At 55.4% G+C, this 70365-nt stretch overlaps 2 long non-coding RNA genes across 3 annotated transcripts; one reads left to right on the top strand and one right to left on the bottom strand.

The window, feature by feature from the left end:
* The first annotated feature begins 15425 nt into the window (after positions 1 to 15425).
* On the top strand, positions 15426 to 35030 carry LOC149128180 (uncharacterized). The gene is made up of 2 exons (XR_016230542.1): positions 15426 to 15697; positions 34521 to 35030. It is a non-coding gene; the product is annotated as an uncharacterized LOC149128180 (long non-coding RNA).
* Positions 35031 to 36481: 1451 nt separating this feature from the next.
* Positions 36482 to 42558, bottom strand: LOC149128179 (uncharacterized). 2 transcript variants are annotated; one of them, XR_016230541.1, is made up of 3 exons: positions 41202 to 42558; positions 38223 to 38443; positions 36482 to 38080 (listed from the first exon to the last, which is right to left on the bottom strand). It is a non-coding gene; the product is annotated as an uncharacterized LOC149128179 (long non-coding RNA). The 2 variants fall into 2 exon arrangements; XR_016230540.1 differs by having other exon boundaries at positions 38223 to 42558.
* Positions 42559 to 70365: the final 27807 nt, after the last annotated feature.

Below are 70365 nucleotides of genomic sequence, written 5' to 3'. Positions count from 1 at the left end.
CTTGACCACTTCTCTAAGGGAGGCATCTGCATAGCTAAATTGCACGTCAATTGAACTCTCCCCCAGCCCATCTGCTTTCCATAGTCAGAGCAACTCCAGGCGCCTGTTTCATGTTGTCTAAGTACGGAGTTGCCTTCCTAGAATCAATTAGAAATGAGTGGAAAGAAAACAGAGCGAACTGCTGCACTGGGAAACAGAGGAGCAGGGTATTTTGCCAGGAGCTTGTGGGGCGGCCACGAGCAGAATCTGTATCTAGGTCCCTTACTGCCCTTCGTGAAACGCAAGAAAGGAACGAGGTGTGCGGCTGAGGCCGGGATGTCCCCTGCAGACAGAGGACAAAGGCGGCTGCATTTTTTCGGGGCAGAGACAGAGTCTGGAACTGCTCTCCTGACATGATCCCCACGTCCTCTGCTTCCTAAACTAATTATCTGTAGTAATGAGTTGATTCTTCTGTGGGGGAAGGACCCAAACTCCAAATGCCTGGGAGCGAGGGGCAGTTTTTAATGTCGCCAGCTCCCCGGGAGGGTGGAGGACAGACTGCTGTCCTAGAAGCTGTGGGCCTGGGTTGTTTCCAGTTCCACCCTCAACTCAGCCCTTCCCCTGCTACTGCCTCAGTTTCCTCATCTGTGCAGTGAGAGGTTGACCTGGGGAAGCCCCTGGGTGCCTGCCGGGTCTGGGGTTTGTGGTCTCCCTCCTTCCTCATCCTCTCACTCTGCTGAGTGCTTTCCTCATTCCTACTGACAGGAGATCTTGATCTCTTTCCTAGCTGGTCAGGGATATTTTGCTGAGCTGGGCCACAGATTTCTCGGCACTGGGAGAGTTTGACTAGCACAATCTAAGGACCTGGCTCTGGTGCTCTGGCCCATCTGGAAGTCTGTGGTGCAAAGTCCCACATAGTATGCAGCCAGATGATGCTGGTACCATGGGCCAGGACCCTGTCCTTGGCCCAGGACAAGGGACTGGTCCCTTGGGGTCCCCAGCTGCTGCCTCAACTACAGATCCACCAGACTTGTGGCTTAGGCTGAGGCCCACAGGCATAATCTGTTGTGATGGCTTTTCTGTGAGTCAACTTGATGGAGTCCTAGTCTCCATTTATTTAATCAGGCTCTAGGCATTGCTGTGAAACTAATTTCTAGACATGATTAAAGTCCATCATTGGTTGACTTTAAGTAAGACAGTTTGTTCAAGGTAAGCTGGGTGGCCTGATCCAATTGAGACAGCATGGAAATAGGACCCACTACGCCAAGCCCCCCCTCCACACCAGCTCACTGTGTTCACCTTCAGCTCCAAACCTATCCGGAGCAAGGAGCGTCCAGACCCTAACCACAAAAGCCCCTCACTGTCCTGGTAGGGACCTCCCCAACCTGCACATGTGCCCAGAACAGCCCAGTAGGACTGATAAACGACCTCCCCGGAGTGGCAGTAGTGAACCCCACTGTCATTTTGAGCAAGTTGTGTGCAAAAACAGCAACAAAGCTTGGGCTGAGCACTAAGCTGGGAGCAAACCAGTGTCACGTGCTGAGGGGCCTAAGCCAGAGACAGCGAGGGGGCAGCCATGCCTGCCTCTCCAACCCACTAGAATCCCTGTTCAGTTCCTGTTAGGAAGCCACCGTGGAACCTCCTCCCACCATGCTGTCACCCTGTGTTTAAGCATTAGCCTCCAACAAATCTTGTCATTGATGCACATTGGCTTCCTGTCAGTTTCCATTGCAGGGGAATCAAAAACCGGGGGTGGGTACTGGAAGCCTGGTGACTCTGGTGGGACCAGCCCAAGGGGCTGTTTCCCATCAGGGAAGACAAGACAGGCAGTATGGCCAGATGGAGAAGGCAACAGAAGTTTGTAACTCCCTCTTCAAGGACATGCACCCTCATTTTGGAATTCCCAAATCCCTGCAGAGTGGTAACAGGACTTCCTCTGTAGCAAATGCTTCCAGACCTCTCCACCTCACCAGGAATACACTGTCAGTTCCACGCCCCAGTCCTCTGGAAAGGTTGAAAAAATGAGTCACACCCTTAAGAAAACCAGAGCTAAGTTCTGCCGAGAAACCCAGGAACCACAGACCAAAATGCTCCCCATAGCACCCTTCAGGATCTGCACTGTCCCAGGGGGAAGCCTGGAGCTCAGCCCCTTCGAACTGATCTGTGCAGACCCTTCCTTACCCCTGACTGCTGCACAGATGAGGAAATGAACCAGACCTTAATCCACGTGATCAACCTGAGACGGGTCCAGGAGCTATTCTGGAATACAGAAGCCACGTTTTGCCAGCACTGAATAAAGAGACATTTTCCCATACCCGATTTCCATCAGGGGACCAGGTTCTGCTTAAAACCTGGAAAGGGGGTCCCCCGAAGATCAGTTACTATAAAAATGGAAAGAACCAGACTGGCAGTGTGGCACAGCAGGTTAAGTCACCGCCGGTGGTTGTGGCATCCCATCTGCATCTGCTCCACTTGCGATCCAGCTCCCCGCTGATGAGCCTGGGAAAGCAGCAGGTGATGGCTCAAGTACTTGGGCCTCTGCCACCCATGTGGGAGATGGGGATTCAGTTCAAAGCTCATGGCTTTGGCCTGGCCCCGCCCTGGCATTTGCAGACATTTGGGGAAAGAGCAGGTGGAATATCTATTTCTCTCTCTGTCTCTCCCTGTTTATCTGTATTGTATCTTTCAAATAAATCTTTTTTTAAAAAATGCAAAGGACCCTTCTGAGGTGATCTGAGTCACCTCCACTACAATTGAACTCAAAGGGGTCCCAGCCGGGTCCACCTCGCTGCAACTAACACAAGTTGCTTCTAAAGCCCCCGGGTCCCTCCCGGAGACCCCACCTGCTCGGGCCAACCAGCGGAGGAGCTGAGAAAGCTCTTGAATAAAAGGCTTGCGGACAGGCCTCCTGGTTTCTTCCTGGTCGTCACTCTGGCCTCCTGCTGCTGCCTTTTTAAACCAGCTTCTGAATGCCTGGGAGGCGTCTCTTCTGCCCTTGCTGGGTCCAAGTGGTCCTAACTCTGGCACACTTGTTAAACCCTCTGGCCCCTGCCGTGGGAACCCCCAGGGACAGTTACTCCCTTGCCGATCCTTCTGGCATGATCGCCGAGAGAAACGGCCTGACCGCGGGGTATGTAGTAGCCATCCTCAACCAAGACCTCAGAGCCATTTTATTTCCCGGCTCCTAGAGCCTCACCCACAGACTTAGCAGTGTTCACTGGGGCCCCAGAAGCCTTTGACCCCAATTTTCTCACTGCTGTTGAACTTGGACCCATCATACTTCCTTCTCATGATTAGGCCTCACTTCCTCTTACAAAAAGACCTCTCTCCTAGGGGTCCTGCACCTCAGTCGCACATCTGCTGCCCCTTGTGTCCCATGTGGCAGTGGTGCAGGTACCAATAAAACTGCACATCCTCTCCAGCTAGATGCCTCGCCTGATAGCCCAGTATCCAGACTCCTTGGTGACCCAAAGAAGAATAACCAGATCTGAAGCCTTGGATGAGCCAATGTAAGATGTGGTCTGGAATAAACAAATCAGAGCGGTCTGGGGAAGTTATGGACAGAGCACCTAAACTTGCCGGGAGAGCCGGAAGAAGGCCTTGTCAGCGTGGGGGTCCACTGTCACCCTCCTGTCACCATAGCCAGGAGGCCAGCTCAGGGCACTGGAGAACTCGCTCAAGCCAGGCCCTAAGCTCCTCCTCTTCCACACGAGTGCATACTGCCTGGAATAGTGTTTGTGGGGCCCCTCATAACAAGTTCCCGATTACAAAAAGCCTCAGCCCTCAGCCTTCCCCACTCTTAGCAACTACCCATTGATGCCTTGACAACTGTCAACATACAGAATTTACTGCAGGAAAATGATGGGGCCTGGGGGCTCTCCATTCAAAGCCCATCTACTGCAACACTGCAAGCTTCAAGCAGAAAGACTAAGAGGGCATTGGCCTAGCTCTGGCTGCAAATGGGCTGGCAACAGGGTTAGCAGTCTTCGGGGGCTTCCCTTACCAAGAAGGGACCACCTGAAATTTACCCAAGTCTTTGGAGATTGTACATCTGATGCTAGTCAGGCTCACAAACAGTTGGAAGTACCGGTCAACTCTGGGCTAACAGTTTAGAAAACTGCCTAGCCCTGGGCTATCTGGTTTTTGAAATGTAGACTCTGCGCAGTGACTAACATGTTTTGTTGTACCTGGATAAATACCACGGGGAAGTCAAGATAACATGAAAGACATCTACATACAGGCTGGATGGCTTCATGAATTTGGACATCAAAACAAAGTGGCCTCCTCTGTTCGGGAAACTGTTCAAGAGATCATCCTCAGCTTCACTTGGATTTTACCTCTCCTAGGACCCCTGGTTGCTATCCTGCCCCTGTCCTTTCAACACTTCAGTAACATTTGTATCTTCTAGGGTCCAACAGCTCCAAGTCAGGCCAGCGCTGGCCTGTGGCTTCCACCTCATCCCTCCATCACAAGAGCCAAGTCCCACAGGCCACTGGAACAGACAGCAAGAGATTGTCATGCCCCTAGGATTCAGGGCTCAACTGTCTCTTCCCAACAGGAAGCAGACATGGAAGACAAAACCTTCAGCTCCCTCTTCTTAGGGCAGAATCTCTCAGGGGGCAGTGAGACAGGCCAGAAACAGGACTCACTGAGTGAAGCCCCTCCTGACCTGACCTGTTCACATGCAGCTCCAAACCCATCAGGAGCAAGGCACAGCCAGACCCCAACCACGAAAGGCCTAGGTCCCTGTTAGGGACTCCCCCCACCCCTGCATCCAGAATGAATGCCTGGAACAGCCTATTGTGTCTGATACTTGGCCTTCCTGGGGAGGTGGTGGCCAGCAACACCGTCATTTTGAGTGGCAGGTGCAAAAATAAATAAATAAATAAATAAGCGACCACAAGTTACAGAACACTGGCCAGGTGCAAACCCTAGTTAGTGCCTTGTGCCCAGGGGATGAGCCAGAGACACAATCATGTCTTCCCAAGAGGTTCCCAGTTGCTGGAACCTCATCCCACCATGCATCTTCCCTTGTGTTCACACATAATCCACCACCCCCCCCCCCGCCCCAAATAAACCTTGTCTGCGTTGCGCACTGGTCTTTCGTTAACTTCCATTGCAAGGAGATCAGAGAACCTGGTATCAGTATCAAAATCACTGGAAAGGCGTGGAGGTGGAGGTTTTTTGTGACTGAGAATCTCTGCTGTGGACTGCAGCTTTCACTTGGGTCCCAGAGCTCCACCTGCCTGCGGACTTCAGACACAGCAACCCGCCCTCACAGTGGTCAACCCACCCTTTGCCATCACTCCACACCTGCCTCCTGCTGGCTCTGTTTCTCAGGTTGAACCGCAACCAATACACTGTTCTGTTAGACATAGTGGGCAGGGACCACCCCTGATCTGCAGTCACGATTATTTCTGAAAAATGTGACATGTGGCCCCAGCTTCCCTAGTCCGGTCTCGTGACAATGGCAATGAATGTCCAGCTTCCCCAACTGGACAGAAGCAGCTTGCCACTACTGCCTGCCACATTCTGGACAAGGCAAAAAAAGAACTTCCTGAACTCTTTTGCCTTTGGTGGTTTTTTTAAAAATGCCTCACAAGTGAGAGAGGTGGCAGAGAGGGGTTACAGCTAGGCAGACAGAAAGGGTACTGGCCCCTACTTTTCAGAAAGATAAGCAGGTTGTAAGGGCAACTCCCCTGGCAGTCCCCTCCCGGTTAGCAGGAGCTCAGTGGCAGGAACTCAGCTTCCTCTAGCATGCCGAGAGCCTCGTGCTCTCTTTGGTCAGTAAAATCACCTTTCGCTTTACCCACCCTCCTCGTCCTTGTCCTTCATTCATCGTTGGCATGGAACAAGAACCCAATCTGGTACCGACCCCAGAATTCCCATGTCGGAAGTCCTTGATCCTGGGAGTCTCTGGATGTTTAGTTTACCCTGTGTTACTTTTAATGATAGGATCTTCTGAACAAACTGTTCCACCCCCCTCACCATTCAGTTTAATAGCTATTGCTGAATATCCAAAAACAAGACAGATGGCCAAGTGCAAACCAAGGAATGCTGTGAGCTCCAGCAAGTCTGCATGGTAAGGGAGTGTCGGGGATCCTGAGATGAAAAGAGGGTCATGGGCAAGTCAAACAAGGACCCAGAGTGCGCGGCCTTTGTGTTTTCAAAACTCCAGCTTTTGAGCATCTCTCTCATCACCCTACAAATAAGAACTTGTCAGATAGTTGGACTATACTTTTTTAAAAATAATAAATCATGCAAACTCCATGAATGTTTGTCCCTCCTGGGTGAGCAGGCGATGAGTGGGCTTGTTATCTTCCTTGTGTATTTCATGAAACAGAGGCTGTTGTCCTCTGATGACTAAGAAATGCATGACCTGCCCCTCCTGCAGGTGTGAGGGGCCAGGAGTGGTGGGTGGGAGGAATGGGGGGGGTCCCATGCTCCAAGAACAACGGATGTCAGTGAAAACTACATAGAAGGCAGCCAAGTGTGCCTGGGTCTCTGCTCCTGGACTTGGGGTTCAGGGCTTGCTAAACTGCGAGGGGCACAAGACTTTGAACAAGGCCAGGCCCTCTCTGCTTTGCAGTTGTAAAGCAGGCCTGGGCCAGCCAATGGTAGAGAATGCCAGGGGTCAGCTCCCTTGGGATGTCACCAAACAGCCAGCCTCAAGCGGGAGCTGCTCAGAGAAAAGCTTCATTTACTGGTCACAAGAACACAGTGGGGAGGTAGAGCTCCTTAAGAAACTGTTTCCCAAAGAAGCAGTTTTCCAGGGCTTTTCCAGCAAAAGTTAGGATAAGCAAAGGGGCAGGGGAGGGGCCATTCCCACTGGAGCAACACTCCCATGCCCCCCCTCCCACTTTGCCTAAATCCTACACTCTTTGCTACACTAGTATTGGACAACTAACCCTAACCCTACTCTGCAGGGGGAAGCGCTCTCTCTCTCTCTCTCTCTCTCTCTCTCTCCTCAGTGCTACAATTTGCTTCTGGCCTCTGACTTGTGCTGACAATAAGAGGGACTGGCTGCTTCCGAAAGGGGCTTTCTGGGGCTCATCCTAGCACCCGGCCCATACCTGGTGTGGCTGCTGGAAACTTTCTGGACCCGGCTGGTTGGTACGTGCTCAGGCTGCCTCTCAGCTGCCACCTTGCTGGGCCCTGTGGTCCTTACCTCGTCCTCCACAGTGTGGGTCTGTCGCAGGGTGGCTGGGTCCAGGAAGGAACTCAAGGATGAGATGTAGATAAAGGTCAGCAGAGAAGCAGGACTTCCTTACATGCAAACCAGGGTGCACACTCAGGAAGGAGTGCAGGCATGCTCGAGAGGGAAAGTCACATGCACGAGGTTTGGGGCCACCTCTTGATAAGACCTGGAGGCCAAGGGGGTGGTGTCTGGAGCGGGGATTAACTGAATATCCAAAAAGAGCAGAGTTTGGGGCTGCACATCTCCTTACCCTTTTTTGGAAAGCAAGGACGTGCCATGGCATCAAGCTCATGGTGACAGCAGGAGTGTCAAGCATGGTACATTTTTATAATGGCGTTACAGTGAGCTAAGGTCATCATGGTGATACGGGGGGACCCTGGTTGGAGTTTCCAGAGGGCCTGGGTGCCCGGCTGAGTGACCAGGAGCACTTGCAGCTTGATGGCTGTCCACTGTCCTGCAGCTGCAAGCCTCTCACCTGACCATTGCTGATTGGTTTCTGCTTTTCACCAGGCCCAGCCTACCATGAACCTGTTTGAGCACACCCCTAACTTCCCTGTGTAACATGAGCTCCATGTTAGGCCACTGCTGATTGGTTCCTGGCCAAACCAAGTTCACTGAGCATGCCTCATTAGCATATACCTCAACCAATCAGGTAAACTTCCTCCTCTAGAAACATAAAAAATCCCAAGCCAGGCAGTCCTGGCTGGCAACCCTTTGAGGACCTTTCTTGGCCATCAGGAGCTTTGTGTGCTTCTTTCAATAAACTGTTTGCTTTGCCCATTCTTCCTTGTCTGTGGACCTCATTCTTTGTGGTCACAAGACAAAGAGCCAGGCACAGAAGAGAAGCTGAAACCCAGAAGATTGCAACACTCCTCCATGAACCCGGCAGAGACGCACCGAGCTGCAGCACACAGAGCTGCAACACAAGCCAGAGAGCTGGAACACAGGAGCTGCACTGCTTCTAAAGAATCCTGCAAAAAGAAGAATCTGCCACATTTCTTGGGGATGAGACACAGACCTGAGCTATTGGAGCTGCAGACTCCAATAGCTGTGACTACTCTTAAGCAGCAATGGGGAGGCAGCCAACAGCCATGTTGGAAATTTTTAGCTGTTGCAGGTTCTAAGGAATGAAACCAGGGCAATGTGGTTTTACACTGCACAGGAGGGGAGTTGGGCAGTGCAGGGGTGGGGTGAAATACAGGTGAGGCTACAGGGAGGTTCCAGCAACCTCAGAGCTTCCTTGCTAGCCACCTCCCTGCCTGCACTGTCTTTTCCTCATGCATAGATTTTCACCCCTCAGTCTGTGGGAGATCAAGGGAAGACTACCCATATTCTGTAACTTCTTCATGCGGGGTCAGGGCATTGTCCCTGCCTAGCCCAGGAAGGAAAATCCCTTGCTCACTGGTCTAGAAGTTCCTTTAGAGGAGTTAGAGTTGCCACCAGTCATTGGTAATGGTGCAATCCCTGCATGACCATCACTTTTGCATAAATCTGTTGAATACTAGAAGAGCTTAATTTGACAATGAGGTAGAGTATACATGGACCAAAAACGAACAAGAGAAAAACCATGCTAGGGAAGGGAGAACACTTTTTATTGCTTTCCAGATGATGAAAACTGAGGGACTTTCCTTACCAAAAGTATGAAACTACTTGGCTTGATTGTAAATTCTTTTGATGTATTTTTCCATGAGCCTTCTGCAGTTATTGCAAGCACCAGCAGGTTTTTTCCCTCTCTGCACATGCTCTGCCTTGTTCTGCTAGTACACATCCTAGGGCTAATCAGTTGTCCGTGACCACTTTAACTAGAGAATTTGAAGAATCTCCTAGCTGCTCTAGGTCCTGGCCAGCCATCTCAGCTAAGTTGTCCAAGGCAGCAGTTTTCTTTCTTTTTTTTTTTTACTTATTTGAAAGACAGAGTTACAGAGAGAGAAAAAGAGAGAATCTTCCATCCGCTGGTTCACTCCCTAAATGGCTGCCACACTGGAGCTGGCCAGATCTGAAGCTAGGAGCCAGGAGCTTCTTCCTGATCTCCCATGTGGGTGCGGGGCCCCAAGCACTTGGGTCATCCTCTGCTGCTTTCCCAGGCACATTAGCAGGGAGCTGGATTGGAAGTGGAGCAGCCAGGACTTGAACTGGCACCCACAGGGGATGCAGGTGTAGTGACTTTACCCACTAAGCAACAGCACCCATCCCAGCAGACAGGAATAACTTCATGGTATCTAGAAAAACAGCTCCTTATGTCATGGTAGTGGGAAAGTTTACCAGGGGGGTTTCCACCAACATCAGTTTCCCAAGAGAGGAAAAATAGTTGGAAAAAAAGCTTGTCAGCTGGGAAGTACAACAGCCTTAATCTCCCCCCACCCTCTTTATTGCAAAAGCAGAAGTTTTACTGATCTTTTAAAGATAAATTTTGGGTTCTCAGTTGTTTCAAAAGAGTAAGCGGAACTATCCTTCAGGTGTGCCTGTGAAGATTCAAGGCATATAGGTTTAATTCTTGATGGATTTACCCATTTAGAAACTCCCTATAATTTAACTGCAGCAGGAGTGCTAAGTAGCACCTTCAAGGGTCCTTTCCATTTAGGTTTCAGTTGGTCAGAGGGGGCCCTTCTATCCAAGTTTATAACAAAACTAAATCTCCTGTGATGATTGGTTGTTCATGATTTTTGGAATCTTCTCCAGGGGGAACCTTGTTGCCATAGTCTGTCAGAGTCTTCTGCACCTGTCCTAAATTAATAATGTGCATTATTTGATCTTATCTAAATAAAAGAGGATATCGAGGGGCCAGCACTCTGGCACAGCAGGTTAATGCCCTGGTCTGAAGCACCGGAGTCCCATATGGGCACCAATTCTAGTCTCAGATGCTCCACTTCCCATCCAGGTCTCTGCTATGGCCTGGGAAGGCAGTAGAAGAGGACTCAAGTCCTTGGGCCCCTGTACCCATGTCGGAGATTCAGAAGAAGCTCCTGGCTCCTGGCTTCGGATCCGCACAGTTCTGGCCGTTGAGGCCATTTGGGGAGTGAACCATTGGATGGAAGACTCTCTCTCTCTCTCTCTCTCTCTCTCTCTGCCTCTCCTTCCTCTGTGTAACTCTGACTTTCAAATAAATAAATAAATCTTTTTTAAAAAAAAAGAGGATATTGAGGTCAGGATGGACCTCTCATAAAACATCTCAAAAGGGCCAACTGTAAAGTTGCCCATCCCTTATGGGATGCCAGCACTGCAGGCCGGGGCTTTACCCACTATGCCACAGTGCTGGTCCTCATGTAGCAGTATTTACCCTATCCAGATATGCCCTGATCCCAGACCTGAGTATTTACTCTGTTGTGGATTCAATAAGGAGATCATCCAAGTTGGGTCTTGTCTCAGTATTCATTAGCATCATAAAGAAAGATGGAGATTTAGAGAAGTTCCCAGGAGGATAGCAGACCCCTGCTTGTAAAGGAGTTGACCATCCTGGCATCTCCAGAGACTGGTGGAGGCCAGGACATCATCTTCCATCTGGCAAACCAGAGGCAAAGCAAATCGTTGGGAGTGGCACTTGCCATTAACTCCCATAATGATATAAATCTCTGAGGATAGGCGTCCTGCATGGGAATTCAGAACAGAGTGTGTGGCTCCCATATCAATTAGAAAGCACTATTACTGTCTGTGGTGTCCAGGGTCACCCAGGCTTCAGGGGTGTAATGGTTATTTTTTTAAAAAGATTTTATTTATTTATTTATTTGAGAGGTAGAGTTACAGACAGTGAGAGGGAGAGACAGACAGAAAGGTCTTCCATCTGCTGCTTCACTCCCCAAAATAGCCACAACAGCTGGAGCTATGCCAGTCCAAAGCCAGGAGCCAGGAGCTTCTTCCAGGTCTCTCATGCAGGTGCAGAGGCCCAAGAACTTGGGCCATCTTCTACTGCTTTCCCAGGCCATAGCAGAGAGCTGGATCAGAAGTGGAGCAGCGGGAACTAGAACCGGCTCCCATATGGGATGCCGGTGCCGCAGATGGAGGATTAACCCACTGAGCCACAGTGTCGGCCCCATGTGATGGTCATTTGAGCAGTGGTCCTGAGTTCCTGGAGCCCACCAGTCCTTGGACAAGAACATGAGTGAACTGGGAGTCCACCCCTCCCTGTGGAGCAGAAGGCAATCCTGTTTCTAGTGCCCACCTCATTTACACCTGTGGCAGGGGCCACATGGGCTTTTCAGGTGGGACATTCCTTGTGCCCATGTCCCAGCTTCCTGTAGCTGCGACACCACACCTGTAATGGAACACCTCTGGCTCAGCTGTAAGGGTGCAGGGCACTGGTTACAATGACCGCTATCCTGTGAGCCTGTTGTTTGGATTGCTATTTCCCACTTTGGGGCCCTGTTCTTCTTCAGCCTTGTCTCTATTGTTAAATACCCCGAATGCTACAGCTAGCATCTGGCTTATGGAAATTTGGGGTCCCACAGTCAGTTTCTGGATTTCCCTCCAAATATGCGGGGCTCACTGACTGATGAAATGGGTACCGAGTAATACGTTCCTGAGGGGTCTGAGGGTCTATGTTAGTACATCTCTTTAAGGCTCTACAAGCCATCCTTGGAACAAGCCTGGATTCCCTTCCTTACGCTGGGTCACTTCCCTGACGTTGTCGTAATCTGTGGGCTTGATACTGCACTTTTTTATTCCAGCTACTAGACAAGTAACCATGTGGTCTTGGCACCCCACATCCTCGCGACCTCCTTGATAGTTGCAAGTAGGGTCTGCTGGTGGAACTGTGTGGCCCCCACTGCACACTGGTTGGGCTGCTGAGCTGCCAGGGAGTCAGCATGGGCTTGGGCCTCAGCCCAGATCCTCTCTTTCTCCTCTGGGGTGGAAAAAGTGGACAGGACCATATGTGGGTCACCCCAGCTCAAGCCAAAGGCCAGATGTGGGGCACAAATCCCTCAGTACACTTGGCAAGAGCTTCTAAAAACCTCCCTAGCTTCGTTTACCTTGATTTGAGCCAGTGATAGAAAGACATGTACTGTAATTGTCCCCGCTTCGTTTAATCTATTTACTGGTTGATGCAATTTGTAGGTTCCAGTTTGTGTGGATGACAAATGAAGCTGCTGTGAGCATCTGTGTACAAGTCTTTGTGTGGACACATGTTTTCATTCCTTTTGAGGAAATACCTAAGAATGGAACGGCTGAGTCACTTCTAGGTGTACTTTTATCTTTCCAAGAAACTGCTGGGGCCGGCATTGTGGCATAGCTGGTAAAGCTGCTGCCTACAGCACTGGCGTCCTATATGGTACCAGTTCTAGTCCCAGCTGCTCCACTTCCTATCCAGCTCCCTGCTAATGAGCCTGGGAAAGCAGCAGAGGATGAACCAAGTCCTTGGACCCCTGCACCCACGTGGGAAATCTGGAAGAAGCTCCTGTCTTCTGGCTTCAGACTAGCCCAGCCCTGGTCATTGCAGCCATTTGGGGAGTGAACCACCGAATAGAAGACCTCTCTCTGTAACTCTGACTTTCAAGTAAATAAATCTTAAAAAAAAAAAAAAAGAAATTGCCAAACAAAGCAGTTATACCATCTCAGAGTAAACGAGTTCCAGTTGCTCCAAGTCTTTACCAAAATTTACTATGTCCAATATTTATTATTTTAGCAAGTCTAGTGGGTATATAGGGATACTTCATTATCATTGTAATTTTCACTTTCTCAAAGATGAATGGCATTCAAAATAAGATTAAAATAAGATAACCCAAGCTAGCCCCGCCTTTGCCTGCAGAGAGGGTTTCCTAAATTGCTTTCTCCTGGAACAAATATCATAGCCATTAGAACATTGGCTTCATGTGTTCTTAATGACATATATGCAAGGATGTTCATTGCAGCATTGTTTGTAACAGCAGAAAAATTTGAAAAACCCAAGTGTCCATTGATGGGGGCCTGGACAAGTAGAATATGGTATCGTAGTAGCCAGGGTTCTCCTGAGAAGCAGACCCTTCAGGTGTGTGTGTGTGTGTGTGTGTGTGTGCGTGTGTATTCAGTCTCATAAATATATGGAAAGAATATATATATGACATACACACATGTATACATACAGAGTACAAACACAAAGACTTATACAGGAAGATTATACGCAGTATGCAGTTGAAGGAATTGTCTCAGACTAGGGAGGCTTGGTGAACCCAACATTTGATGGGAGCTGGGAGGCCGGGGATGCAGGGCAGTGTCACAGCGGGGGTCCTAAGGCCACTGGGCTGGAGGTGCACGAGGGAGCCCACACAGCAGTGCGCCTGTGAGTGTCTGCTGGCAGGACTCCCTGCTGCTCGCAGAAGCCTTTTGTTCTAGGCAGGCCGTCAGTGACGGGACGAGGCCACCCACATGATGGAGGGCAACCTGCTTCTTCAACGTTTACCAATTTAAAGGTAAAAAGCACTTTCACAGAAGCGTCGGGATAATACTGGACTGAATATCCACCATCCAACTGAATATCCACCATCACAAGTATGAGTGGACTGTTGGGCAGTCGTTAAAAGGGAAAGGCAGCTCTGAGACGAATGTATCTCCAAGATGTATTATTAAATGAAGAAAAGCCACGTACGGAACAGTATGTAAAATATGCCACCACTATACAAGAGGGGGCGGGGAGGCTGGCGACAGGGAAGGAAGGAGGCCAGCCTCTCATTTCATTCCATACCTTTCTGTACGTATGTCGTATGGCGTGTGTAGAAGCAGCTGTGACTTCACACCGCAACTCCACCTGTTAGAGACGAGCCCAGCCTTGCTCTGTTCTGGATCAGAGGCAGTGGTGAGTGCGGATGGGTGGGATGACCAGCAGAGGAGGGCTCCAGACTGGTGTGGATGGGTTCCGGGAGTGCAGCGTACCCCTTTCTTGTGGGGCAGATGGCCTAGACAGGGGAAGACAGAGCAGGGGCTCATAGTTGGGGGAATGGCCGCAGGAGCCAGGGTGAGGCTGAGCCCGTCACGGGGCATGGTGCTCACCACACAGCCTCTGCTTTGCAGTCAAGTCTGGGCTGCTCATTTCTTGGCCGGAAGATGGAGAAGATGACATAGGTCCCCAGGCCTTGAACTTCACCCCACAAAACCTCTTACTGACTATAGGCTACACCCACCCCTGACCTTTTGTGTTCACAAACCAGTAAGGAAACCCCCTCCTCCCAGGGGGCCTGCAGAGGAAATTCTCGCAAAGGAGGCAGAGGGGAGGGGTGAACCCTCTGCTCTCCCAGTTCTGGAATATTCTGACTGCACAATAAGGCTTTGCTTAAAAAAAAAAAAAAAAAAAAAAAAAACTTAAAAGGCCAGCATGTGTTGGCAATTTGGACTGAGCATATGGTAGTAGTTAACGGCATGCTGACATCCATCGTGCGGTTCCAAGTTCCTGCAACCCTGCGTCCCCTTTCCCAGGCTGCGGAGGCCTCTGCCCCACTCCCACATCCCCAGTGCTCCCCAGGCTCTCGGCGGACTCCAGCCCCTGCTTCCCCGTCTCCCGGCGGCCACCTGCCTGCCCCCTTCACGGCTGTTTTCAAAGCAGTGAGCAGAAAGAATCGGAGACTTCAGCCTCTCGCTCACTCAGCCCAGGGCTCGATTTAAAGGAGGACTTGGCGTTTCTGTTTGTTTCTTGGAGCTTGTTGTTTGACGTGTGTGTGTGTGTGTGTGTGTGTGTGTGGCTGGGGGAATTCCTTAATAAATAAAATTTTTCCCCTTTGCCTTCTTTCCAGAAAACCAGCATTTCCATGGCTCAGGACCCAGGGAAGAATCAACTACTGCCTTGCAACAGGATGGAAGGGAGAAGTTAATAAAGGAATCTGTCCCATGGGTGTAGCTCTAGAAAAGCTAGCAGGCATATTTTTTTAAATATAAACTGAAATGAAAATCTTGTTTATTTCCTGAACCCTCTTCGGAGGCGTCAGGGCGTTTCTGCACAGTCTTGAGAAAAGGACAGCTTGTACCTGCAGGATCGTGGGTCGTGGTGTCGGGCACCACGTTCCCTGAGGCTGGTGTCACCAGGGCCCCTGAGAGCCTCTGAGACAGAGAGGCACCTCTGCTGCATCACATGACCAACAGTCCCCAGAGGGAGCGCCCTGCTCTGCGGCCCTGGCAGTGCTTCCCACGAGAGGCAGAATACAGTGTTCCCTGTGCATCTCACGTCTGGTCTCCCCTCCGGACAGACCTTATCTACACCAGAGTCTCCACCTAAAGGGCGTGCCCTCTGCCCCTGCTCCGCCCTCTCCCTGAGCATGTACTGAGTCCAAGTTACATTTTACAGGCATCCCTTCGCTGCCTCTCCACTGCCCTGGCTCTGGGCCAAGCCACCATTTCTGTCCCCCGGGAGTAGGCAATGGCTTCCCAATCTCTCTGCTTCTGCGTGCGGCGGGATGTTTCACTGAGGAGTTACATCTCCCTGTTTCCCCTTTTTAGTTTCCCTGCCCCCACCCACGCCTCATTTTTCCGGCAGGTGCACAGGGTTTAGAATCCGTATTTCTGGAATCCTGGAAAGTCTGCAAAGCAGCCTGACAACATCCCGGCGTCTGCAGCCATCAGAATGTGAGCTGAAATCTTGCCTGGTGCCTTGGAGGGAGTGGGGAGAGAGGGGATTGCGTGTCTGGTTGCAGCTGCAGGGCTGCAGAGGGGATTTTCCCAGGCTGGGAAGGGAGTGTGCTGTGGCTCCTGACAACAGTGAGGTTTCCAGCCCAGGTGCCCAGATCAGAGAGTGTGGCAGCCTGGAGTGACAACGAGACTTTCCCGGCAGCCTAGGCAGAGTCACCGCAGGGACCATGCCAGGCGTGAGCAGTCAGGGTGTTGCAGCCACACCAGCTAGAGGACCTTGCCCCATTCCCTGAATGCCAAGTAAGGCTGTCCCTGTAGTCCTGAAGGGAAAGTGCTTCAGTGATGACCTTCCGGGGCAGGGTGCTTTGGGCCAGAATCAGACCTGGCTTCTGGGAACAGTGCCATTTCTCGAAGACGGAAATGAGGACCTATATTTGTGCCTGCCATGCACTTAGGGTGACCAGTTGTCCCAGCTTGCTCAGGGATGAAGAATTTCCCACAATGCTAGGTCTTGTTAAAGCTCTAGGGAGATGGAGGTGAGCTGTTCATCTTACTTGAAATTGTTTCCTACAAAATGGTAAATTGAAAAAAGAGAAAAAGATAGCGATACTCCCCTTTTTCCAAGTGGCAGTCTCCAAACCCCGTGCGACCCGGCTCCGGCCTCACCTCACTCTGCTCTTCCACTGCTCAGCCTGGCTCCTTGCCCCATGCTGTCCTGCCTTCCATCTCCAGCTGTGTCCCTAGGTTTCAATCTCTGGGACTCGTGGTCTTTCCCAAGGTCACCTCCCCCCTTCCAGCACCCTCACCCTGGTCCCAGTGTGTCTCCACGGCGGTCCTTTTTAATCTGCTGTGGAAATCAGCTCCACTGTGCACTTGCACAGAAGTCCCGGGCTGGACTCTGGCTAGGAGTTCACACAGAGTGGGAGCTCTGTAAATGGGTGCTGCCCAGCTGACTACAAAGCCTCCATCTGCAGCGCCGCATCCCGTATGGGCACAGGTTCAAGTCCCGGCTGCTCCACTTCCAATCCAGCTCCCTGCTAATGCGCCTGGGAAAGCAGTGGAAGATAACCCAAAGGCTTGGGCCCTGGCACCCACATGGGAGACCCAGAGGAAACTCCTGGCTCCTGGTTTGGGTGGGTCTGGCCCAGCTCCAGCTGTTGTGGCCATTCAAGGGGTGAACCAGTGGTCGGAAAACTTTCTTGCTCTCTCTCTTTCTCTCTCTCTCTCTCTGTCTCTAACTCTGCCTTTCAAATAAAATAGATAAATCTTTTAAAAATGGTTTCTCTTTTTCTTTTCCTAGAGAATAGCAGTAGACGGGAGGGTTTAATTGTTTGGAAACTTGGCCTCCTTTTGGTGGATTAATGAAAGCCAGTCATTTGGCCCACTGACTGGGGTTCATTAGCATCACATTGTTTTCTTCCTCTTGAACATTACAGTCTATTTGCTTTAATGCAATCCTTTTGGATTTTTTCTTGTAGTCACTCTAACGTGAGAGTATGTAGAGACCCTGTCACAAGTACAACTGGGGAGAATAAGAAGAAAAACTGAACCAGGAGGCAGGAATCTGAAAGTGAGGAGGTTAAAAGCAAGTCTAAATGGGTCAGCTTTAATACTGTGTATTAAGCACTGTAACCTTAATTTCTCTTAGGTTTCCTATTAAAAGATTGAGATTACCTGCTCTGATAAAAAAAAATCTATGTGCTGCTCCCAATGTGTGTGCTGTTTATACTGCGTACTCCTAGAATTTAGACATATGAAAAGGTAGGAAATCAAAGAATAGGAAAATAGAGACCAGGCAAACAGTAATGTAAAGAAAGTTCACGTTAGACAAGATGGATATTTTTAAAGATTTTTTTATTTGTAATTGACGATTATAATAGCAATTATATGTGAAAACAAAACAGATATTTTAAGACAAAAATGATACTAGGAATAAAGAGGAATACACCATACTGGGAAGATGTAACCGTTCTAAACCTGTATGGCAACTTTTAAGTAGCCTTAAAGCACATAAAGCAAAAGTGGGAGAAGTTAATAAATTCCCCAGCTCTCATCCCACCTCCCTCTCTCCCTCTCCCATCTCCTTCTTCATTATGGTTCATTTTTAGTTTGACTTTATATACAGAGAACCAACTCCATGCTAAGCACAGACTTCAACAATTTGCACCCAGGCACACACACAACATATAGAGTACAGCTTGGGAACAAAATTTGCAGTCGATTCTCATAGTATAACTCATTAGGGACAGAGGTCCTACATGGGGAGCAAGTGCACAGGCAGGCATTTGGGAAATGAAGTAGTGTAGGGAATCTCTCTCTCTTGTTCTTCCCTTCAAATAAATAAATAAAACTTTTTAAAAGTCAGAGCTTTTGGGCTGGCGGCATGGCTCACTTGGCTAATCCTCCACCTGCAGCGCCGGCATCCCATATGGGCTCCAGGTTCTAGTCCCGGTTGCTCCTCTTCCAGTCCAGCTCTCTGCTGTGGCCCGGGAAGGCAGTGGAGGATGGCCCAAGTGCTTGGGCACCTGCATCCGTGTGGGAGACCAGGAGGAAGCACCTGGCTCCTGGCTTCGGATCAGTGTAGCTCCGGCAGTAACGGCCATTTGGGGGGTGAACCAATGGAAGGAAGACCTTTCTCTCTGTCTCTCTCTCTCTCACTGTCTGTAACTCTACCTGTCAAATAAATAAATAAAAATTAAAAAAAAAAAGTCAGAGCTTCCTAGGCCTTGGGTTCCTCAGCTGTGAAACTAACCCCCTGCATGGCCATCATCTACTTGGGCCTCTCCCCATGTCCTTCATGGGACTTAAGGGGCAAAGGGAACCGGCACAGCCATGAAGTGCATGTTACCTGCTGCTCTGTGGGTACAGTCCTTTGTCTCTGACCCAGGAGACTCCTGTCTTCTTCCAGCACCGATAACACTGTAGCAGGCTAGGTTACTGGACTGCAAGTACAACAAAATATCAGATCCTTCGCATAGCTAGACAGTGGACAGTACACCATCTGCTCGAGCCACACATGGAGGATACACAAGTCACCTGGCACAGTGCCTGCCACTTGAAAGAGATTGTGTAACTGTAAGTTCTCACTTCTCTCCAGCAATCTCAGCAATCTCAGCAATCTCAGGGAAGGAGTGAATCACATGAGCTGAAGCAGGTGACTAGCATTAAAACCATCTGTTGATCATTCTGCCCATCCCTTGCACACAATGGGAACACAGGGAGCCACAGGAACAGAGAACATCCCCTTCTGTGTTAGCCCACCGACCCACACTGAGTGACGTCATTACTGGCTTTGGAGCAAGACCCATCACAGGATAACAAATTCTGCACATTTATATTCAAGAGTCAGGACACTTCCCAGAGGTCGTGTGAAATTAAATATGCACTATCAAACATTTTTTATGCTCAGATTAGCAATAACCTGCCTTATTAAACAATGAGGAAGGTGTATTTGAGGATCCTTGAGACTGACATTTCTTTATTTTCCCCACTCCTAGAGCTATGAAAGCTTAATTCATCTTTTATTAGTTCTTTAACTTTTTTGAAACAGGCTTCTTTAACAAAATTTCTTTTATTTGAAAGGCAGAGTTAAAGAAAGAGGGGGAGAGAGAGAGAGAGAGAGAGAGAGAGATCCATCTTCCATCCCCTGGTTCACTCCCCAAATGGCCACAACAGCCAGGGCTTGGCCAGGCTGAAGGCAGGAATCTGGGTCTCCCGCATGGGTAGCAGGGCTCAGGGACTTTGACCATCCTCTGCTGCCTTCCCAGGTGCTGAATTGGAAGTGGACCAGTCAGGACTCAAACCAGCACTCTGATAGGGGATGTTAGCATAGCAAATGGCAGCTTCGCCCTCTGTGCCACAGCAGCAGCCCCTGAAACTGCTTCTTTTCTTTCTGTAGCAACTTTCCCCCAACCAGCCAAGCACCCAGAGAAGGGGGAAACATGTGTGTTAGCTCCCAGTCCTACCCTGGAAGTTCAAGCGACTGAAGCAGAGTTGGCTGGTGTACAAAAGTCCAGGTGTCTACAAAAAAGCTTTAGACCCAACCTCTACTCCTGTCGCCACACTCCAGGGAGCAAGGGGTGTCTAATGACTGAGATTTCGGATGCATGGAAGAAGAGCTACCCAAACCCCACTGCCTGATATACCCATTTCCAAATCAGCACCCTATTGTGGAGCCTAATTGTACGTGTTAACCTGACTGGGCCATTGGACGCCCAGGTGGCAGGTTACACTTTATGCCTGTGAGGATGTCTTGGGGAGGGATTAGCATTCACACTGGTGGACGCTAAAGCATCTTGCTCTCCACACTGGGTGGACAGTGGTCACTCTGTTGAAGCCTGATGAGGACAAAAGGCAGAGAAAGGTGGGCTTTGCTCTCTGCCAATGGCATGGGCTGGGACTGTGATCGCCTCCCGCCCTGCCCTCTGCTGGTTCTCAGCCCTTTAGACTCAGACTGGAACCTTCATAGTGGACTCTGGCTCTCGGGACTTTGAACTACATCACCAGCTTCCCTGGGTCTGCGGCTCGTAGGCGTGGGTCACGGTGGATCCTGACCACAGTTATTCTCCAGTCCAGCAAGTGCAAACTTCACTCACTCGTTCCCCCCCTCATCCTCTCACCCCAGCAATACTGAGCAGTGACTGAGACCTGGTCTCCGCCCTCGGGCTCCTGGTCTTGCTGGAGTCCAGGCAGTGGGGTGACAGGTAAAACATTAAGGCACACGACGTGATACAGCCTGAAGGGAGCTTGATCCGTAATCGATCATGGAGGGAAGGAGCAGGCAGAGAAGAGCTGACACCCGAGAACTGAGCCGGCTGCAGTCTGACTTTATCATGTGGGAAATGAGCAAATTCTCCGCATCCGGGTTGCAGGTGCCCAAGGCCTGAGGGGACATTCAACATCCGGGTTAGTATCCAAAACACAGCACTGGCCGGACCCCATGCACTTCTGGGCTTTGCTGGGCCTTTCTTCCTTTGCCACAGGGCCCCTGCTGATCCCTGCTCTCCCTAACAAGCACGTACGCCTCGAGCAGAGAGCAAAGCGAAATGCCTCCAGTCTGTCCCCAGCACTCCATCCTGGGTGTCAAAGTATCCCTGCAGACCGTGCACTGGCTCTCGAGTGCTCAGCCCCTGACAGGGTCAGCCAGGCTGACCTCCCGGCTTTCAGCCCTCCCCCTGCCTCCGGGAGATAGCATCCAGGCTGTGGGGTGGTCTGTGGCTCATGTCCTCACAGCAGAGAGGTGGCGGGCCTTTGGGTCTGCAGGCGGCTCTGCGCCTCCCTGTCTCCATGGCTCCCTGTCTCCATGGCCCGGCCTGGCTCCAAGCCTCTGACCTGAGCGAGCTGGGACACAGCAGCCCTGGAGGTCTGAGGCCAGGAAGGCTCCGGCCTTTGTGTGGCCAAGGTGTGGCTCACTGTGTTTATTCTGCAAAGCCCACATGAAGCTTGTGCTGGGTGGTTTGTGACGGAGACCACACCCAGTCTGCACCAAAGCAGGGGGCAGCCGGTGCCAGCAGCAGGGCCCTTGTCGCTGAGAGGGTGGGGGTGTCTGAGTGCAATTCTGGACTTCCTAAATGAGGCTCTTCACCACACCCCTTCTACAAGCCCCCTTAAAGCCCCTGGGCTTCCAGCCAGGGCATCCCAGAGCTGACGAATGGTCCTCCGTCCAGACTGCTCCGGCCTGGAGGAGAGGCGCTGGCACCATTGAGGTACCAGAGGGCAGCGGGCAGTACCAGGTACCACCTGCAGGGGACTGCTGTCCCAGCCCACCACCCAGCGCTGGCTTCGCAGGGGAGCATAAGGCTTACACTGCGCAGCTGCTGTCTCCGCTCACAAGACGGCTGGGGAGGAGGTGGCTGGGAGCGGAAGCTCATTCGCAAGGGGCCGGCGCTAGGGCTCTAGGTGTTAAGCTGCAGCCTGCAACACTGGCATCCTATTAGAGTGCTGGTTCAAGTCCTGGCTTCTGATCCAGCCTCCTGCTAACGCAGAGCAGTGAAAGGGGCCCCGGGTGCTTGCATACCTGCCACTCATGTGCGAGACCCAGATGGAGTTCCAGGCTCCTGTCTTTGGCCTGGCCCAGCCCTGGCTTTTGCAGTCATCTGGGAAGTGAATTAGCAGACAGAAAATTCTCCTCTCTCTCTGTCTCTGTTATGCTGCCTTTCAAACAAATCAAATGAACCAATCAATTTTTATTTTATTTTTTATTTTTTTAAAGAATTATTATTTTTTTTTTTTTGACAGGCAGAGTGGACAGTGAGAGAGAGAGACAGGTGAGAAAGGTCTTCCTTTGCCGTTGGTTCACCCTCCAATGGCCGCCGCGGCCGGCGCGCTGCGGCCGGCGCACCACGCTGATCCAAAGGCAGGAGCCAGGAGCCAGGTGCTTTTTCCTGGTCTCCCATGGGGTGCAGGGCCCAAGCACCTGGGCCATCCTCCACTGCACTCCCTGGCCACAGCAGAGGGCTGGCCTGGAAGAGGGGCAACCGGGACAGAATCCGGCGCCCCGACCGGGACTAGAACCCGGTGTGCCGGCGCCGCTAGGCGGAGGATTAGCCTAGTGAGCCGCGGCGCCGGCCTTAAAGAATTATTTTATCTATTTGAAAGACAGAGTTACAGAGAGAGGTAGAGCCAGAGAGAGAGAGAGGGCTTCCATTTTGCTGGTTCAGTCCCCCAAATGACTGCAATGGCCAGAGCTGAGCTGATCCGAAGCCAGGCGCCAGGAGCTTCTTCCAGGTCTCGCACGTGGATGGAGGGGCCCAAGGACTTGGGCCATCTTCTACTGCTTTCCCAAGCCAAAGCAGAGAACTGGATTGGAAGTGGAGCAGCCTGGAGTAGAACCAGAGCCCATACGGGATGCCGGCGCTGCAGGCTGGGGCTTTAACCCACTGCGCCACAGCGCCGGCCCCAAACCAATCAATTTTTAAACAAAAAGCTCAACTCGAAATGCAGTGACTGCACCTGCTCTGATGATGCCGTGACCTTTGTCACATGGTCAACCCAGGTCAGCTCACACGCCCTGGACATTTTGGAACATAGACCTCGGCCAGCCTCTGGGCCAGATGCTAAGAAGACCAAAGTGGGACAGACACGGGTGCTTGAGGGACCCAGCTTCGAGGGGAGACAGACATACATGAGGGTACTTCAAAAAGTTCATGAAAAAATGAAATCAAAAGATAAGTTTATTTTGGTACAAGAAATTAAAATCTTTGCGTAGTTTTTTCCACAATATGTTTTTTCCATGAACTTTCTGAAGACCCTGTATGTGTGGATTTTAAAGTTTTTCTTCACCAAAATGAACTTATCTTTTAATTCTATTTTCCACAAACTTTTATGCTAATTAATTAATTACAAAGGTAGACATAGAGAGAGCCCCCAGCTGCTGCCTCACTTCCCAAATACCCACAATGGCTGGGGCTGGGCTGGTCAAAGCCAGGAGCTGGGAACTAACCCAGGGCTGTGATGTGAATGGCGGAAACCCAAATACTTGAACCGTCACCACTGCCTCCCAGGTCTGCTGGCTTCGAGGCTAAGGCTGCCTCGAGGTGGAGCCTGGGCGGTCACACTTCCAGCTCTCTGGCTTTGTGTGTCCCCAGGGTCTCCACAATTCGGAGTCTGTGGGAGAGGCTGAGGCAGGCTTAGCCGGGTTCTCCATCCAACAGGCACCCTGGCCTGTGCAGAGAAGCAGAGCTTCTCTCATCACACAAAGGGGCTCCTCTCGGGGCCTCTGGGACCGGGGCAGGGGTGGGAGGCAGGTGCTGGCTGCCAGGTCTGGCACTGGGCAGGAGCCTGGCAAAAGATCACCTTCGGAGGGGCAGGGGTGGGGCCAACACTGTGGCACAGCAGGTTAAAGCCCTGGCCTGCAGTGCCGGCATCCCATATGGGCGCCAGTTCTAGTCCCAGCTGCTCCTCTTCCGATCCAGCTCTCTGCTATGGCCTGGGAAAGCAGTGGAAGATGGCTCAAGTCTTTGGGCCTCTGCACCCATGTGGGAGACCCAGAAGAAGCTCCTGGCTCCTGGCTTCAGGTCGGCCGAGCTCCAGCCATTGTGGCCATTTAGGGAGTGAACCAGCGGGTGGAAGACTTCTCTATGTGTGTGTCTCTACCTCTCTCTATTACCATGTCTCTCAAATAAATAAAATAATAATAATAATAAAAAGAAGGGCAGGGTGTGCTGCTGCAATGCTGAGGGCCGTGGTGGGGACTAGAACGCTCTCCCATGCGGGCCAGAGCCCGGGAATCTTCTGCAAAGAGACTGCTGTCATCCATGGGCAGGCTCCAGGGAATTAAAGCGGTGCTCCCGGATTTAGCAAATAAAAATCCAGGTGTCCGGTAAAATGTGAATTTATTACAAACACTGAATAACTTTTAGGGTCAATACCTGTAGTCACACTTGAGCCTGTAATAGTTGGGACATCCCTTTTTTAGTACAAACATCATTCATTGTTTTCCTGAAATGCAAATTTAGCTGGGCATGAGATCAAGGACAGCCAAGGACCAGTTACTCAGGCAGCTGGGCCAGGGGAGGCAATGGCCGGGACCTGGTGGGGCCGGGACTCTCCATACCTACGGGGGTGCGGCCACACGCGAGCTCCGTGGACAGGGAGGGAGTGAACACCTGCATGTCACTCTCCTCCGTCTGATCTGATGTCCCCACCAGCGGGCCCCAAGCACAGAGCAGGGCAGGGAAGGATTCGGCACAGCCGGCTGACAGAGTTCCATCTCCTCCCGACTGTTTCCTCGGCAGTCGGATTAACCACACTGCACTCCCCTTCCCTAGGACGTGCCATGGCTCCCGCTGCCCAGCACCTAAGTGCAGTCTGTCAGGAAGCTCAGCCTTTCCCATCTAGTCCCCTGGAACACACCCACTGCTCTGAGCAGACAGGACTTCTGGGCCAACAGCGAATCCACTGCAGCTCAGCTCAGCCTCAGGGCCTTCACTTCTGCTACCCTCTTGGACAGTCATGGACTCACAGCTGGAAAGGCCTACGTGGTGGCGGGGAGGGGGAGACATCTGTTCTCACCCCCTTCCACCCAGACAAGCAACCTCAGGCTTGGCAAAAGCGACACAAGCAAGCCGCTTCTCCTCCAGCTGGTCACCCCCCCTGCCGTTAGGGCCCCGAGGTGGGCTCTGCCAGGACGCCATCATGGGCTGCCCATCAGGGCCGGATGGAAAGCCATGGTTCTGTCCCAGTCACTAGACGCCGCCCGTCCCGCCTCCCTGGCCAGGACAGAAGGTTCTTTTTCTTAGCTTTCCCTGCAGCACAGTGCCGGGAACACGAGCGCAGCAATTTTCTTTCAAAAGTCCACCCTTTGATTGCAGCTCAACAACGCAATCACAGTGATTAAGCAAAGAAAGCTCTGCCTCGCTCGGTCCTCGTGGTCTGATGGGGGAAACCAGAGGCTTAGGAATCAGCCCAGGGTGTGTGTGCACGCGCGTGTGTACGTGTGTGCATGCATGTGCACACACTGTGCATGTGTGTGTGCGCGTGTGTATGTGTGTGCACGTGTATGTGTGTGTGTCTGCATGTGCATGTGTGTATGTGTGTGTGAGCGTGTGCAGGTGTGCGTGTGTGCGCAAGTGTGCATGTGTGTGGGTGTGCATTGTGCACGTGTGTGCACGTGCGCGCGCGTGTGTGCATGTGCATGCATGAGTGCGTGTGTGCACGTGTGTGCGTGCACATGTGCATGTGTGTGCATGTGTATGTGCATGTGTGTCTGCATGCGCATGTGTGCGTGTATGTGTGTGCAAGCGTGTGCACGTGTGCATGTGCACGCAAGTGCGCATGTGTGCACGTGTGTGCGCGTGTGTGTGCGCATGCGTTAGTGCGTGTGTGCACATGTGTGTGTGAGTGTGCATGTGCCTGCGTGTGTGCGCATGTGCGTACATGTGCATGTGTGTGCGTGTGTGTGCGTGCACATGTGTGTGTGTGCGTGCATGTGTGTGAGTGTGCATGTGTATGTGTGTGCATGTATGTGTGCACGTGTGTGCGTGTTTAATAAGCCTTTGTTGCATTTACTCTGGTGCCAGAGATCCTCCCGCAGCTGGAAGTGGCATCCAGTGTCCTGCCTGGTGGAGGGAGGCCTTTCCCAGGAGCCCTCTGCTCCACCTCCCCCGGGGCACAGTTGCATTCAGACAAGATTAGCTTCTTTTTTTTCTTTCTTTCCTTTTTTTTTTTTTTTTTTTTGACAGGCAGAGTGGACAGTGAGAGAGAGAGACAGAGAGAAAGGTCTTCCTTTTGCCGTTGGTTCACCCTCCAATGGCCGCCGCGGCACTACGCTGATCCGATGGCAGGAGCCAGGTGCTTCTCCTGGTCTCCCATGGGGTGCAGGGCCCAAGCACTTGGGCCATCCTCCACTGCACTCCCGGGCCACAGCAGAGAGCTGGCCTGGAAGAGGGGCAACCGGGACAGAATCCGGCGCCCCAACCGGGACTAGAACCTGGTGTGCCGGCGCCGCAAGGCGGAGGATTAGCCTAGTGAGCCGCGGCGCCGGTCACAAGATTAACTTCTACACGAAGCTCAACTTCGAAATTAAAATCAGAAACACCCAACTTTTTTTTTTTAAACTTTGCCATTCTCCACCTGGGTCCCTGGGTGGGTTTCACGGACGCTGTGAATCCTTTCAAACATGTAGGGGTGGGCGTTACCGCGCGGTTAAGCTGCCAGCCAGGATGCCCACATCCCATTGGAAAGTACCTGGGCTTAATGCCCAGCTCTGCTCCTGACACCAGCTTCCTGCTAGTGCAAACCTTGGGAGGCAGCAGTGAGGCCCAAGAAATTGTGTCCCTGCCACCCAGGGAGGAGCCCTGCATTGCGTTCTGAGCTCCTACCTTTGACCCCAGGCCAGCCCTCGCCATTGTGGACATTTGAGGAGTGAACCAGGTCCTCAAATATATGAGCTCTCCCTAGTTGTCCTTTATTCCAGTTTCCCTGCCTCTCAGATAAATAAATAAAGTTTTAAAAATATATAAGTATAGGGGCTGGTGCCGTGGCATCGCAGGTAAAGCAGCCGCCTGAAGTGCCAGCATCCCATATGGGCGCTGGTTTGAGGCCCAGTTGCTCCACTTCCAATCCAGCTCTCTGCTGTGGCCTGGGAAAGCAGCAGAAGATGGCCCAAGTCCTTGGGCCCCTCCATCCACGTGCGAGACCTGGAAGAAGCTCATGGCTCCTGGCTTCGGATTGGTGCAGCTCCGGCCATTGCAGCCATCTGGGGAGTGAACCGGTGGATGGAAAACACTCTCTCTCTCTCTTTCTCTCTCTCTCTCTCTCTTCTCTGCCTTTCCTCTCTCTCTCTCTCTCTGTAACTCTGACTTTCAAATAGGTAGATAAATCTTTAAAAACAAATAAAAATCATGTATATGATCCTAATATATTAAAAAAATTCTTAGATGAGTCTACAATGCCATAGCATTGAGAACCACAAGTGCAGGATATGGTTTCTCCACTCACGACCATAAACCAGGTGCTTCTTCCACTTAGCGGTGCCAGCCCAGTGTGGGGGACACTGGTGGTGTTGGGCAGGGGGCCCTGGAATCTCCGGTGACTTGGAGTCAGCCAGAAAGTCTTGGGCATCTTCTCGCTGTGCCCTCCTCTGACCAGCAGCATCCTCACTACCTGGGAACTTGCTAGAAACACCTTCCCCGCGTCCACCTGAGATTTCCTGGATCAGAAGGTCCAGGGGGCTGCAGTCAGCTGAGGCAGTGTGTCACAGTGCAGGCCCGCAGGGCACCAAGGCATCACCCCGGCGGGGGGGCACTGTTGGGTGGGTTGCCCGCCTTCTGTCCAGCCTCTGACGCCCTGATTGCTCCCCCAACGCAAGCCTCGCTGGTGTGGACCCCTCGGTTCGAGTGGTCCTTATGCCCACACTGTGTCCCTAGTGGTCCACAGGTTACTATCGGCTGGAAACCTCTCCCCCTCAGAACCTCTCCCCACAGCCTGGAGCCTCTCTCTGCCAGCTCTGGGTCTATGCAGCCAAGACAGAGCCCCTGGCGTGACTCTCAGAGCCAGAGAGAATTTCTTCCCACGGAGCTGAGCAAGGCGCTGCATGCGTGAATGAGAGCACATGGTGTGCACATGCGTGTGCATGTGTGGATGTGTGTGTGCAGCATCCGTGTGTGTGTGTAGCCATCTCTTGTTTCCAACAGCACAGAGTACAGAAAAGATTCCTTTGGACGCATGACCCAAGCATCTGTGACTCTGAGATCCCTGGCAGCATGACGCAGACCCAGGAACCCCGGCACCCTGCGTTTCATCTCTTGGTCATTTTTCCTGGAGTCTCTAAAAGGGGACTTGATGAATTCCTGAACCCACTGATCCACTGCAGGTGTCCTGGAACTCCTGGGTTCTCCTCCTGTGGCTCCCCAGCCATGCCCACTGCTCCCCACTGTGTCTGAAGGACTCTTGGCAAAGTGACCATTGAAGGCCACCATGGCCCACTCCCCATGGCTGGGCAGTGGTGATGCCAGGCTCTGCCTCTGTGTGAATAAGGGAGAAGAGTGTTGTCTCCCACCTGTCTCCCAGGAGGTCCCTCTTAGAAGCAGCCCCCTTGGCTCCTTCCTGCAGGGCCTGCCCACCTCCCTCCACCTGAGTCTTCCAGGTGTCCCAAACAAACATAGGCAGCGCCCACTGGCAGAGGGGTGACACGCACGTCACTGTTGACACCATCTGCTTGCACATTTCAGCTATGAACTTAGGCTTACCACTTGTGCAGTGTTCATATTCTCATTTTTTAGAAACGGTTCTTAAACTTCAAGGCAATGCCATGCAAAAGGGAATGGCCAGCCCATGGGCTGTATATGTAATCATTTGGTCTGGCCTTGCCAAGACAACTGCAGGTAAGACTCAAAATTCAATAAATCTATAGCAGCAGGCTCATTTTTAAGATGATAATTCTCTGTCCTGCAAATGATGCTATCAGTATCCAAGTGGCCCTCACCAGAGAAAAGCTCTCCCACCCCGTATATCCATGGTGCTTGTGTACTTTGGCATTTCTGGAGGAAATGCTTTAGGAAGCCCACAGAACACCAGGCATGGTAGGTGTGCCAGTGGTCCCCTGTCGCCCCAGGACACATCATGGGGAAGGCAGCGCTGTTACCCAGCCCAGGCTCCCACAAGCCTTTCCTTTCCCCCGCTCTGCACTCAGGCCCCAGCCACCCCTGGCATCATGTAAGTTTCCAGCAGTAGCTTTTGTGATACCATTCAGACACAGTCATTCACAGACCGTGAGTTCCTAACCTTACAACTCTCCCCAAGAACAACAGTCACAGTGTACTTGTGAGGCTCGCTGGCCCTTTGGGGACAAAGCAAAGAAGGCAGAAAAAAAAAAGAGGGTCAACATTGTAGTGCCGTTTGTGGCATCAGTACCCCATGTCAGATGCCAGTTCCAGTCTCAGCTGCTCTGCTTCCCATCCAGCTCCCTGCTAATGCACCTGCAGAAGCAGGGAAGATGGCCCAAGTGCTTGGGCACCTGCCACTCACGAGGGAGACCCGGATGGAGTTCCTGACTCCTGGTTTCCACCTGGCCCTGCCTGGCTATTAACGCCATATGGGGCGTGCACTAGCGGGTGGAAGATCTCTCTGTTACGCTCTTCTAAGAAATGAAAAAGGAGGAAAGGGCAGGAAGGAAGGAGGAAGGGAAGAGAGAAAGAAGAGCCAGCACTAAGGGCTCTGGAGTCAGAGCCGTGTGTGAACCCTCCCCTGCTTAGGGAGGGGATCAGGTTCTTGGGGCTCGGCCCAGGTGTGAGCACAGGGCGCCTGACGTCAGCACACACGTGACGTCTGCGTGTGTTGACATGGCACAGGCAGAAAGCAGCAGGTCCATCCGCGCCCCGCTCGTGCTGCGGTCTGCGCCCTCGGCCACCTCCACCTCGGGGGACCCCGCAGTCCTCCCCGCCCTGGAAGCTGGCTCCGCCCTCAGCTCTGAGCCCTTTGCTCATCTGCCGGGACCTACCGAGAACGATGGGAGGAGCGAGTATCTGGCGCGCCCAGGGAGGCCACGTCCTCACCCCCGTCCGTCCGTCTGTCAGTCCGTAGGGTGAGCAGGAGGGACAGGCAGGCAGGGGCTCGGCTGCTGTTCACGTCTCTCTACACGCTGAGGCTTCCTTTTTACCAGAGGGCAAGGACGGGGCAGGGAAGGTTCTCAGGGCGTGTTCTCTGCCGAGTCAAAGTCCACAAATGGCTCTCTGGAGCTTGGGGGAACAGCAGAGCCTGGGACCCTACTCAGGTGTCCTGAGTCCTGGCTGCAGGGGAGGCAGCCGTACCATCCTGCGTCATAGTCGGTCAGCCTGGCCAGGACACAGGCTGGGGAGGGAGCAGGTGGGGCTGGGGCTGGAGGCTGGCCAAAGCCCCGTTAGGCCAGGGGGACTCGCTAGCATCACCCATAGGAGGAGGACTGTTCTGTGCCCCTCTGGGTCCGACCTCCCTGCATCACATTTCTGTGGCTAGAGGACCAGTGCTGAGAGGAGGGGGTTCACTGCTCTCTTTACAGTTTTCCGGGTTTACACGTGGCTGTCCTCGGGTGCTCCGCCAGCCCCCTCCGCGGTGGCACTCCCAATCTCTTCTCTGTGTGTCTGACTTTCCTATGGGCTTTCACCATTGTCAAAAGCCACTTGGCCTTGGAGGGGGCAGATGCTGCACCTCCTGGGTCAAGCCCTGCCTGGGGCCTGGGGCCTTAGAACCAGCGTTTTCTTATCCTGCCCCTGCCCAGCCTGGCCGCCTGTCTCTAAGGCTCAGATAGGTGCAGGGGAGGCTGGGCTACTGTCCCCTGTGGACTCTGGGTGAAGGCATCTAAGCTCCCTCTGTGCCCCCATGAGGTCCGTGGTCAGATCCCACCCGGCTCTACCGCCTCCCCTGGGTGCCTCCACTGGGAACCATGGCTGTGGCTCCCGGACCCCACCGTGCTGGTAAGCAGGCTCCCAGTGAGGTGCCACCATGGCGCCACCTTCTGCCATGTAGTGCCAGGAAAAGCGCTAGGCTTTGCTGCATGGCCCAAAGCCCAAGCCTGTGGGGAAGCCACTTCTTCCACTGGAACCCGAAGGTGGGGTGCGCTCGGCCGCTGAAGCCAGGAGGGCGCCGGGTGAGGGAGTCCGTGTGATGGCAGCCACTCTGGACCTCCGCTCACTCCTCTCTGAGGGTGGACAGATTCTTGTTGAGTCAGACTGGTCTTGGCTGGGCCTCTCCTTGGGGCTATGCCTGGCTTCCGAATGGAATGTTTTCCCACACTCTCCTGTGCCCCTAAACAGATTCTGTTAGCTTCTGCCACACTGCCCCACAGAGGCCTGCATGCGTGCACCCCAGGCTGAGAGCCAGCTGAGCTCCTCTCTCCTCCTGGAGCTCCATTTACCATCAGGAGAGTGGGCTCCCCCTTTCTTCAAAAAGATTTATTTATTTGAGAGGCAGAGTTACGGAAAAAGGGAGGGAGGAGAGAGAGGGAGAGAGAGAGAGAGATCTTCCATCTGCTGGTTTACTCCCCAAATGACCACAGCGGCTGGAGCTGGGCTGATCCAAAGCCAGGATCCAGGAGCTTCTTCTGGGGCTCCCACATGGGTGCAGGGGCTCAAGCACTTGGGGCATCTTCTACTGCTTTCCCAGGCCATAGCAGAGAGCTGGACTGGAAGAAGAGCAGCCAGGACTCGAACCAGCACCCATATGGGATGCCGGCACTTCAGGGGGAGGCTTTGCTTACTTCGCCACAACGCCAGCCCCAGAACAAGTGCTTTCAACCCTGCATTATTTGCGGGTTAACAGCAGCTGTGTCTCACTTGGGACAGGTGGGAGGCACACACTGGGGGTCTTCCCACCCTCAGCCTTCTCTGTCCACCTCCTGATCATGGTCAGAGAGTGAGTGGCCTTCCAGCCTCAAAAGTTGAGTCTTAATTAGCCCAAACCATTTGTGGTCATCCCTTTTATCCTGTTACGCAGCCTCCAACGCTTGGATCCGCTCGCCCAGTGTGCAAGTGCGCAGCAAGCCAGGCACTGACACTGGGCATTTGTGGCAAAGCACAGAGCACCTTTGGGAATCTTTAAAAACAAAGCAGACTTGCTTGTTTGAAAGGCAGGGTGGCAAGAGAGAGGGAGAGAGAACTTCCCAAATGGTCACAACAGCCAGGGCTGGGCTAGGTCAACGCCAGGAGCTGGGAGCACCATCCAGGTCTCCCTCATGGGCGACAGCGCCCCAAGTACTTGGGCCATCATCTGCCACCTCCCCAGGCCCAGTAGCAGGAAGCTGGATCAGAAGCAGAGCAACAGGTACTCCAACCAGCACTCCAATAAGGGCTTAACCCATTGCACCACAACGCCAGCCCCCAGAGCTTTGGGGAACCCTGAAGATGGTAAATTGATGATCGTGAGTTTTTGCTTAGGGCCTGGGATTCCTGGGGAAAACACTCTAGACAAGACTGAATATCAAGATGATATCTGTGGAGGAGATAAACGACCACTCCTCCATTTAGGGAGTTGGTTTTGGTAAGCAGGGGGTTTGTAAAGAAGGTTGGAGCTAAGAGCAGGAGATGTGGGATGGGGCGGGGGTGCGGCTGGGAGTACCCAGCATTGTATCGAAGGCACTGTGTTGGAACGGGCAGTGCATGAAGTGGTTCACATGCCGGTGGGGCTGCCCACAGCCTATACTGAAGTGCCTGGCTCAAGTCCTGGCTCGGCTCCTGGTTCCAACTTCCTGCCAGGGCACACCCTGGAAGGCAGCAGTGGTGCCGGAAGTGCTTGAGTTCCTGCCTCCCCTGTGGGAGTCCCAGAATGAGTTCCTGGCTCCTGCCTTCCCCCTGGCCCAGTCCTAGCTGCTACAGGCATTTGGAGAATCAAAAGATGGGTTCTGTCTCTCTCTGTCTCTTTGCCTCTCAAATAAAATAAATAAATAAAAGTTGGAGGGAAAGGCACAGTCTGGGGCCTCAGTTTCCCCCTTGCCAGTGACTCAGCACTTCCGGCACTGTCTCATGTCTGCAGGTACAAAGGCCCCATGCTGAGGGCCCCACCCAACACCTAGGCTGCAGGAGCACTGGACTCTGGAACCCACCGAGGACACATGCTCCCCTGGCTTAGAGTCTTGCTCCTAAACCAATTTTATTTTAACCTCGGGACCCTCGCACCTTCACCAGGACCATGCTAAGGTGTCCTGGGGTCCTGGGGTCCTACACGACATGGAATCTTCTGAGAGCTTCCTCCCTTCCTGTCCTGTAGCTCATTCTCATTGTCCACCACTTAAACTCCCACCGAGGCAGCCCAGTTCCAAGCGCACAGGCCACAGGGATCTGCATTTGCAGTGTAACAGCCGAGGGCAGAAGTCCCTGGCAAGGCAGGAAGCCGAGGTCTGTTTCAGGTGGCCCAGAGGTACCAGGAGGCCGGCGTTTTGTCGTAGGCTTGCTGTGATCTCCCCACTTCCAGCCCGCAGTGCCCGGAGGAGGAGGGTTGGCCCCAGAAAGGGGGCCTTCTTTTCTGTGGCTTTCAAAGGCGCCCCCTGCAGGACATCAGCACAAGTTCTTGCCTGAGCTTGGCTTTTCTTAAATGCACATCAAGCCTGTTTTGCAAAATTGCCTTCAGAAAGAACAAGCCTGGGGGCTGGCTACCTGCTGGCAATGGGGAGCTGAGAACACCTGGGAACACAGGGTAAGGCCCTCCGCCTTGCCCAGGACACTTGGCTCCTCCTGAACGGGGAGGGTGAGAGTTTGGAAGCAGGGTGCAGAGCTGTGGGAGGCAGAACTAGGACCAGCCAGTGACTGGGGGCGTCTTGGAGGGAGCATGCTGGCAAGACCAGCAGGGGAAGCAAGACCTTGGGTCCGAAGCAGGAGGAAGTCAGTGGGTAACTCTCAGAGCCCAGGGTTTGGGTTCCGAGCCATTGATACCAGCGTTCTGTTTATCTGCATCACTCCAAACAGCAGGCTTGTATTCCTAGTGCATCTCCCCACTGTTAATGTCACCTCACTGAGTCACCTCTATGGGAGATGAGAATTTGGCGCCTCCCACTATATGTAAACATACAAGCGTATCCCGAAAGGTTTGTAGAAAATGGAATTAAAAGATGAACTCATTTTAGTGCAAACAACAACAACAACAAAAATCCCCTATGAAAGAAGAGAAGTTGGGGCCAGCATTGTGGCATAGTGGGTTGAGCAGTTACCTGCAACACCAGCATCTCACAGGGGCACTGGTTCGTGTCCCGGCTGCTCCACTTCTGATCCAGCTCCCTGCTAATGTGCCTGGGAAAGCAACAAAAGATTGTCCAAGTGCCTGGACCCCTGCACTCATGTGGGAGACCCAGATGAAGCTCCTGGCTCCTGGCTTTGGGCTGGCCCAGCTCTGCCCAATGTAGCTATCTGGAGGGTAAACCAGCGGATGGAAGATTCTCTCTCTCTCTCTCTCTCTCTCTCTCTCTGTCTTCATGTGTGTGTGTGTGTGTGTGTGTGTGTGTCGTCCTCTCTCTGTGTAACTCTACCTTTCAAATAAATAAATGAATCCTTAAAAAATTTTTAGAGGGGGCCGGAACTGTGGCGCAGAGGGTTAACGCCCTGGCCTGAAGCGCCAGCATCCTATATGGGTGCCAGTTCGAGACCTTGCTGCTCCACTTCCAATCCAGCTCTCTACTATGGCCTGGGAAGGCAGTAGAGAATGGCCCAAGTCCTTGGGCTCCTGCACCCGTGTGGTAGACTGGGAGGAGGCTCCTGGCTCCTGGCTTCAGATTGGTTCAGCTCCAGTCGTTGCAACCAATTGGAGAGTGAACCATCGGATGGAAGACCTCTCTCTCTCTCTCTATATGCCTCTCCTCTCTCTGTTTAACTCTGACTCTCAAATAAATAAATAAATCTTTTTAAACATTTTGTTTTAGAAGCAAGAGGAGGAACTGTGACCCTGTGGGACTCACGACTGGCCCGACAGCAGACACCGGAGCAGGTTCCTGGCCCCAGTCACACCTCCAAAGAAAAGGCCCGCTCCTTGCTGTGAATCAACCTCTTGCACGGGACCACAGGGACGGGACAGGGACAAAAACCAAGGAAACTGGTGACGTCAAAGTGACATTGGTTAGTGTAGCTGGGAGTGGCTTCTGGTGGTAAGAGTGGTTGCACCTCAACACGGCTCCAGCCAAGGCCGGGTTTCAGCGACCACTTAAGATGCGGTGTCAGATGCCTGAAGTCCTGCTTTTCTGCCATGCCCTCCTGTGCGGCCAGCAGGGTGTGACAGGGAGTATCTGACCCCAGGATGGGACCCTGGGTCAGTGTGGGGTTGTGTGCATACTGACTGGAACTAACACTGAGACAGGAGAGATAAAAATTACACCACCCAGACAAGAGATTTTTAAAAATTGCTTGAAGAGAATAAAACTGACACTTAACACTGATCACCTTGTAGCCGGTGCTGCAGGAACTCTGCTGGGTGGTGAGGGCGCCCCCGTGTGTCGCTGCCATGTAATGTCACCTCGTCTTGGCGGCATCGGCTTGCTTCCTCCTGTCGCATCATTTGGTGAGCTCTGAGGTAAACGGGTGGCTTCGGTCGTCTCTTCCCCCCTCTTGGCACCTCCCTGCACCTGCTCAGCGCTGCCCACCTGTAAGCTTCACTCTGACTTAAGGACTCGCTCACTTTGTGTAGCTGACAAGGTCTTCAGCGTCTCACCTGGCAGCACCCTCTCCAGCGAGGGGGATTTCACACCAGTGGCAGAGCCACACGGGGTACATTTTAGGGCAGGAGTTTGGGGGTGCACCACAGCCAGTCTCACCGTGTTGGGAGGAGGGATCGACAGTGAGATCCCGGGCCTGAGCACAGGAGTCCTTGCACTCTGACTGCTGAGGTCCCGAGACAGCCGCTTCCCAGCTGCGTGACACTGGATGGCCTCCTTGCCCTTTTCAACATCAGTTTGTCCATCTGTAGGGGGAGCTAACACCCTCCCAGGTGTGGCCACACTTAGAAATAACGTATGCAAATCCCGGGCATTGGCATTGGCCAGTCAGCAGACCTGAGGCTTAACCCCAGCAGCTTCCCTTCCCGATTGCACTTGACCTGGGTAATTAGCCCTTTGAGCAAAACATTGCCTTCCAAGTGTGTCTAGACTCTGCTCCCCTTTCATCCACCTCTGTTCTCTCACCCTGGCCCCAGCCGGAAGCACCTTTGGTCTGGATTAAGGCAGGAACTTCCTAACTCATCTCCTAGCTTGTGCCCTAGCCTTCCAGCCCCAAACTAACCTGCATGCAGTGACCACAATTGAGCTGTGAGTCAGTTCATGCCCACAGGGACCCTCTGGGCCCTCCAGGCTCTGCCCTGAGCCCTCTCTGTGGCCCCTCCTGTCCCACCACTGCTCTACATGCCGGGTCCCAGCCACATGGGTCCCTCACATCTCCCCGGTGTGCCAGGCATCCTCCAACCTCAGGGCCTTTGCACTCATTCTTCCCTCTCCCCCGAATGTTACAGGACGCTTCCTCGCTTCCTTCCAGCCTTCGCTCAACAGCCGGCTTTCAGAGGCTTCCCCCAGAGGCCCTAAAGTAGTACCACTTGCATTGGTCCCAGCACTGCATTGAGTTTCTTTGCACCATCACCACAGGTGCTCAGTGAGTGTTGAATTGGATTACCTGGGCTATAACTTCTCCTTCCTTCAAAGGAGGTTGTTGGACTGGAATCCTTAGCTCCCATGTCCCACAACCCTGCCTACGTCCTACGTTGGAAAGTGACCGACAAATGAGAAAAACGGTATCTGCAAGTATGTTCGTCTGCCTATATTCAGTGAATTGTTTAACCGTGAGTGAAAATCCTGTTACAGTCCCCTGCCCTGGCCCACAGAACATCACAGGAGCATGAACCTTGCCATGTAAATTGTTTTAAAAGATGTATTTATTTATTTATTTGGAAAGTAGAGTTTCAGAAAGGCAGAGAGAGAGACAGAGAGATCTTCCATCTGCTGGTTCACTCCCCAAATGGCCACAACAGCTGGAACTGGGCGGATCCAAAGCTAGAAGTCAGGAGCTTCTTGCGGGGCTCCTGCGTGGGTACAGGCACCCAAGGACTTGGGTCGTCTTCTACTGCTTTCCCAGACCACTAGCAGGGAGCTGGACTGGAAGTGAAGCAGCTGGAACTTGAACCAGCGCCCATATGGGATGCCGGCACTGCAGGCAGAGGCTTTTACCTGCTAAGCCTCAGGGCTGCCCACCCCCCCAGCAAAAATTCTTTGGATGAGCAAAGAAAAGGGAAACTGAATGCCAGAGGAAACCATTTAAATTTAAAAAGAAATAGATGCATGATAGATAGGTGATAGCCGACAGGGATAGGTCTGACAGATTTGATTTGCTAAATAGAAGACAGATGGATATGATAAGTTGATAGATGGTAGACTGATGATAGAGATAAATAGGTGAATAGATACAGGTAGTAGATAGGTGTTTTTTTTTTTTTTTTTTTTTTTTTGACAGGCAGAGTGGACAGTGAGAGAGACAGGGAGAAAGGTCTTCCTTTTTCCGTTGGTTCACCCTCCAATGGCCGCTGCAGCTGGTGCACCACGCTGATCCGAAGCCAGGAGCCAAGTGCTTCTCCTGGTCTCCCATGCAGGTGCAGGGCCCAAGGACCTGGGCCATCCTCCACTGCCTTCTCAGGCCACAGCAGAGAGCTGGACTGGAAGGGGAGCAACCGGGACAAAATCCGGCACCCCGACCAGGACTAGAACCCAGTGTGCCGGCACCGCAGGCGGTATAGTAGTAGATGGGTTTGATAGGTGATAGGTAATACACATAGACATAGATGATAGATATGATTAATAGATGTAAGTAGGTAGGTAGGTAGATAACCGATAGAGATAGATCAGTGATACAGATAGATATTGATGACAGACATTGTCACCATAGAGAAGCCTTCACAAGAAAGAATTCAGGCATGAGAGAGAGCAGAGCAACAAGGTTTTATTGGGGGTAGGGCATTCGTCAGAATGGAAGGGACAGATAGAGAGAGTGCCCAGTCACTCGGCCTGGGGAAGGGCAGGAATGGTTGAATGGAGAGAACACACCTGGGCAGGCCAGGCGCCGGGGGCAGAGCGGAGAGCGGAGAGCAGAGAGCGGAGCGCAGAGGAGCGCAGACCGCAGTCTCTGTTTAGACCAGGCCTTATCTATCAAGGGAAGGGGTCCAGGTTTTCCTTCTCCTGGAGCCCTGGGGCTGGGCAAAGGCCAAGAAGCTTCCCCTAGGGCGCCTGTGGAGGCTCTGTTGCCCCGTGTTCTCAGGTCAGGTGACCCATCTGGTCCTGAGGAGAGAATTCTCCCGGGAGCTTTCCTTGGGGGAAGGGCTGGGACCACCTAGGAGGTTATCAGGGTCTGCGCAGGACTTTGAAGTGCACAGTGCTGGGCTTCTGGGGCTTCCGCAGGAGATGCTGGTCTCTTCAGACCCTTCTCTCACACACAGGCTGTTTTAACTTCCTACCTAAGAACATGGCAGACAGGGGACAGATAAATGACAGATGACAGATCTGCACCTAGAGTTGTGGCTCTACACTCAGCGTTTTTCAGAGTGGTCTCAGACCCCTGAGGTTCCCCCCGGAGCCCCCCACCCACCGTGGGCTCACCTCTTCCCAGACCCTGGGGCAGCCCCAGCCCCTCCCGGACTGCTGGCCCGGGCCTCTGCTGGAGCAGCCCGAGTGGTGGTCACTGGATGCCTCGGGCCGCCACGCGCTCCACCGCAGCTCTCCAAGCACTCCCAGGGCGTCCCCAGCATTTCACCACAGCGTGCTCAGGGAGGGGCGGGCAGAAGCGCCCTCAGGACACCTTCTGAGGCAGCCCCCGGCCCCTGCTCAGACGAAATGGGAGTCTGTTGTTTCCACTTGAAAAGGCCTGGTAGGGTTAGGGTCCCTAGCACACCCACTTTTAAAGGCATTCCTTTACTTGTTTGCGTTCTGTATCCGCCAGGAAGCTGGAGGAGGGCCAGAAGCAATGTTTATCGTGTGATTCTGCGCTGTCTGCCAAGTCACCCAGCGCCTCCGGGAGCAGGGGCGCCACCCCCTTTTGTGAAACTGGAACCTCCAGGGAAAGTCCCAGCGCCCCGCCCAGTCCCCGGGCCCCACCCCTCCAACTGTTGGCCCTGTTCCTGCTCGCCTGTCCCCTGAAAGGCCCCAGGCCCACCCCCGTGCCCTGTGGGCTTGCGGTGCGTCCCCCCGAAAGTCCCTCTCGTGTCCCTGCCCGACCGCTCTTCGGCGTCGGTCACCGGGCCGCCATCGTCAACGGCGATGGCTTTCCCGGCCTGCTGGGCTGAAGGAAGCCAGATTCCTGCGCCCTGGGGGCCTACGGAGTCGCGTGGCGGGCGGGGCAGGCGGGCAGGGTCGCGGACGCGCTGCGTGGTGTCCGGGCCCGCACTCCCTGCTCGGGCCACATGGTGGGGTGCGCCGGGCGGGAGCCCGGGGTTTCAGGGCGGCTCGCTCTGGGGAGGAGCTGGCCCCGGGCCAGCAGGATGCGGGAAAGGAAGAGTCCGGGGAAGGGGGCTGGGTGCGGTGTGCGGGCCCGATGACGTGGGGACGACCGGAGGTCCCGCGGCCAGCGACGGGCTCTGCACGTGTCCAGACGGCCAGAATCGCCCTCCCGCCCCCTTACCCCGCACCACAGCGCCTCTACAGGTGTCTTGGGCCTGGACGCTGCGGGAAGTCTGCGCTTTGTTCCCCAGCGGCTGCGTGGCCCTGGAATCAGAGCTGCACCCTCCTGCGTCCGCGGGTGGACGTCTGCGCAGCCGCACCTGCCCTGATCCTAGGGTCTCTAGCCTCGGAATTCCACACCTGCCCTGTGCTCCGGGGACTCCCATGAGGACCAGACCCCACCAGCTATGACACGCCCTTCTAGGGCCTCGGAGCACCGGGAGCCGGGCACCGAGGGTCAAGGCCAGGCCTCAGGATGGGGGCAGGTGATGCATGGACTCTGAGCTTCTGCAGGATCTTGGGATAGCACAAGGAACCTCCCGAAGTTCTCCCAGGGTGCTGTTTCCTGGAACATCTGGGCCCTGAAACCAATTGGCTCAGGGCTGGGGAGCTGCCTCCCAGAGAACTCCCTTTTGTCCTGCAGTGTGTGCGTGTTCTCAGTTCACTTTGCTTCAAAGCAATTTCCAGGTGCCCCCAATGAGAGGCTTCCTGTTTTCTGTTGACATTTCTCCTTGCTAATCGCCCCAGTGGGATGGGCCGAAGGGAGCGGGCACCTGCAGTCCAGCCCTGCAGAACCTGGGTGTGTGCAGGCTGGGCCAGGCTTTGAGCTCGCTGTGTCTGCGCACAGCCTGCCGGGGGAGCTCAGGCACCTCCTGCAAGACTCAGCCACCCCCCCCCCCACACACACACACACACGGCCCCTTGCTGCCTTCACGCCGGTTCTCTCAGCCTGGACTCTGACCGCCAAGTCTCCTGCCCTGCCTGCTTGCCCTCCTGCACTGGTGCCTTCTGCTCCTGTACTCTCCCTAGGGACCTCCAACCTGGTCTCCAGCCCACCCTGAGGGCCTCCAGCCACACCCCTGCACCTATCCACCCAGCTGTTCCTGTGCCTTGGCCTCCCCATCTCATCCAGACTCCGAGCTACGAGCCGAGCCGTGGGTTAGACTGCCTCCGTCACCCTCATTGAGAGCGTGGCCGTGTGCTTTGCACAAAGGGGCACGAGGGAAATGTTTGCCAGGTGTAACCCAGGAGGCTCGGGGGAGGGCACCGACGGAGGCCGAGCGACTGAAAGGCAAGAGGAAGGGTGCCGAGTTAGCCCGGAAATGCCCGGGCGTGCCAGCGAATGCCTGCAGGGAGAGAAACAGAGCGGTGTAGCAAGTACAGAAACAAACGAGGGTGCACACCGGCCCCCCGCTCCAGTGACAGCTCCTCCCGCATCTGCAGAAGCAGCCCGGACCCACGTCACGAACTCCGTGCACTAAAGCCACGCTCTTCACCCAGCCCTTAAGTTCTCCGCGCTCAGGAAACCCTGCTTTATTTAACGCTTCTGACCAATGCAGGCTTGGAAATCCACAGCAGGTTAGAAGGAGCAAATCCAAGTGTCGCTGAACTGCTTTAGGCTGCCACCCTGCCGGCCCTGAGAAGCGACAGGTGACAGCCCTCGTCGGGGATGAAAACGCTGATCTCTAGAAGGCGATCACAGGAACTCAGACGGCCCAGCGGCCTGGGGCGGGGGTGCCGGGCAGAGCCATGCCTTGGCCAGCGGTGCCTCTCCAGTGCCCTCCACGCCCGGCCTCGCTTGGCAGCTCAGCATGATTAAGCCCGAGTCATGAGAAAAATCAAATGAGCCACTGAGCCACAATGCTGGCCCGGCATGGCATTTTTATTTTTTACGTCAAAATGAACCCAGCATTTAATTCCATTTCCCACAAGCATTTTACAGTACCCTCCAATAGATCCCCTCAACTGCCTCCCCTACCACCTTTTTTTTTTTTTTTTAAAGAATTCACCCTGGTCGTAAGAACCTCCAACTGTCAATCCAGGAAGGCAGGTGGGCATTGTCCTGGTTCACAGCTGAAGGGCTGAAGCACAGGGACAGCAGACCAGGAGGGGGCGGAGTTGGGGTTTGTACCTGGGTCCTACCTGCCGATGAGTCACGGGCTTTCACTACATCGTGCCGCCTGTCCTGGGGGAAACGCTGGGAGGGTAACTTCCGCGTGAGCGAGCAGGCGCGCAAGCTGACAGCTTCTGACAACTTGGAAGTCCTGCCTCCAAATCTGCTCGGAGAGACTGAGTCACCGGATGCAGGAAGTCACAGCACCTGGGAAGGCCAGCCTTGGAAGGAGGAGTGGACGTCCATTTGCCAGTAACAGAGACACAGTGGCTCAGGCCGTGTGCGATCAGCACCCATGGGTGTCTGGGTCACCTACTGCTGTTGTCACCCAGCACCCCAGATCTCAAGGGCTGAAGCCACTGCCCCCATTTCCTGATTTCTCACAGTTCTGGGGTGGGCTGGGCTCAGCCACGTGGCTTTCACTCAGGGTCTTTCACACAGTGGTTGGCAGAACAGGCTCCTCGTTCGCCCGCAGATGGCCGATGCTGGTGGTCAGCTGCGACCTAGGGGGCAGCTACCAGCCGGAACGCCCAGCAGTGTCCTCTCCGTGTGGCCCCTGCTTCCTCCCACCAAAGGACCCAAGAGAGAAGTGCGTGGTGTTTTTCTGGCCCACCTGCAAAAGTCACATAGTGTCACTTTTGCAGTGACTCCTGCTCCTCAAGGAAGTCACAAAGCTGCACAGGGTGAGAGGAGAGGTGACACAGACCACAGTCAGTGGGAGGAGCATGCAGAGTGCAGGTGAGAGCAGGCACTCTGTGGAGACTGCGAGAACACACTCTGCCGTGTGGGCAGGCTTCCGAGCACAGCGCCTATCTGGAGGGAAATGGTGCCACATGGCAAACTGGGGCTGTGGCAAGGGCCCCTCCTTGCATTCGTGTCTGACAGCAGCTCTCCGGGGAGGTGGCCGCAGAGACGTGGTTGGCAGCCAGAGTTACTGCTCTGCCGAAGTTGCCATTGAAAGAAGTGGGATTAGGACAGCAGTGACATCATCCGCTCTGATAACATGTAATTTGCTGCCATGCTGTGCCCAGCAAAGCTGCGGGGGCATGCAGTGGAGGGAATGCCCGGGCCCCTGTGGGAGGGGTCCATTTGCTGGGAGTCCTCCAGGCCCTTGACCTTGTCCACCAGTGGACAGATCTCAAATCTTCCCCCTCCCTTGGTCTTTCTCACAAACGAAGCCTAGAGGTGATTTTGCCTTTGAAGTGTCTGAGTCCAGCAGCGCCCCTGGAAAAGTCCTCCTCCTTTCCCCAGCCTGGGAGTCTGGAAATCCAAGTCCAACCAGGGCAGAGTCTTCCTGCCAAAGAGCCCCAGAGTGCGGAGACCTGGCTCCTGGCGTCCCAAGCCCGGCCTCCGTCAGGCTGATGCTCTGTGGTTGACTCGGCACCTGCCCACGATCCGGTCGAGCAGCCCGGCTAAGCGGTGGCTCCTGTGAAATGGAGCACAAGCCCAGGGTGTGATGAGACCTCCCACGCAGCTGGTCCCCTGCGTCCCTGAGCCAGCCCACTGCTGGGTTTCTCCCAGATGCTCCTATTTTCAGCTCCCTGCTCCCTGACCCCGGCACCAAGGCCCTCCTGCCCAGGCCAACCTGGCAGGGCCCTGACCCCTCCCCTTCGTGCCTGAGCAGCGAGAGGCGGGGCCTGCCTTCCAGGACAGCCACAGAGCAGAGCTGCCCCCTCCATGTCCTGGAGGCTGCCACTCTTCAGAGCCCTTCCTGCTCACTGGGGCCAGGCAGCTGGTCTGCCCATGGGCTGATCTGCCCGTGGTCTGCCGAGGTGGCGCCGGGCTCGGTGCTGGAGGAAGGGGCAGATGTGACTGTTGTTGAAGGCGAGTCCACTTCATCTGGCTGCCTCTCCCACCCCTGCAGATCCCACAGAGGGTTATTCTACCTGGTGACTCGCCCCTGACCTCGGCTCCCCACCTGAGAGCACTTCAAGACAGAGCACGGGAATCCAGAAGTTTCCCAAACTCCCGGGTGCGTTACTCCACTCAGGATGCCCACACCTCGAGCACATTTATCAATAGCTTATTAAGCCTTTATGATGCGCCAAGCACAATACCAACAGCTTTATCCTTGCAATAACCCATTTTACAAGTGAGAAGACTGAGGCTCGGAGAAGTTGGATAAATTTCTGACACATCATGGCAGTCGCTGTTGGAGCCGCTATTTGGATCCAGATCTGTCTGCAGACTCTGGGTAGGAAGCCGTGACTCATTGCTGACGGGTCCAGCCCTTGGCAGGCTAACCAGGCTCCTCTCACTTCATCCTCCTGTGAGGCTAGAACCAGAACTAGGGGGCCAGCGTGAGGGAGAGAATGGGGCAGGGGCAGGCAGACAGGTGTCAGCTCTCTGGGAAGAGGAGGTCCCCTGAGGTTAGCTGTCTCCCTGGTGGCATGGGAGCGGATGCCTCAAACACTGACCACCCGAAGCTGCCATGGATTTCCACAAGGCTAGGGGTCGGCTGAGGCCTCGGACAGATATTCAGGAAGGGGCCAGGCCTGGGGCTCCCCCGAGGCAGCTCCTTACCCCAGTGGATTTAGGGTCAAGTCCCACTCTGCCACTTACTAGCTGTGTGAACCCAGTTTCCTCCTCTGCAAGTGAGGGTAATAACCCCCAGTTTTTGGGTGGCCCATTGTCACCTGCAGTAGTTGTGAGGACTCCAGACCCTGGAGAGAAAGCACTTGGCACCCAGCCCATGAAAGCCGCAGCAATGCCGGCATCGTCATTCTGACACCTGCTGTGGTCACGTGGCTCAGGCCCCATTCGAGCACGGGGAAGCTGTGCCCCGAGCACCTGCCTGGTCGTCCAGGTTTCCCAGGGCAGGCAAGGGCAGTGCTCACAGCCACGGCCTCAGGTGGGCCAGCCAACAGGGTGGGTGCTGCCACAACAGGGCTCAGCCTAGAGGAGGAGACCTTTATCTGCCTGGGAGAGGGGCCTGCAGGGGGAAGCAATGGAGAAGGCAGCCCCATCCAGCGGGACCAGACGCCAGCACAAAGCTCCTGGCAGAGCGGTGGTGGGAGCAGGGAGAACAGAGAAAGGGTCTGGGAGCCCAGGCTTGACTCTGGGCACAGGCAGTGTCCAGCAGCCTCAGCCCAGGGACACGGACACCCCCCTGGCTCAACCTCTATGGGGTGGGGTGGGGCCTCCACGCTCCAGGTGTTTTCTCGGAGACTGCTCACAGCCACTCCACCAAAGCAGCTACTGCTATCCCCGTTCCACTGTCCAGGCTCAGGGATCATAGACGACTGTGCCCCAGGCCTCAGGAGAAGCCAGCGCTGGGACTTGAACCCAAGACTGTCTACCACGTCCATGGCCTCAGAGGCAGAGGGAGAAGAGGAGTGCTCTTGTTTTTCTGGTACTCAACCCAAGGCAAGAACAGCTGAGAGTGCCCTGCCCTCCCTCACGGGTGCCACAGCCCTGGGAGCACTGGGCAGGAAAGGCCGGTTTCCTGTGACCTTGGACTCTAGATCGGCCAGGCCAGACCTAGGACTTCCGGCAGTGCAGGCCCGCGGCTGCCGCTCCTCTCACAGCCTCTGGCCCTTGCTCTCTTGTCCCCCAGAGTCACTGATGCATCACGCCTGGGAAACCAGCTTCTGCCAGGGATGTGGCACACACGCAATCGGAGGGCTTGGCAGGTGCAGGTTTCCCAGAGCCCCCGTCCCAGGTCCTGCCCTGTTCTGACCACCGATCTTCTCCAGTGCACACAGGTGTTCTGCTCGAGGGGAGGGGGGTGGCACAGGTTGCTGTCCCTGGCTGTCTTAGGAATGAGGGGTGTTGTCCCCTGAGCCCCCTCAGCCACAGAAAGATGTGGTCAGGAAACTCACGTGGAGAGACAGAAACACAGAAGCACCTGCTGTGGGCTGCTGAGGCCGGCTTTGCCCAGAAGTGTCCATCAGAGGCCGCCCTGGGGTGTGGCCCTCGGCAGCTCCACCCTCGGCCTGCACAGCTAAAGGCCTCGTTCCCACGCCGCGCCTGCTGGACGCCAGCCAGGCCCCAGTCAGTGGCTTTCACTGCCACGCCGGCTCCGCGCCCGGAGCACCTCGGGGTTTGCTCTGAGGGAATCAGCCAGGTTCAATTACCTGCCGAGAGGGCTCCGTGATCAATGCCTCTTTATTTCCTGGAAAGTCCCACGCCCACAGCAATGGGCTGGGAAGGACCTGCCATCTCTTCCCATCCAGGCAGCCCTGTGCAGGCTCCTGGTGCCCCTGGAAGGGTGTCCTGTGCCTGCCCACCTGCGTGGATGAACCGAGTCCGGCACAGTGGGGATGAGGGAGGGGACAGGAGCTGCCTGGATGTCTGGAATCTGTTTGTGTGGCTCCTGGTCCCCACTTTCTGGTCTCTGCTGGAGGCCCTGCATGCTGGGGCATTGATTTTCATGGGGGCTGGAATGATGCAATCGTCAGTGTGCTCTCAGGCCACCGTGCCACAGAGGAGAGGTGACAGCGTCACAGTCACACTGTTTGCAGACCGAGGCCTTCTAGGGCCTCTGCTTTAGACTCCTTAAGCATTGACGTGGCTGGAAGCATCCACTGGTCAAGGTGAGCTCTGTAGGCCACAGCCCTGCCCCAGGGACACCTCACCGGCCACAGCCAGGTTAAGGAAGGACTTGCCCTCTGCCTCTGGCCTTCCGCCCCACCATGGCCATAGGGCCAGGCGCTGGAGAGTTGAAGCAGCTTGAAAGGGCCAAGATGCAGTTTTCCAATTGGAAGCTCAAGCGGTCGGCAGGGCAGCTGTCACAGCTCCCTGTGTGATGAAATAGGGAGGCCAAGGTAAGGACGCACGGCCCTGACCTCGGTGGGAAGAGACTCTGCCCCGTGTCCTGGGGCCTGGGCCCTCGGCCTCCTGGCTGCCCTCTTGCTGCCACTGCCCTCATGCCTCCAGCAGCTGCCCACACAAAGCAGAGGGACTAGGGTGAGGAGGCGGTGGCACAGGTCTCTGCCATGAAGGGGCAAAGGACCCCAAAGGAGGGGCCAGCGGCTGTTAGGGTGGGCCCCAGGCCAGGTGCACCTTGCCCAGAGAGGCCTGCTGCAGGCAGCTCAGGGGGGGTCCCAGGAGCCTGCACTGGGCCTCAGGGAGGTTGGGTCTGGCAGGGACTGAGCCCTGCCCTGTGGGGTGCTGGGACCTGCCAGACCTTGGCAAACCATGAGCTTGTCAGAGCCTGATAATCAGGTGAGTCAGGCAGATAAGAAGTTGCAGCGAGCTGTGAACTTAGGGCCTTGTGAATCACCGCACCTCCAGGGAGCAGGCGGCCACCGTGGTTTCCTCCTACATCCACAGCTAGAGGAGACAGGGCCGTGAGACGGCCCGCTGGCCGCTCCTCCAGCTGAGCTGCAGATCCTTCCAGTGCGAGTGTGCAGACGGCACAGGACGGTGTGCAGGGAGAGCCCGGGACGCTGGGGCTGCAACGGTTCCAGGGCTGTCCCTTGCCTTGTGTGTGGCCTGGGCAAGTTCCTTCAGCTCAGCCTCCAGTGGGCCCATCATGCCCGTCCTCCTGGGCTCTGGCCAAAACCAGGTGGGCAGTGGGCCCAGGCATGAAGAGCAGATTGTTAAGCACTTGTGCCCATGGGCATGCACACACATGCAGATATACAAACGCACAGCAGGATGCACTACACACAGCTGAACGTGTACACACACAGGCACACAACACACAAGAGTGCATGTACACACATATGCATGTACACAATGTGATGTGTGCAGATACATGCACACACAACAAAATGCACAGACATACATGCACAGATATATGCCCACACACAACACACAGGCATGCATGCATACACACACAAACACACAACATGATTCACACAGTTGTACATGAATACACATGCAGTGCATACACAGTACCCAGAGAACACATGCACACACATGCATACATGTAGCACAATACACTCAGTTACACTTGTGCACACATGCACACAACACAATACACCTACATGCATGCATACAATACACACAACACAATACACACCTACATGTGTACATGCACACAACATAATACACATACATGCATGTGCATACACACATATAAATGAATGCACGTCAGTTCTCACACACATGCACACACAAACACTTGCATACATGCTTTCACATGTGCACATGCATGTACAATCTACATAAACATATTAATACCCATTTGTGCACGGATACACATTTATGTGTATATCCATACATGCACACTTGTACCCACGCATGCACACACATGCCCGTTATTGGTGTTATTATTATTTTCATCGTGCAGTTAGTTACAGCAGTCATTGTCAAGATAGCTTCCATCGTCACTGTTATTTACTGATTCATTTACCCCAGAATGTATATGTGGCAGCCCCAGCCCCCTAGAGCCTCCAAACATGACTGTGGTTGGAGACAGGGTGGTACCCAACCAACCTGAGCACTCCTGTAGGAAGAGGAGAGGCCATGGAGGTGGTGGCAAGAACCCAGCCAGCTGCGGGCCAGGGAGTGCAGCCTCAGAAAACCAGCACTGCCGCCCTCTGGTCTTGTGAGGGAGCAGATTTCCTGGGTCAGCCACCCCCCAGACGCTGAGGGGTCCCGGGCTCACACACAGGGCCTCCTTGTCGCCCAGCAGGCCTCCCCACAGGTGGCATTTCCTCGACTGGGCTGGGCAGTGCGAGGGTGGTGTCACCATCACCTGCTCCCGTAACTGGATCCTTCCCAGCCGGCCCTGGGCTGGCAGTGCTCACAAGCCCCCCTCCCCACCCCCACCGCCCAGGCCTTCCGGGCCGGTCTTCCCCCGCCCAGTGCCCCATGCACGCTGCTGCTGTGCCCTCCGCTCACTCAGCCCTCCCCGCACCTGCCTGATTGACAGCGACCTCAGGAGGACTCAGCAGGTATCCCCTGTCACTGGCTTCTCAGACTCTTCTTCCAGAAACCCAGCTGAGGCTCTCATTCCTCGGCCAGCTCACCAGGGCGCTGGAGAGGAGCCGGAGATAAAAGGAGACAGGTACAGAGAAAGGAGAGGGGGGATGGCCCATCTCAGTGCCTCAGGGGCCCACGCACCCCCTTGCCGACCCCAGACCCAGGGCCCTGCTGGACCCAGCAGCCCTTTCTCAGCGTGGCTGCCCACTGGCTGGGCTCCTGCCCTGGCACCACCTGGGCCTCGCAGCCTTTCTGCTTGGGGGGCTCCTTGCCGCTAGAGAGAGAGGCCCCTGGTGCTGCCAGGGTGAGGGCCATGGCTTTGATGTGTGCAGGGCCGGGTGAGAAAGCTGTGGACGGAGCCGCTGTGAGTGCACAGCCACAGGTGACTCACACAGGGGAAGAAGCAGCCCTCTCTCTGGAGGCGAGTGGGTGTTGATGATGTGGGAGGCACAGCCACCCAGGCTCCCCAATAAAGTGCCTTCTGAGCAGCTCTTTGTGGCAGGGCTGGGTCCCCTGCAGCCTGTTTTCCGTCCCAGCCCCACGCTCTGTAAGCTCCAGCTCCCAGGCCACATTGGAGGCGTGCTGGTCCCAGGCAGTGCTGGGGGGATGTGCAGAGGACAAGGACCTCAGCCCTCTCTCCCCACGCTGGACAATTCTTGGGGTCAAACTCTCTATAGGTGAGTCCAAGATCACAGAAGTGGCCCAGGCAGCAGGGAAGTCCTAGCCTGCTGCTCAAGGGCCACCCCTGCACAGGACAGACCCACACACACAGCCAGGCCCAAGCTCTGGATTGCCCGGGGGCCACCTGTCTGAAGCCAGCGCCTCCCCTGTGTCTCCACCTGTGGCTGAAGGTGGCTGGGGAGATCCACCTGCTACGCTCACTGATGTCACTGCAGCCAGGAGAATCCTGAACGCAACCTTGAACCCTCTTATCCACCCTTGTGTTTCTGCTCCACTGCCTTCTCTCTCCTAGACTGCCAGCCATCCCTCAGCTGACTCTGGTTTTGTGCTACAGTGGGAAAATGAGAAATCCAGTGTCCCCCGCTCCCCACGTTCCTGGATCCTGCTCCAGGATCTCCCTGGATGCCTGAAACCGTGGGTAGCACCAACCCCATCACTTAACGCCCTTTGCGTCTTATCCGAGCACTTAGCACACCCTGGGACCCTCACTTTCACAATTTGAGGCGTGACAGCAAGACTAGCACACATTTCTTTTTCCTTCTTTGTGATGTCGTGGAGAGAAGATTTGTTCTTACAATAGATCTTACAACCTGGGCCTGTGACGTGTTTTCTTTCCGTAAGTCAAGAATGTTCACCTTTCATTTCAGGGAAGCTCTCTGTAGCTTCTCTCTGGAAGACACCAGTTGCCAGCATCACTACCCTTCGTCTGAGGCCAGTACGGAGCACAGTACGAGGGATTCGTGCCCAAGCTCTATGATCCTGTGACAGCAGCCGAGACGGTGAGTATGTGGTTGATGCACGGTGGTGGATACGGTGTGGAGACGCTGGACAGGGAGCCAATTCGTGTCCTGGATGCTGTAAGATTTCATTACACACTCAGAATGGCATGCAAGTTACAATTTATGAATTGTTTACTTCTGGAATTTTCCTTTTGCCAGATCCTGGCTCACAGTGGGTAACAGAAATTGCAGATAAAAAGTACTATTGTATTGAAAAGAATCCCTTCACTTTCCAGCTCTAGAACGATAAGCCTACCTGCATCCACTTGACCATGGGCCCAGGCCCCATCTGTACCAGCCCTGCCTTTTTCTGGGCCCCTGCCTCTTGCCTTCTCAAGGTCGTTCCCTTCCTTATCATGGTCTCCCCTCCCCCAACCAGATCTTTCCCGTCAGCACACACATATGCTCTAGGAGTTCTCATCTCCTAAAACACAAAGCGCTTCCCCCTTGAGGTCTCTCCTCCTCCTCACTACTCCAATCTTTTGTTCTCCATCGCTGTTACTACCGCATCTCACTCTCATTCCTCTCCACAGCCACCCCACCTGGGTTTGTGTTGCCATCACTCCGCTAAAATCGTGCCAGTCAAGGAATCCAGTAACGTTCATGGTGGTGAATCCAGTGTTGCTTCTTTGTCTGATTGCTGGACCCAACGGCCACTTCTGGGCGGCTGCTGGTGCCCTTCACTGAAATGCTCCTCTGGCTGGCAAAAACCACCTCCTTTTTCTTTCTCTCTGTCTCTCTGTGTATGTGCACTTGTGTGTCTCTCCATCTCTCTCTTTCCTTTCTGGCTCTCCTCTCTCCCTCTCCCCCCCCCCCCCCCGTCTTTCTATGTGTGTGTGCTTGTGTGTCTCTCCATCTCTCTCTCTCTCTCTCTCTTTCCTTTCTTTCTCTCCTCTCTCTCTCTCTCCCTCTCTCTCTCTCTTTTTTCTCCTCTCTCTCTTTCCCTCTCTCTGTTGGATTCAATCATCCCCTAGATGTTGCATGAGTGGCAAGGCTTGGTCCCAGGCTCTCTCCTGCTCTCTACACAGCTTCTGCCCGAATGACTTCATCAAAGTTTCCACACCATCCCTGGGCCGATGCCTCCTACACTTGCAACTTCAACTCTGACCTCTCCGCTGAGCTGTGGGCTCACATCGCCTTGTCATCTCCGTTTGGACATCTACCAAGCATTTCAAAATTAATGCAGGTAAAGCAGAACTTTCGATTTCTGTCCCCACCCCAACCTGGTCTTTCCTGTCTTGATAACTGGCGCTAGCGCACACTCAGTTTCTCAAGACTGGAAGGCGAGACACATCCCAGAGTCCCATAAACTCAACATGTCCCACACTGCTTCCATCTGCATTTCTCCCACTGCCACCTTGGCGTGAGCCACCACAGCCTCCCTCTAGTCTTCCCTCAGCCCCTACAATCCCCTCAACAGCCAGAATGACCTTCTAAGATTTCAGATAAGATCACGGCCCTTCCCGATCTGAATAAACCCTAAGTCCCTTGCCGTGTGCTGCGATTCCATACAAGAGGCCTGCCCCCGCCCCGCCCCGCCCCGCTTGCCCCGTCTTCCCCGGCATCAGCTTCATCTTCTCCATCAAACGTGGGAAACAGGAACAGCGCCTCCTTAGGGAGCTCTGCAGCTCCTCCCTCTGCTGAGAAAGGTCGGTGGTACTCAGATCTGTGCACAGCTCCGCTTGATCGCCGCCTCTCAGGGAGGAGGAATGCGTCCGTTCCTGGGCCGCCTCACCCTGCCTTGTCTTACTGATGACACCTACTCCCATCAAAAGGAGCTGTCTGGGTCCTTCCTTGTTTGATGTCTCCTGCCCCGTAAAGTGGGAGCTTCCCGAGAGCAGGGAGCCCCTGCTGTGTCTCCTGGGTGGAGAACAAGGCCTGGCTCCTAGGCAGGGCTTCAGGAAAACGCTGTTGAATGGATGAGCCGGCCAGCCGAGGCCAGGCACTGCGAGGAGGCCAAAACAGAATCTGAGGCGCTCCCTCCCGATTTGGGGGAGCAATGGGGACAAACTGGCATTTGCGACACAGCTCAGAAAATACTTGCTTCCGGGGCAGCGTGGGGGCTGCGGGCACCAAAGGGGCACCTGCAGCGGGTGTGAGGCCCAGAGAAGTTGCAGGCACAGGACAGGTAAGGGATGGTGTCCCTGGTAGGGACCCTGGAGCAGACAAAGCCAGAAGAGAGAACACACAGGGAGGGGGTGCCCAGGACAGCCCCCGCCAACCTGACAGGCTGCCCTACTTCCTCCCCGGCCGCCTGGAAGGAGGGAAGGGAGTCTGACCCGGCCATCCTCTGGGGCTGCACCATCCACCCCTTCCTCTGACAACGTGCCAGGGCCTGCGCCCGGAGCTGGGAGCAGACATGAAAAGCCCTCGACCTCTGAGGTTGAACAGACACAGCTGGAATCTGAAGGTAAAGGAAGCTCCAGCCCAGGACCACACCTGGGACCCCGGCACTCAGGGCCGAGAGCGCCCCAGGGTCCCCCCACCGCCCACGCGTCTGGGCCCTGGGGCCTCGGCCGGCCCTTGCAGAGACTTGTCCCTGAGCTGGTCCCACTGCCGGAAGAGCCTGTCTTTCTGCTCACTCACCCCACTCTCGCTTGCCACACACAGGCACGCACATCCCCGCTGCCCCGGTCACGTGCGTACGCCCACGTTTCCCTCGTGACCTCACACACCCAACCCCCAGCACACACCCGGGGCAGTAAATCCAGCACACAGCCCTTAGCTGGCACAGAGCGCCCGTGCTGCTTGGGAGCCCCCGACCCCAATTATAGACAAAACAGCGCTAGAAAAATCACACAGTGGCGTGATTGGAGCACGGCTCTTGGAGAGGAGAATTGGAGGTGCATCTTGTAGAGGATTGCGGATGGTGGAAATGAAGCAGAAAGAGGTTTTCTTTAAGAGAAAAAAAAAAGGCACAGAACTCACTAGGCTTTCCAGGCTACGGAAAAGATAAAGTGCTGGCTCATGGAACTGAAAATTCAAGGTTGGACTGGCTAGGGCAGTGATGGGTCTAGAGGCTAGAATAACGTCCACAGGCCTCTCTCTCCCTCTCTCCCTCTCTCTCACTGAGTTCCCAGGAGGCCACAGCGCCCTCAGTGGTCTGTGCGGACAGACTGCCCACCCCGACAGCTCCAGCAGAAACATGTTGGCGGTCTTGGCTGGGCCTGCTCCGGGGTCACGTGCCTGTGCTGACCCAGTCCTCATGGGCAGGGGCGTGGAGTTCTCTGGTTGTCTGGGCCCGGGCCCTCTAGCAGGTGAGCCCCACTGGAACCACAGGGAGGGGTTTCAAAACTCTGTAGAAGCGGGGAGTGGTACATGACAGAGCAACCAACAGAGGGCCAAGACCCCCTCCCCGGGGCATAGCACCCCACTTTACCCCCATGCTTCCATGTAACTCACCCAGTGCGCTTATCAGGAGTACTGGAGCCAGGCACGGCCGGCGCCCACATCTCGCTGCAAAGCAGAGCACTGCCAGGCGTTCAGCTTGACTTTTCTACAGAGGAATCCCTTGAGCCATCTCTTCTAGACAGAGAAATGACCTTGGAGCTCCAGGATGGCGCCTGGCTTGGCGGGGAGTGGGAGGAGAGGATCCCCCTTAACACACCAAGCTTGGAGCTCCTGAGCAGAGCAGCCCAGAGGCCGCCAGAGCCGAGCTCAGCCCCAGGACCGCCGCAGCCCAGCAGAGAGGATCCATTCCTCGCCCGTCTGCGGCGCTCGGCAGCTGGCCTTCGACAACACTGGTGCCACAGGGTGGTCCCTGCCCACATTGACCCCAGGCTTGCTGCGACACACACAGGAGGTAGTGCTGGTTTCAAGCCAAGTCTTTAGGAGCAAGGGCAGCTTTCACGTCCTCCTGTTTTCATTGGGGAGAGCCCTGGGTCACCTGTGAAGTGTCTGCCTCCCCCGCTGAGAAGGCCTCCAGGGAACCCCACCCTGGCTTTATCTGTCTGAATGCAGCTGCTTCAGAGACCCAACAGCCAACCAGCAGGAGGCCCAGGCAGCCGTTCCGGTAACCCACAGAGCCACGAGAGACCCTGCCAGGGCCCTGAGTTTGGGGACGCCTTGTCCTGAGTGATTGACAACTGAAACAGCCTCCTGCTCTGCTCAGTGGGATGGGCAAACTCCCCTGAGGCCTCCTCCCAGCTCCCGAGACCTGCGGCAGTGCCGACCTGACCAAGGTGAATGACCAAGTTCAACATGGAGGCGATAAGCATTCCAAGCAGGCGGGCCATCGTTAGGACAGGAAGGGTCGACACTCCACCTCCCACCCGCTGGCCACATCCCCAACCTGAACTTCCAGAATGCACAGAAGATGAGAGGAGGCCTGACTGGTGACCCAGCTCCGCCCCACAGCCGAACAGCGAGAGGCCCAGGGACCCCTGCACAGCGCTGGCGTGGAGCCGCCGGTGGAGCAGAATGTCTAAGCCCCCTCCCAGGGGCTTGGGGTGGCAGTGAGAGGGTGCGACTCAGCTGAGCACAGCTGCACCATCTTGGCCAGGGCGAGGTCCCCCTCTTTTTCCCACCACACTATCTGGGATCCCTCTGCTGCAGCCCCCATGCTTGGGCTGTCCTGACCCCCATCTTCCCGCAGGCCCGAACACCACTCTCGGAGTGCCAGCCCCTCTGCTCTGCCCTGGGAAGCTTTCCTCTTCTTTCCTCTACATCTCCAAGGTCCCAAGTCCTTGGATTCAGCCTGTATTTAGGCCTTGAGCCTCCGGAGAGCAAGGGCGAAGACTCCATCTTTCCTTCTAAAACACACACTAGTGAATTCATTCATCCATTTGTCTGTTCATTCACAACTTCTGTCTATGTTAGAGACAGAAGAAATGGAGGTAAAAATCCTGTCCCTGCCCTGGAGTTGTGTTTGGTCTGGGGGACAGACAGGTGTGGAAAGAGGCGACAGTGACTCAATAATCTCATTGCTAGGATGGAGACAGGTGTGCACACACTGTAGCAAGGACAGAGAAGTGCCAAGCCAGCTGGCTCGGGAGGATGACAGATAAAATTCACTAAGTGATCACGACAGGCCAGACATCGGTCTAAGCACATCATTGATTCATTTGTTTGATTTTTTTTTCTTGACAGGCAGAGTGGACAGTGAGAGAGAGAGAGAGAGAGAGAGAGACAGAGAGAAAGGTCTTCCTTTGCCGTTGGTTCACCCTCCAATGGCCGCCACGGCCGGCACGCTGCAGCCGGCACATCGCGCTGATCCGATGGCAGGAGCCAGGTACTTCTCCTGGTCTCCCATGGGGTGCAGGGCCCAAGTACTTGGGCCATCCTCCACTGCACTCCCTGGCCACAGCAGAGAGCTGGCCTGGAAGAGGGGCAACCGGGACAGAATCCGGCACCCCGACCGGGACTAGAACCTGGTATGCTGGTGCCGCAAGGCGGAGGATTAGCCTAGTGAGCCACGGCGCCGGCCTTGAGTTTTCATTATTTGGAAGGGCTTTAAAACATATTTGCGTTTTAGAACAGGTAAATAGAGACAAATCACACACAACTACACAGGTGTTAATGCCACCCTGTGCCTTTTCAGAGGGCCACACTAGTCCCCATAGTTTGTACTGTCCAGGCTTATTTTATGCACGATAAAAGTTTGTGCATGCGCACACACACAGAACTGGTTGCACAACATTTTGCATCTTGCTTTCATTTAATCCATCTTAGAGCTCATTCCTTATCGCCGTAGAGATAATTCATTCCTGGTTAATGCCTGCTCCATATCATAGCACTCCATCAGGAATGTACCAGAATTCATTGGATCAACTGCTTATTAATGGATATGCGTGCTTTTCTAATTATTCACGATTACAAATCATGCTGCCACGAATCATCCTGTGCGTTCATTATTTTGAACAAGCGTCATCTAGTTAGAGGATAAATGCACGATGGCTGGATTGTCGGGTCAAGGACAAATGCATTTTAAACCTTAACTGCTCTGCCTCTGACATTTAGCTCCTAATCACATATTGCCAAGCTTTATAGAGCTTTCCTCTAATCTTCTAGCTCAGCCTTCTTGCTGTGACTGAACACCCAGGCAGGTAGCGAAGGAGGAAGGGGAGGGCAATGCTTCATTTTAAAAAGCTTCTTTGGGTCAGTGTGTCATGCGACAGCTGAGAGATCCCTCGGGACACCTGCATCCCACATCCGAGAGCCTGGGTTTGTGTCCCTGCTCCACTTCCGGTTTCAGCCTCCTGCCACGGCGCATCCCAGGGGGCTGCAGAGATGGGTCAAGTTCTTGGATCCTCACCACCCTTGTAGAGACCTGGATTGAGTCCTGGGCTCCTGGCTGCGCCCTGGCCCAGCCTCGGCCATTACAGGTGTTTGGGGAGTGGACCACTGGATGGGAGCTCTCCCTGACTGTCTGTCTTTCTCTCTGTCTTCCTATCTCTCTGCATTGCAAGTAAATAAATATACACATACTTTTAAAGAAATGGGGAAATTGCAAACCTTGCCCTAGGAATCCTCCATTGAGACGCTGTCTGTAGTGAAAGGACAATGAGGGGGCAGACATTTGGTCTGGTGGCTCAGGCGCCACTTGCAATGCCCACATCCCTTAGCAGAGTGTCTGGGTTCGAGTCCCAGCTCCACTCTCAATTCCAGCTTCCTGCTAATGCACACCCTGGGACGCAGCAGGTGATGGCACAATTACTTGGGTCCTGCCACCCACGTGGGACACCTGGATTGAATTCTGTGCTCCTGGCTTAAGCCTGGCCCCGCCATCACTGCTGCATCCCCTTGGGAATGAACCGAAAGATGGAGAATCTCTCCTTCTCGGTCTGTTTCATCTCTCTGCCTTTCAAATAAATAAAAATTCAAATGCTTCTTATTTTCCTCCGTTACCTTCCAAATCTAAATGAAAATTTAATGTATTAATATATTTAATATTTATATAAATTTATTTAACATACATATAACAGTTATACTTTCTGTAAGGCTATATTTTTATATTTGCATAAACTTATTTATATTTACATGTGGCTTCTATAAATTTGAATCTGAAAACAAAATTGGAAAGGGGAGCTTGTGTTCTGGGGACTCCGTGCAGCCATCTTAAGACCATTACAGCAGAGACTGTGTAGACCAGGGAAAGAAGGCTGAGGGGTGGAGGACAGGAAGCCTAGCCCAGATTCTGGTGGTTGAGGCCTGGGTCAAGCCTTGCCTGAAGTTCAACCCACACTTTCTCGGCTTCATTGGCCAATATACACCGTTTCTGCTTGGGTCAGTGTGGGCTGGGCTCTTGTGTCCCAGGCCACCAGAAGAGTCCTGAGCAGCCACACAGCTGTGAGCAGCAGAGCTGGACCCACTGCAGGTCTGACCGGCCCCAGGGTCCTGCACTTGGCCTCCACATATCCCAGAGAAACAGGGCGTCTCCTGATGTGAGTCCTGGAGGATGAGGAGGAGGGAGCCAGGCAGAGCAGAGGGGAGGAGCTGCCTAGATGGGGAGAGCGCCAGGTGTCTGCAGAGGTGGAACAGCACTGGGAGGTGGTGGGAGCTCTGAGCGGGGTGCAAGGCGAGCATGCGGCAGGGCCATTGTACGTGGTTGGACACATTTGATTTGTCTTGGTCTTCCCGAAGAATTGACAACTAGGCAGCAGTCACACAGGACCTTCTGAGCTCGGAGGGAAGCGCCAGCCTTGCTCAGTGGTGACCACAGGTGTGACTGCAGAATGGTGGCTGTATCCCTTACCCAGGGCTCAGAGCTGGGAGACCCCACCCTCCCGGTTCCTTGGCTTGGGTGCCCCCAAAAGGGACTTCCTGTTGGAGGTCTGGCATCAGAAACACCCATAGGGCTACACCTGGGGCTACCACGACAGCGATGGTGGGCAGCCTCCCCCAGCCCCACGAGGAAGGAGGCTAATGAAGAGGAACCAGGGGTGCGCTAGAACTCCCCCTGGGGCATGTGTACATGCATGTGTGTGTGCACACATGTGTGCTCCTGCATGCACTGTGCGTGCACAGGAAGTCAATTACCTTCCCTCACAGAGCCCTTGGGAACTTCTCCAGGATTTACTGTTTTCTCAAAGTCATTAGCTTATCTCGGGTGGCCCTGCGGGGGCCTTTGACCCCATAGCTGGGTGAGGCCAGTAAGGAAAGGAGGAGGAAGGGCTGGGGCGGAGCGGAATCTGTTCTCTTCCGTGTCTCAGGTCTCCAGGCACAGGAGGGAGGAGCAGGCTGTGCCCCCTGCCCCGCCACCAGCATTTCCAGGCCCGTCAGCCGTGGGCCCTGCACCTGCCACAGACTCCTCCTTGGCACTGCACCTTCCCCAGCTTCCCCCGTCCATCTTCCATGTCCATCTTCCTGAAGCGGGCTCCCTCCTGTCTCAGCTGGACTGCCTTCAGACCAGTACCAGTGCCTCGCTCTGAGCTCGGAAGGCCCTGTGTGACCGCTGCCTACCTGTCTGCATTCCACCCACCTCACCTGCACTCCAGGCCCACAGCCCCTCCGTCAGGCACCGCAGCCAGTGCCTGTGTCAGTTCCTACTGCTGCCACGACAGACCGCTCAAAGCAGCACATTTGCCCAGCTACAGTGTGAGGGTCAGGGTCCGGGGCCAGAAGTTCCAGGGCCAAAGGCAAGGTGGCAGCAGCAGGTCTGCGCTCCTTCTGGAGGCCCAGGGAGCAATGCACTCCCGGGCTCTTCCAGCTGCTCAGAGCTGCCCGACTGCCGGGTCCACGGCCTTTCCCTCCTGCCAAGGGATCTCTCCCAGTCTCTCTCTCTGAGCCACACTGCCCCTCCCTGCAACCCCCCTGCACGGGCCTCCACGATCACGCTGGGCCTGCCCAGAGAGTCCACGAAAGCTCTCCAATCTGATGCCCTGGAGTCAATCACAGCCGTGAAACCCCTTGTGCTGCCAAAAAGCAGTTGCATGCTCTGGGGATTAGGACGTGGCCAGCTTTGGGCAGCCGTTGTCCGGCCCCTGCGGCCCCTCTGCTGATGTGCCAAGGCTGGGACCTGGCCGTGCTCTGTTCACCAGCTGGGTGCGCACAGGCTCTGGGCTGCATCTGAGCCAAGGGGCACCTTTGTCTCCACCAGATACCACTCTCCCCTGCTCTCTCCCTCCTCCCAGCTGGGCTGCTCACACTCTCTCTGGGCTCCCTCTCTATGTTGTTCTTTCCACATCCTGCTGCTGACCCCAGGACCGTGGGACTGTCTGCCCGCACAAGAACTGTGCAAGGGCCTGGAGCCTCTGCCTGAGGTCCAGCTCTCTCACCCAGCGAGGCAGCCGCCCAGAGCCCCCATCTCTATTCTCAGGGTGTACAGCCACTCAGGGTCTTCCAGGTTTGCATCTCTGTCTCTCCAGCGCACAGCCCTGAACCGGGCTCTGGAGTCCCCATGAGGAAGATCGCAATGAAGCAGAGGACAGAGTTGAGTGCATCGCGTAAGGAAGCCCTGGGCCAAGCCCAGCCGCTCCACCTCCGATCCAGCTCTCTGTTAATGCACCTGGGAAAGCAGTGGAAGATGGTCCAAGTGCTCGGGCCCCTGCACCCATGTGGGAGACCCGGATTGAGTTCTGGTTCTTGGCTTCTTCTTGGTGCACCCCATGTAGTGTGGCCATTAGAGTGAATCAGCAGATGGAAGATCTCTCTCTCTCTGCCACTTGGCCTTTCAAATACATAAATTGATATGTGTGTGTGTGTGTGTGTGTGTATATATATATATATTTAAAATTCAGAGTTACACAGAGAGAGAAGGAGAGGCAGAAAGAGAGAGAGCGAGCTTCCATCTGCTGGTTCATTCTCCAGTTGACTGCAACTGCTGGAGCTGCACCAATCCAAAGCCAGGAGCCAGGAGCTTCTTCCAGGTCTCCCATGTGGGTGCAGGGGCCCAAAGACCTGGGCCATCTTCTACTGCTTTCCCAGGCCATGGCAGAGAGCTGGATCGGAAGTGGAGCAGCTGGGACTCGAATCGGCGCCCATGTGGGATGCCGGCACTGCAGGCAGCGGCAGTGGCTCTACCCGCTACACCACAGTACTGGCCCACAAATCGATCTTTAAAAAACAACAACAACAACAACAACAACACTAAAGTGACACCATAAACATCCTCCAATGGCACCTCCTCCCCAATCTCACCAGAACGAGTAGGGAGCTGGAAAAGGAAGGCATAGGCCACAAGAATGGGAAACAGAAGTGAGGGGATGGCCAGGGCTTGGGAAGCTGACGGAGAAGCAGCCACTAAGTGAGGAGAGGGAGAGCGACAGTCCCTGGCCCAGAGGCCAGAGCTCAAGACCGGCCACACCCCAGATCTCTGCGAGGGGTGGGGGAGGAGGGAGGACCGGTGGGAAGCTGTTTAAGAAGCGGTGACTTCCCTGCACCCTTTCCCCTCCCCCACTCACTGGGAGATGAGGCCCAGTCGAGGGGTGGGTCCAAGCACCCACAATGCCACACAGGCAGGAGCAGAAAAGCCATCTCAGCAAGTTTCTTTCCTCCAACCGTTCACGAGGAAGACCCCTAGATTGGAGACTCCTGGACGAGCGGCACACCCAGAGCCCCCCCCCCCCAGGGAAGCCCCGCCCCAAAATGATGTAAGGACGCAGTGCGACAGCAGGAGTGAATTCCCTTGGCGATGAGACCCACAGGTGCAAGGCAAGGCTTGAAAGATGAAGGCGACGAGCTCTCCTGGAGATTAGAGGAGAAAGAAAGACCAAGGGATGGGAGGCAGGAGAGAAAAGACTGCCAACACTAGGTTCACCCAGGAGGCCCGATATTAAAGCAACTGAAATGAGAAAAGAAGAGCCCAAGGAGGGGGAAGAAACGGCCCAGGGCCAGTGTGTCCTCACGTGTGGCAAGCTACAGTCTGTGTTGCTTAACCGCAGGGCTGCGTCTGAGCATCACTGGTGACGTCACCAGTGTGCAGGTGTCGCAGAAGGGACTCACACGAGCGAGCACAGTGACATGTCACCTTGCGCCCCCCCCCCCCCGCGCTGTCTACAGGGTCACCGACCACAGTGTCTCTAGCCGGTGTGTGACTGCAGCCTAAAGGATGAAGAACTGTGGGATCCCTTCACCCATCCACGCCCACGTGGCGAGTTTCTCCCACGGTGGTGGGGTCTCTGGAGGGAGGGGAAGCTGGCTGCAGGCAGCACCAAGCATGGGGGCTGCTCACCCCGGTCAGCTGCCGAAACCCAAGGTGGCACTTGCAGAGTCAGCCGTGGGTGCCACAGGGCAGACAGGGTCATCGCCCTGCCACAGCAGCCCACGCTGGCACCACCCACGAGCGCTGCCACTGTCCTGGCCGGGAGTCTCCTGGGGGACCAGGGAGAGAGTCCTGGCTTCTGCCTTGACCGGGAGAGGCTGGGAGAGTGTCCAGCACACAGACTGTGGGCAAACAACCCAGGAAGGCCAAGAACTCACCGTGAGGATGGAGTGGGGACTGTGTGGAGCGGTCATTCCCCAGCCCAAGGCAGCAGCCTGGAAAGCAGGACCAAAGGGAACCAGGCCGCCCATGACCTCGGGGCCCTGGTGGGCTGAGGGCAGAGTGGTCGGGACTGTACCCCACTCCCAGTCCTTTCCACCACCCTGGCAAGTCCCTGTGCCTGCAGCCCTGCCCCACCTGCCACCTGGGTTCCCGGGGTGCAGCTTGGGAGAAAGGCTTTCTCTGTGACTCAGCTTGGGATAAGCCCGGGAGACATCAGGCAGGGCCAGTGCCGAGGGAGGTCTGGGGCTTACAGCTAGAGCCACGAAGTGGCCACAGCCTGCTCTGACAACTCCAAGGACAGCGAATGGTGCTTGTGGGCCAGGAGGTGCACAGAGCTGTCAGGAACTGAGCACCGCTCCCCTGGGTGCCACCATCCTACCACAAAGGGGAGTCAGGGCGGGGAGGGGGCAGGCTCGGTGGGGGGTGCCACCTGCTCCAAAGCGTTTGTCAAGGACTTTCAGAGGAACGGCCGGAAAACATGGAGAGGCAGGGCTCTCCTTTGGCCTATTTAAGCCCAGTCTGTGTTCTCGGCCTTTCTGTGTGCCTCAACCTCCCCAGCCCACGCAGCCCACCCTGGCCGGGCAGATGCTGCCGGCAGCCTCAGCCCACGGCTGCAAGCGGGCAGGCCGGGCTGAGCTGCCGCGGCCTGCAGAGGCGGGGCAGGCAATGAACTCATTCTTTCCTGGGTGCAGGCTGCTCGGTCGTAAAAGTGTGGCCGCAGAGCAAATGGCCCCAGGTGAGTGCACTGCCGGTTTCGCTGGGATAATAGGCAGGGGTGGCTGGAGACTGACCTGGTTTCGGTGGAACAGCCCAGCAGCGATCACACTCTGCCGCCTCTTCTGGTCCCTCCCTTCCCCACCCCTTCCTGGAGGAGCCAGATCTTCACCCAGGGCTGAAGGAGCACGGGGAGTGCTCTCAGAGCTGCCCCAGGACAAGCCCCTTCCCCAGAGACAGGCTCTGTGGAGAGAGGTGGGGGCACCTGGTGGGGTCAGCACCCTGCACACCCCTCGGGGGCCTCCTGCCCGCAGCCCCCTTGACTCATCATTTTCCTCCATGAAGACGGAGAATCAGACCTGGCAGGACCCTTGGAGATCTCATCTCTCTGAAACTGCTCCATTTTACAGATGGGGAAACTGAGGCCCAGAAAGAAGGGGTGGGGCTGCCCTCTGCCCCATCCCAGTCTCCCTGCCTCTTACCATAGAGCACTGTGGGAGGCAGGGAGCTCTCCAGGCACCGGGCAGCTGCAGGGAGCAGAGCTCCTCGGTGATGATGGGCAAGGCCAAGGCCTTGCTCCCAAGACGGCCCCCTGCGTGTTGCTGGGAGGTCCTGGCACGGTCAGCTCACCTCTTCCTAGTCCTGGAGCCTGCTCTACCCGCTATCGGCATCCTGGTCCCACTGCCTCAGCTCCTCTGTAGCTTCCCTCCCCGCTACGAGCTCACATTGGACCCCCAGAGCAGGTGGGGAGAGCCCTGGCCTGGCTTCTGGAGTTAGGGAACTTTGCACCCTCCACTGGGGGCTGTGGAGACACAGCCATCCCCGCATGCCTGTCCGGGTCCCCAGGAAGTCTGGGAAGGCCCCTCACCACTCTGAGAGCCTTTACCTTCCTCCCCACCACGCCCTGTGTCGTTGCCTGTGACTTCAGAACTCCCCAGATAAAGGCCACCTCCTCCGGGAAGACAGTGTACCTCCTGGAGGCCAGCACACCAGGCCTGCATCCTCACCAGCCATCTGATAGCTTGGGGCCCTCGGCAGGCCAGCTGGCCTGTATTTCTTTAAAAAAAAAAAAGGTTTATTTATTTATCTGAAAGTCAGAGTTACACGGAGAGAGAGGAGAGGCATAGAGGGGGGAGAAAGAGAGAGGTCTTCCATCCACTGGTTCACCCCCCAGATGGCCACAACAGCCGGGGCTGTGCTGATCTGAAGCCAGGAGCTTCCTCTGGGTCTTCCCATGCGGGTACAGGGGCCCAAGGACTTGGGCCATCCTCTACTGCTTTCCCAGGCCATAGCAGAGAGCTGGATCGGAAATGGAGCAACAGGGACTCAAACTGGCACCCATATGGGATGCTGGCACTGCAGGCAGCAGCTTTACCTGCTACGCCGCAGCACCAGCCCGCCACCTGACCTTACGAGCAAATTTTCTCAGGTTATGGGAGGGGGGTCTAGCCCTCTCTTGTGTGGTTTTGGGGGGCGTGGAGGGGGGACACAGAGTAGGGATCTCAATCATGGTGGCTTGTGTTATGAACTGTGTCCCTCTCTCCAGGGAGTCCCTTGTGACACCTAGCGCTGCAGTCCCCAAGCCCCACCCTTCTCTGTAGTCACAGGTGCTGGGCCTGGTGGCTGCCACTTTCCTGTGCTACTGTGGGGTGGGCTCTGACCTCCACCCTCCCCACTGCTCCTGGGCATCGTAAGAGTGGAAGGGGCCCTGGCACGGGACACACCCCCTGCCCTCTTGCTGCTTTTTGCATCATCTCCACAGACTGGGAAAACATCCATCACTGGCAAATGGACAGACCGTGGGGACAGCTGGCGGATGGAACGGTGCCCAGCAGCAGGGAGGAATGTGTCTCTGGGCGTGCAGGAATGCGATGGCGCTCCAGAGCCTGACACTGATATTTAGCCGCTAAGCACCAGGAACGTAACTCGAAAGCCTGCCTACGAGCCATTCCGTGCGGATGAGTGCCAGGAAGGGCTCAGGCAGCCACAGAAGCAGGGCAGCGGGCGCTGGGGACTGACTGCAGAGCCGGGGGCGGGGGGACTAGCCAGAGGAGGGGTGCGCCTGGCTCCTCCCAGGTGGCGGAGCTAATCAACAACAATGAGGGAGTTCTGTGTGCAGACCGGACCTCGGTCATGCGGGCAGAGGCAAGCTTCTGCAGGCCAGGAAGTCGGGTGAAGTGTGACCCACCTTCCTCCTGGCCGTGTCCCTCTCTCCAGGGGACCCTTAGGAAGAGCCCAGTCCTTAAGACAAATGGGACATCGAGTGTCAGGGGCGGTGAGGGGGGATTTGCGGAGCAGAGTTGGCCTTCTCCACAGAGAAGGGGACTCAGAGCTTGCAGCCTGTGTGCGAACTTCCTGCTCGGGTCTCCATCTCCCATCTGACGTCCCCTCCCCCACCCCTGCCTCTCTGCTCTCCAGGTGACCCATGTGTATAAATATAAGCCCCCCCCTTCAGACCCCCCTGAGCTGAGCAAGGTCAAGACCTCAATAGCACAGGCTATTGTTTCCAACTATGCATCAATTTTACTTTGCTGCAAGCGTTGCCTGGTGTCCTCAGACAGTGCCCAGGCCGGGCCAGGTACAGGGTGACCCCCACCCGACCTGGGAAAGATGGACACTTGATTGGGGTGGGGACAGGTCAGGGGAGGGGCTGCAGCGAGGGATCCTGGGAGCTGCTGATTCTCCTGCCTGTGCCGTGTGCCCACAAGGCTCTCCAGGATAGCAACAGGGCCCTCTGCCCCCAATAAGCTTCAGTCTAGGGGGCTGGGGCCAGGGGCTAAGGGCCAGGACAGAGTCCTGGCCAGCATCCGCCTAGCTGATGTCAATTAAGACCCAGGAACCCCCTGCCCCTAATCCTGGCTCACATCAAAAGGCCCGGGCCCTCGGAGGACCATAAATCTGAGGGAGCCCGGGCCTGTAGCTAATGAGCTACCCTGGCTCCCACCAGCGCAGGACCCTGGATCCTGTTTCATGCCAGGGGTGGGGGGGTGGCAGAGGGAGCCTCTAGACCCCAATACCCGTGCCCCAGCCCCAGCGCCCAGCCCTGCCCCCCGGGCACCTCTATGCTCTGGGAGCCCCGAGCTCGGCGTCGGGCAGGGCAGTGCGGGTCCCCCTCTGGTCTCTGGGCTCCGGCCCCCCGAGCTGCTGCTCAGCCACCACTAGGCCCCACAGGAATTTTAACCGCTAACATCTGGGCTCAGGAGACTCCGGAAGAGCCAACGTCTTCACCTCCTTTGATTCCCTCCGCACACAGGGCTTTTTCAGCTTTAATTTGCGTGACCTCTGACCACAGCTCTTACTTCCATAGACTCCAGATATTTCCTGTGCCCTCCCATAACCTCCCAAGCCAGTCCCCACCTGACCGGGCGCCCCAAGCCCGGCCTCCCCCCGGGGACCCAGGACGCCTGCACACCTACCGCACTGCTCCCCGGGGCGTGGGCCCGCGCAGCCTGCCGTGCTTCTGCGCTTGTTCACATCGACAGGGGTACAGCCACGTGGAGCTTGAGAACGTGGAGCTCTGGTCTGACTTCCAGACCAGAAGCCAACCAGAGAAGAGGGGCAGCAATGACACCCGAAAGAGGGGTGCCCACCCCCACCCCGTGCTCTTGACAGGGGCCCAGGGAAGGGCTCTTGGTGCCACAGCTGCAGGTGCATGGGTGAGTCTTGGCGTGGCCCGCCCTTCCCAACATGGGGACCAGGGCCATGCAGGCAGCTAGGGTCTCAAGCAGAGCCACAGAGGGCAGGGGTGAAGCAGGGCTGGGGATGGGGAGTGCCGGTCAGGCCTCAGCTCCCGTCTGCTGGTTAAAATCAGTCACTTTGGGATGACATTGGGTGTCCCCTCGGGGGGGTCGGCCTGTGCCAAGCTGGGCTGTGCCAGGGCTACAGAAGCAGGCAAGGCATGCTCCATGTCTGCAAGGCACAAAGAGGCAGAGAGGAGCAGGGGTGCAGGCCAAGGCCCAGAGCTAGGGGTCAGGGTGGGGCCAGGATGGATAGGTTGTATGTGGGGGAGGGAGGACATAGGAGCCTTCCATGGGTCTCATACAACATGGTGCTAGGCCAAGGCCTGCATCCCTCCTGCAGTGTGGTCTATGTGGTCCTGGGCCTGGACCCCCAGCCTTCATGCCCTGTGGCCCATGTGGGCCTGGGCATGGACCCCCAGCCCTCATGCCCTGTGGCCCACGTGGCCCTGGGCGTGGACTCCCAGCCCTCATGCTCTGTGGCCCAGGTGGCCCTGGGCGTGGACTCCCAACCCTCATGCCCTGTGGCCCATGTGGGCCTGGGCGTGGACCCCCAGCCCTCATGCCCTGTGGCCCACGTGGCCCTGGGCGTGGACTCCCAGCCCTCATGCTCTGTGGCCCATGTGGCCCTGGGCATGGACCCCCAGCCCTCATCCAGTGTGGCCTTGCCCCACCCTTGCCTTCAGCTCTCTAGAGACCAGAGCCACAGCCTAGTCCATCAGCCCTTTCCCCCAGGCCCAAGGCTAAACAGCACCACAGGTCAGCCTCCCTGGCCCTGGACCCCAGGCCCACTGCCAGCCCGGGGAATGGTTTGGCCACAAGACACCCTGCTAAAGTCTTTCCTTGCCCCCCCTCCCCCCCTGGCACGCACACCCTCAGTGAGCCGTGACTCAGGCTGTGTTTCCAGGCCCAGCTCACCACAATGACATCACCTTCATCGCCACACCTTGCCTGGCGAACCCTAATGAGCCTTCTTCCTCTGATCCGTCTTCTCAGACCCAAGGACTAGAGCCAGGGAGGCTCCTCAGCCCCCTGGAGGCAGCCCCACTTTACTGTCAGGAAAGCTGAGACCCTGGGAAGGCAGGAGTTTGTTCAAGACCAGAAGCTGTGATTCACTTAGAACTCGGCTCATCTTCTCACTGGGGTCGGTTAGGGCTCGAGTGGATCTCGGGATGAGGACTTATGCTCTGCCCTTCAACAAGCTTCTGACCCTTGCACCTGCCCCGCAGGGTCCTAGGAATCAGGGTCCAGACTCCCTGGGACCCGTGGCCGCCCTGGGGCTTTAAAAGGCACCAGGGGTGACAGGAGGTCCCAGGATTGCCCCCTCCACTCTCCACTGCCCAAAGTGGGGAACGGCCTATCCTTGCTCAGAGAGATCTGCCACTGTAGAGAAAGTCAAGGGCAGAAGAAGGAGCAGGTGTAAAACCCTGCCAGGAAAATGATACTGAGCTGCGGCCTGGCAGAGGCCGGGGGCGTGGCTGGCGCGGGGAGGGCTCAGGGCACATTCCCTGAGAATGGCTCGGGCTTCAGCAGGTGAGGGCACCCCCAAGAGTGGCTTTCCACTCTGCCCCAACAGCATCGGCGTCACCTGGGAGCTTGCTAGAAACACAAGACAAGACCGTGGGCTCCACCCCAGGACCCATGGAGTCAGATGGTTTGGGTGCACGAGTGGGGGCCCTGCAAGCCCTCCAGATGCTTCTAAGGCATGGTCAAGTTTGAACAGCACTGCTCTCATGCATGGACAAAGTGCCCACTGACTTGTGGCTGGTCAGCCCCAGTGATGCTCCCCCAAGCCCCTTCTGCTTGCCCGCACTGCAGGGAGACAATCCAGAGTCGTGGACTGAGTCTCACGACCAGAGATGCACTCTGGGGGGATGGGTAGCCCCCAGGGAAACCTTCCCTCCCACCCATTTGCCTACGACATAGCCTCCATGCTCACACTCCAGCCCCGTAGGTCTTGGGTCTCTGCCCTGGACTCCAGCCTGCTCCACTGAGCCCTGTTACCAAGCCATGCATAAAGCCAATCTCCTCACGGGCACACTGTCTCCTGTCCCTGGGCCACAGCTGCTGGCCACGGTTGCTTGTGGACAACCATCCATAGCTGTGCTGGGGCTGCCAGGGACTCCTGTGCAGGCTGTTGACTGAACAAGTGCAGCTGGTCAAAGGAGGAGGGAAATGCAGTTCACGTCCGCTCACCCAAGCCCCCAGTCCCAGGGGGCCTTCAGCCATTGGGGCACCTGTGTTTAACTCGCACATGCGCATTATAGGAGCCAGCACTGGAACGCCACCCCCTCCCCAAGGTTCCTCTGCCTCTACTCTGGATGCCCCTCTCCCTCCCCTGGGCCTGCTCCAGCTGGAGCTCCGCTGGGTCCTCATATCTATGCCTGCGAGACCCCCACTCTCCCAAGCAGGCCAGGCCCTCCCTGCCATCTCCTTCCGGAGCCTCTTGGCTGGATCCGGTGTCCCGTACGTTCTCCTCTCAGTCCTCACGCTCTCAGCCTCTCTGGTGGAGTTCAGGATGATTTAATAACCAGCAGACAAAACGTCTTTGCTGACTGAGGTTTGAGGTCATTTCATTGCAGTATCTCCTACGACTTCCCATTCGGGACTCGCGTGCTGGGCTGCTGGGGAGGCCTCCCTTATATGGCCTGCCTGGTGTGCACTCCCTTGTAGCTCCTGTGATTCTGGGCCCTGGGCAGCTCTGCCCCGGGCCAGCTCCTCAGAGACTTGAAAGTCATGCCCACGCCCGGCCCACACCTGGCTTTTGTCTTCCCAGCTCCTTACCCAGGCCCGGTGGGTCGGCCCTTCCCATCATGCAGGCTCTAAGCTCAGCTATAGAGTCCATTTTTTTCAGACAACCAAACATGCCCCAGTAGGCACCTAACTTTTCTCTTTGAACGATTTGGGATTAAGAAAAAAATAAAATCTTTTAAAACATAATATAATCTTCTCTACCTCCTGGAATAAACCAAAGCAGACATAATGTAGTAATAATTATATTTTGAGTCATTGTAAAGTGTTTTAAATAACTCAAGTAATTACATGATCATGATAGGAAAAAATAGCAAATAAACAGTGAAGAAAAAAGAAAAGCAGTAACCTGGTATCGTCCCAACCGGAGGTGGTGATAAATAACTTTCTGTTATCCAATTTCTTCCTAAGCAGACATATTTTCCCAGTTTGGGAAACAAAGTTCAGTTTTCTTTGTTAGATAATTGCGTGGGCTCTCATTTGCAGATATCAGTAAGAACTCTCATTGCTCCATCTCCGTAATTCACCCAGGAGCACTGAGGGCCCGCTCGGTCCTAGAAGCAGTTCTGACAGCAAACGGAAAAGAGGGAGGAGCCAGACACCAAGGGGTCCCGTTTCCATGGCTCCTGCGCAGCACCGTGGCGTCCCCACGGAAGGTGGTCCCGCAGAGGCTGCTGAGCACCGGCCTCCCTGGTCTTGACCCTCATCTGGTCCGCACAGGAGCCTCAACTTTGACCCCAAGGTTGTTGCTCTTGGTGCCCACCCTTGCAAGTCCAGCCATGTTCCCAAACAGCTTGACCATGGAAGGGATGGTTGAACCCGGGGGGCTTCCGTCCACGGCCGCACTCCACACCCAGGACACGTCCAGCCCCGAGGCCGGGCCGGGTCACCACTTGTGACACCTCTGTCTCCCTGGAGGGCTGTGGGGCCTCTCCTAGTGAGGCCACCCCCGGGGACTCCAGTTCACAAGGATTGGGTTTTGTCTTCCTCCCTTTCTTCCCTGGTGTTCCTTGACCCCAAGCAACTAGCTCCCTGCTCCTTCCCAAGGGACCCTTTGTGAGGCCACCCAGGAGCCAGCACCCTGTCCCACAGCATGATCAGAGGGGCCACTCCTGAAAGAGCAGATGGCAACTCTGATCAAAATGAAAGGAGAGTCCCGACATCCCAGACTGCCTGGAACCCAGGAATTTGCTGCCTGCCCATTTCCAGATGAGCACATTGAGATCATCCACGGACATCTTGAGAGCTGGAAGCGCCCAGCCTCCTGCACTGTGGATTTCGTCACAAAGCTGTTTCTGTGCTGCATTGGTAGGATGGCCTTACAGCGCACTACCCACGGGCTCGGGGACAGACCCGGCTCTTGGACAGGGCAGGGCAGGGCAGGAGCTGGGCTGGGGTCGTCCGGCAGTCAGCGCCCGCCTGGACCACCAGGAACGCCAGGGGCGACTAGTTTCGATGCATGTAGGTGTTGAGATGATGAGATCATTTGAGATGATTAAATGTGCTTTCCCAGATGCAATGAGCACTCGCTGTGGCTCATTTTTCTCTTCAACTTCTTTCCTCTCCCAACAGCCCACCCCAACTGGGGGCTGCAGGTTTGCCATCAGGGTGCCCGGCCGGGCCCGCCACATCCCGCTAATATTGGGGGTAAGAGGAGGTCTTCCTCCGCCCACCTCCAGCCCTGAAGCCATGGCTCTCTGCACTGGGGCTCTCCACCCTAAGAGGCTAAGTGTCCACGCCCTCTGTGCACAGGCCTGAGCCGGCATCGCTGCGGGGCATCAGTGCAGGTGGCTGGTCCCCCATCTCCCGGTCACAGCCGCGCATGCTCAGTTGTGTGGCCTCAAGTGAGGAGGGGACAGCTCTGTGAGGCTGGAGCCAAAGCTACAGAAAAGTCAAGTCCCAGTGGTCTGGAAGCTGGGGGAGGAGCAAGAGGACAGGGGCATGGCTCGGCCATTGCAGAGCTGGGGCAGCCAAGACCCAGGGCTACAGCACCAGAGGACATGGAGAAGCCCTTCCCTTGGGCTGCTGCTGTGTCCCCAGCCTGCAGGGACCCCTGCAGTGAGGCACCTGGGGTGCAGGAGGAGCCCTGGTGGCTACAGAATTTTCCCGGGGAGGAGGCAGCAATGAGGGCCAGTGACTCGTCTTGAAGCAGCTGCTGCCAGGCCAGCACACCTTTCTCTTTTCAGTGTTTACTTGCAGTGGGCTTGGGGCCAGCTCCTCGTGCTCACGCTTTCTC

The sequence above is a fragment of the Oryctolagus cuniculus genome, chromosome 2 (genome assembly GCF_051225735.1).
Source record: "Oryctolagus cuniculus isolate XC-2025 breed Fujian yellow rabbit chromosome 2, ASM5122573v1, whole genome shotgun sequence".
In the NCBI taxonomy this organism is placed as follows: Eukaryota; Metazoa; Chordata; class Mammalia; order Lagomorpha; family Leporidae; genus Oryctolagus; species Oryctolagus cuniculus.
This window is presented reverse-complemented; position numbering and strand designations above follow the sequence as displayed.